This window comes from Medicago sativa, chromosome 4 (assembly GCF_051527215.1).
Source record: "Medicago sativa cultivar Bolivia chromosome 4, Bolivia_mono, whole genome shotgun sequence".
Taxonomy (NCBI): Eukaryota; Viridiplantae; Streptophyta; class Magnoliopsida; order Fabales; family Fabaceae; genus Medicago; species Medicago sativa.
In genome coordinates, this window is record NC_140752.1 from 61,298,607 (window position 1) to 61,355,058 (window position 56,452).

General features: G+C 34.3%; 5 protein-coding genes and 2 pseudogenes across 7 annotated transcripts; 5 read left to right on the plus strand and 2 right to left on the minus strand.

Annotated features, from left to right (window-relative positions):
• Positions 1-19,396: 19,396 nt before the first annotated feature.
• On the minus strand, positions 19,397-23,482 carry LOC146930410 (S-protein homolog 5-like). The gene is made up of 2 exons (XM_085707555.1): positions 23,473-23,482; positions 19,397-19,853 (listed from the first exon to the last, which is right to left on the minus strand). The coding sequence occupies exons 1-2, from the start codon at positions 23,480-23,482 to the stop codon at positions 19,519-19,521; spliced, it is 345 nt and encodes a 114-aa protein (XP_085563681.1). The 3' UTR covers positions 19,397-19,518.
• A 4,996-nt stretch (positions 23,483-28,478) lies between these two features.
• LOC146930411 (uncharacterized) lies at positions 28,479-28,831 on the plus strand. The gene has a single exon (XM_085701965.1). The coding sequence runs from the start codon at positions 28,571-28,573 to the stop codon at positions 28,814-28,816; it is 246 nt and encodes an 81-aa protein (XP_085558091.1). The 5' UTR covers positions 28,479-28,570; the 3' UTR covers positions 28,817-28,831.
• A 6,100-nt stretch (positions 28,832-34,931) lies between these two features.
• Positions 34,932-35,678, plus strand: LOC146930412 (uncharacterized). The gene has a single exon (XM_085701966.1). The coding sequence runs from the start codon at positions 35,036-35,038 to the stop codon at positions 35,444-35,446; it is 411 nt and encodes a 136-aa protein (XP_085558092.1). The 5' UTR covers positions 34,932-35,035; the 3' UTR covers positions 35,447-35,678.
• A 2,537-nt stretch (positions 35,679-38,215) lies between these two features.
• LOC146930413 (uncharacterized) lies at positions 38,216-41,288 on the plus strand. The gene is given in 3 exon segments (XM_085707556.1): positions 38,216-39,451; positions 39,453-39,825; positions 41,042-41,288. Coding segments are annotated over 3 exon segments (1,707 nt in total). The 3' UTR covers positions 41,140-41,288.
• A 1,213-nt stretch (positions 41,289-42,501) lies between these two features.
• LOC146930414 (UDP-glycosyltransferase 79A6 pseudogene) lies at positions 42,502-44,227 on the plus strand (annotated as a pseudogene). The gene has a single exon (XR_015006363.1). The product of XR_015006363.1 is annotated as a UDP-glycosyltransferase 79A6 pseudogene (transcript).
• Positions 44,228-48,168: 3,941 nt separating this feature from the next.
• Positions 48,169-49,976, plus strand: LOC146930415 (UDP-glycosyltransferase 79A6 pseudogene; annotated as a pseudogene). Its single transcript, XR_015006364.1, has one exon. The product of XR_015006364.1 is annotated as a UDP-glycosyltransferase 79A6 pseudogene (transcript).
• Positions 49,977-51,024: 1,048 nt separating this feature from the next.
• Positions 51,025-53,509, minus strand: LOC146930416 (zinc finger, C3HC4 type family protein). The gene is made up of 3 exons (XM_085701954.1): positions 53,292-53,509; positions 53,100-53,207; positions 51,025-51,409 (listed from the first exon to the last, which is right to left on the minus strand). The coding sequence occupies exons 1-3, from the start codon at positions 53,310-53,312 to the stop codon at positions 51,293-51,295; spliced, it is 246 nt and encodes an 81-aa protein (XP_085558080.1). The 5' UTR covers positions 53,313-53,509; the 3' UTR covers positions 51,025-51,292.
• Positions 53,510-56,452: the final 2,943 nt, after the last annotated feature.

A 56,452-nucleotide genomic window follows, 5' to 3' on the forward strand; every position in this document is an offset into this window, starting at 1 on the left:
TTGGGTCAACGTAAGGACAAAATTTTTCATGCTATTCACTATGCAAGTAAGGTTTTAAATGAGGCACAAATCAATTATGCCACAACTGAAAAAGAGTTACTTGCAATAGTTTATGCAATGGAGAAATTTCGTTCTTACTTTGTAGGTTCCAAAATTGTTGTTTATACTGACCATGCAGCTATCAAGTATCTCCTTACTAAGTCCGACTCAAAGCCTAGACTCATCCGGTGGATGTTGTTGCTTCAAGAGTTTGACTTAGAGATCAAGGATAAGAAAGGCACGGAGAATCTTGTAGCTGATCACCTTTCAAGGTTGACAAACAATGAGGTAACCAAGAATGAACCGGAGGTTCGTGAAGAATTTCCAGATGAACGGTTGCTAGCAATCAATGTGAGACCGTGGTTTGCCGACATGGTGAACTACAAAGCAACCGGGTTCATTCCGGAAGATTTTGAATGGCAACAACGCAAGAAGTTCCTTCATGATGCTAACCACTATGTGTGGGATGAGCCTTACTTGTTCAAAATTGGAGCGGACAATCTCTTGCGTAGGTGTGTGGATGATGAAGAGGCAAAGAAGATCCTATGGCAATGTCATAATTCGCCCTATGGAGGTCACTTCAACGGGGAGAGAACAGCCGCAAAGGTACTTCAATCCGGGTTCTATTGGCCAACTTTATTCAAAGATGCCAATTTACATTGCAAGTATTGTGATGAATGCCAGAGAACCGGATCAATGTCAAAGAGAAATGAGATGCCTCTACAACTCATCCTTGAAGTGGAAGTGTTTGATTGTTGGGGTATAGATTTTGTTGGCCCTTTTCCTTCATCATATTCAAATGAGTACATCTTGGTCGCTGTTGATTATGTGTCAAAGTGGGTGGAAGCCGTAGCATCGCCTAAAGCCGATAGCAAGACGGTGGTGAAGTTCCTAAAGAAGAATATTTTCACCCGGTTTGGTACACCAAGAGTTCTCATTAGTGATGGAGGGTCACACTTTTGCAACACACAACTTGCCAAGGCCCTAGATCATTATGGAGTCAAGCACAAAGTAGCATCACCGTATCATCCGCAAACGAATGGACAAGCCGAAGTTTCTAACCGGGAGGTCAAACGCATACTTGAGAAGACGGTCTCTACATCTCGGAAGGATTGGTCGGCTAAACTTGATGAAGCTTTGTGGGCATATAGGACTGCATACAAGTCTCCTATAGGCCTCACTCCTTTCCAAATGGTTTATGGCAAATCTTGTCATTTACCGGTCGAGCTCGAACATAAAGCCTTTTGGGCATTGAAGTTCCTAAACTTCGATCAAGAGAAAGCCGGTGAAAGAAGAAAAGTTCAAATGCATGAGCTTGAAGAATTGAGAAATCAAGCTTATGAATCTTCAAAGCTCTACAAAGAAAGGACCAAGAAGTATCATGACAAGAAGATCACTCTGAGACAATTCATGCCGGGACAAATGGTATTACTTTTCAATTCAAGACTGAGGTTGTTTCCGGGCAAATTGAAGTCTAAGTGGTCCGGACCTTTCATGGTTAAAGAGGTCAAACCGTACGGAGCTGTGGAACTTGAGGACCCAGTCACCAAAGCCAACTGGACTGTTAATGGGCAAAGGCTTAAGCCCTACTTCGGTGGTGAAATTGATCGGTGTTTGATGACAATTTCACTAATCGAGCCATGATTTCTTCAAAATGCGTCAAGCTAAGGACGTAAAACAAGCTCTTGCTGGGAGTCACACCCAGTTTTGTAAGTATTTTCATGTTTTAATGCATTTAGGAATAATTTCATGAGCAAAGCAAAGTAAGAAACATATCTGGAGAAATCTCGCTCAAGCGAAGTTAATCTCGCTTAAGCGAGATTGTTGCATTTTCGAATTGATTGGTTCTGGAGAAATCTCGCTTAAGCGAGATTATCTCGCGCAAGCGAGATGAGTTTTTTATTCAAAAAGGGTAACGGTTTCCAAGGGGATTAACTCCCCTTAACCACTCCCCCATCCACTCATTTTCCTCTTTTACGTTTTCCAACTCTCATTTTCTCCACTTTCTCTAAAATTTTCTTTTCTTCACAAACTTTAACCCTAAAATCAAAACCAATTCAACCATAGTCAAGCACTTGCATATTTCTTCATTCATCATCATTTGCTTGCTTCATTCATCATCATCTTAACAGGTTTGATTTATATTTTTGTGCCATGCTTTTCAATTTCAAAATTCATGCTATATGCAAATTTAGAATGGCTAGGGTTAGATGTAGGTGTTTGTGACTAGAGACTGTTTCCTTAGGTTCATAACAATGAAAATGAATCAAAATCATCACTGTTTTTATTCAACATTCAATTGTGTAAATTTTGACCCATTTTGGAATCTTTGGAAAATAAGGGTTTTGATTGAATGTGAATATAAGTCTTGATTTTGGTTCCTTTTCATGAATTGGTTTGGATAGAAGTGGATTGAGGTTGATTTTTGTTGAAAATTTTGTGTTTTTGGTTGTGTTATGCTGGAAATGGGTCATTTTTCGCAGGTGCAGAACAATCTCGCTCAAGCGAGAGTCTTTACCAAAAATCTCGCTCAAGCGAGTATTCATGTTAAATCTGGAAAAATCTCGCTTGTAACTCGCTCAAGCGAGGCACAAGCGAGATAGTTCTGTACCTCCTTTTTTTTAAAAGTTTATCTGCTTTAACCTTTTTGATTCCATACATGTGCTGATTATTGTTCTATACTGTATATGGTTTTGCTGGTTGTTTTGCAGATGGCACCCAAAAATCAACCAACCAAGAAACGAAAAACCACTGCTTCCTCATCCGGTGTTGTAAACCGTCCTGCACCCTTACCTAGAAACCCGGACCGTACCATTTACACTTCCAACAAAACCTATGCCAGGTTTCTCGAGCTGAAAAAAGAGAAAACCTGGCATGATAAAATTTTCCGGATTAACCCTGAGGGAGAGTATGCTGACATAGCAGCCGTTTTCACTGAGAGAAAATGGGAGAAACTCCTTAACCCATATCCCAAAATCAACCTGGACCTTCTGTGTGAGTTTTATGCAAATGCCTTACCAGATTGTGATGCTAAGGAAATGCAAGCTGCATTTTCCTATACCACCATGGTGAGAGGAAAAACCATCCGCTTCGATAGGGATGCTATTAATGATTACCTAGGCAAACCTTACACCCTACCTGAGCCCGAGGACCCTGACACACCTGCTTTGTGTCCTTATGCGGAAAGAGAAGAGGCTGCTGATTGGAACCTTGGTAAGATTGAGAGAGAGATTCTCCTACCAGGAAGGACATACACCGAGTCCAAAGCGGGTAACCGCAATTTGGCAGCTTTCTCTGATATGAGGCCTAAAGCTGGTATTATTTTTAAGTTCTTGGTTCATAATGTCTGGCCAAAAAGCCATGTCACCACAACTCCAAAGAAAGTGATGCCTCCTCTGATCTGGCATATTTGCAAAGGAAGGGCAGTGGATGTGGCTGCAATTATTTCAAGAGAGCTGAAGCATGTAGCTCTCGGTGGTGTAGCAGGACCAGAGACTAGACTCGCTTTTCCGGGCTTTATTATGGGTTTACTTAGGCATCATCAGGTACCCGTCACCGAGCCTTTTTCAGAAGAGCTTGTATCTCCTATTGATGACAAGTACATTCGGGGTTACATTTCTAGAGCACTTTCTAAGGGTGCTGCTTCTTCTTCTCAAGTACCCCAACCTGAGGATGTACCCCAACCTGAGGACTTTCCAGAGCATGAAGATCCTCACCAGACTATGCCACCACCTCAGCAGCCCGGCACTTTTGATTTTTCTTCTTTTCAGGCATACATGGCTCAGTATGAGCAGCGAGCAGTTGAGAGAGCTCAGGCACAGCAGCAGCAGGCCTTTCAGTTAGCTCAGGCACAGGAGCTGAGAGAGAATCACATAATGGATCAGCAGGCTGCTATCTTCCGCAGCAACCAGGGCATCTACTCGCATCTTTACGATGCTCACATGGACCCTGGGTGTTTCATGTTCACTCCAGCACAGTACTATGACTCTTGCATGTGGCCTGGGGACAGGCCAATTTACCCAGGAGGGGGCAGTGGAGCAGGACCATCTCACACCCAGGAGAGGACTGCTAGCTTGCATGGTGCTCATGATCCAGATAGGACTGCTAGCTTGCATGGTGCTCATGATCCAGAGAGGACAGCCAGTGTCCATCTGTCTCAGGATGATATGGATGATGATGCGGCACACTGACCGCATTTTTAGTGATGCTTTGTTTACTTTGACTTCTGCTTTAACTTTTTAGTTTATGTTTTTATTTTTATACTGGAACAATTTATTGCTTTTGAATTTATACTTTTTGAGCACGGTTTTGGGTGTTCAATACTTTGGTTTAATTACTTTGGTTTAATTTTAATTTCGTTTTGGGTTAAATAGCTTAGCTTGTTGTTTGGTTTTTAACTTATTGCTTTGGATGAAATTTTTGATTAATCTTGCTTGTGTTTCGTTAAAAGAAAAATTGCTCATGAACATCAAAGTTTAAAGTGCTCCATGGAGCCAATTATTGAGCAAAAGCAGGTGAGTGATAATGATATGAATTGTGAGAAAGCGCAATGCCAAGGTATTGGTTTCCTGTTATTCTAGGTGTTACTATGAATGTGAAATCTGTACTTTGCACAAAATATATATCATTTAAGTCTTTTCATAAACATAAATATCTTTGAACCACTTAGTACTTAACCTAAATGTGAGGTAGCTTCAATCTGTTATATATATGCTGGAGACCGATAATCATCGTCTAACTTGTTTTAGTTATGTTAAATCTGATAATTATTTTGAACTGTTTGAAAGCATGGAAAGGATCAAGGCACTTTTTGAATCGAGAGTAACCTACTTGACCACATAAAGCCTACCTGTGAGAAGAGTGAGTATCTGATATCCCAATCTGAGCCAAATGAATCAAGTCCTCAAACATGAACTGTCAATATTCATAAGCACAATGCTTGTTGAATTTGCCTGAAATTTTTCAAAAATCCAGTTCATGGTTGAATCTTATAGGACTTTGATAATTTTACTTTGTTGAACCCTTAACCTTTTTGTACTTTGTCCCTTGCCTTAGGATAGGGGAACATTCAATTAGAGTTTTGTTGTATTCAAGTTGGGGAGGAAAAGGAGGCATTATTTGTTAAGTTATGGTGAAGTTGTAAAATAACCTGACAACATTGAATCAAAAAAAAAAAAAAATTGTACATTTGAAAAAGAAAAGAAAAGAAAAGAAAAAGAAAGAGAAAAATCAAAAATAGAATAAGTTGTCAAGGTTATAAGTTTGATTGTTAATCACCAAAGGTTTTAATTATTGGTAGGGAAGTATATGGATTTCCAGTTGTGATACAAAAAAATGTTCCTCTTTGATAGGCTTTCTGATCAATTGCCCCACATATGACATTTCTTTTGTAGCCCGGCCAAGTTATAACCCTTGCAAGACCTTTTGATCCATGCTTTTATGCTTTTTGAGACGATATTTGGATGGACACCTAACTTAAATAGTATGTTAGCATGATTGTTGGATGTGTGTTCATTACCTCATTCATTGTTATCATTATATTGCATTTACTTTCAAAGAAGTGTGTTAGGTGTGGTTCATAGATAGATATGTTTATACTTTGAAGTTTATGATGTGTATTTTGTGCTTAGGACTTGTTTCACATTTATAGTTGTGCTAGGAATAATGGAGAACTTCAGGCTTGCCGGTGCATTCACATTTGAATCACCACTTGAAAATTTTTATTTGATTTGAATTGCTTGGTACTGTGCTAGAAAGCTTGTCCAAAGCCTTGTGAGTTTCCTTTTTATTCTTTTGTTTGAGGACAAACAAAAAGCTAAGTTGGGGAGAGTTTGATAAGTGCTCAAAAGTAATATATTTCATGTGGAAAAAGAGGCATTTTTAGTGACTTGTTATGCAAGTTATCTACGGAAAAGCAATCAATTGTTGTAATTATACCATTTATGCTTTATATGCCTAATTCTACCCAATTTATGCAGGAAATGACAAGCAAGGACCAAAACTCAAGTTGTGTGAACCAAGCAAATCTCGCTTACGCGAGGTCATCTCGCTTAAGCGAGATTCCTCCAGGGAGAAGCTCAACCTTCGCTTGCATCTCGCTTCCAGGGTCGCTTGTGGATTTTGGCATCTCGCTTACGCGAGATCATCTCGCTTACGCGAGATTTCTCCAGGGAACAATTGTAAATCTCGCTCCCATCTCGCTTCCAAGTCGCTTAAGCAGGATTCCAAGGCGGTTTAAGTTTCAAGCAACCTCGCTTACGCGAGGTCTAACTCGCTTGAGCGAGATGCAACTTCATCAAGGAGCAGGGCTACGTGGCAGGATCTCATTGGCCATGGTTGGATATTTATGATTCTCGCTTGAGCGAGATGTATCTCGCTTAAGCGAGATTACACGTTTTCAGCCCATTTAAATACAAGTTTTCCCTCTCTCTAGGACTATTCACTATTCCATTGAAACATTTTATACATTTCTAGAGAGAGGTTAGAGCTATTTCAAAGAGAGAAATACAAAGCAAGTGATTAAGGAGTAGATTCAACCCTAGATTCATTGAGACATCAAGGATCTTGGCATGGAATCTTCATCTTTCCTTCCTTCCTTGCATTAGTTTACATGTCTATATGTAACTATCACCTTCTATGTAGTATTAAGGTAACAATCAAGCTATTATGTAATCTTTTGATCTTTTAATATATAAGGTTCTAGCTTAATGATTCAATATTGTTGTTATTCTTGCTTTTAATGCTTTCAAAGAGATTCAAGATGATTTGGACACAAACCCTTGAATCTAGAACTAGAATAACAATCTATCTTATGTTATATCACTCTTGACAAGTTTGTAAACCTTTGATAATTACTTTTAATCAAGATTTTAATGCTTTCGGATACCTAATCAGGCTGGACACGGTCGATTAAGTTATCCGATCGACTTTGTTATCGTTTAAGGAATTTGGACACGAATGTTTAAACGCTAACTTGGAAATAACGATGTCGCTTTGGACACGAAGGATATTGTAGAAATGATTGTGATAATATTGGTTATAAAGCTAGAGTCTGTTAATCGATCGAGAGATTGCTGCTGTTATGCTTGCTCGTTATCTTATACCGCAAGCGAAATAGTTCGATCCCCTCTCGTTTTTACTTTAGTGTCAAATATGGATATAGTGTTACAAACAAACAAATTATATCCAAACCCTTAATGTGAACGATTGTGTAAATGCTTATGATTAAACGTAACTCCCTGTGGAAACGATCCTATATATACTCACGTGTACATAGTTATATGACGTGTAGGAATAAATCTTACATCATACATCTGCACTTCAATGGGATCCTTCTTGCAGATGGGTGGAAAGTCCTTCATAAGATCAGACTTAACAAATGATTCACTTAAATCAGTTTGAAGTTTGGTGACTTCACTGATTAGCTTCATATTCAAGAGAGTATGAGCATTAATGAATTTTCCAGTTTTTGTGTCAAGTAGCTGATCTGTGAAGCCTTGAGATTGACTGAGACTGTCCAAGATACCTCCTTGATAGAATATCTCTGAGAGGAGTCTTCCATAAGGAACCAAGGGTTTATCCAGTAGCTGACTCTGTTTCAAACACTCTACCAAGTACTTGAACATGTATTTGGGCACATTCACCTTTTCCTTCTTGATGAAGTGCTGGAGAAGGACCTTCTGAGCTAGATTTGGTTTCACACAGTCACCACTTGGAAACAGGTTCTCATTCTGAATCTTCAGAAGCATCTTAGTTTCCATGCTCAATTCAGCATATTTCTTCTCCTTCTCAGAATTGTATATCACCAAGTTGGCTTGCTTTTTCCAAATGCGTTTTTCAGCAGCATCTGAAAGATCAATTCCAGAGTAGTATCCAGAGGCTGCAGCCTTGAGAACATACTCTATGTGCCATTGTGCAAGTCTTACTGGAATACCACAGATGCTGGACCTGATTTCATCTTCAACAAATGGCGCAAGACCCATTTCTTCTCTTGTTTTCCCTTCTAATTCAGGATACATTAGCACCATCTGACTTTCCTCAGCTAAGGATGCCGCTTTGTTGTAGAATTTTGCTCTTACCCAGAAGTGTCTAACCAGAGCTTCATATGTTGGTCCATTCAACATTTTGAAATAATCCATGAGTCCTTGCTCTTCATAGTAGCTTCTGATTGAACACCTATGAAAATTCAGAGAATCAAAGTCCACTGGATTCTCTATCTGAACCTGCAAATCCCATTCTTCCAATTTCATGCTTCTTCCTCTGTAGTCATATTCAGGGACCATTCGTGAAGTAGATACTGAATCTTCTCGTTGCGAGCTTGATGATGCCATTTGATGATTGACGAAGACTTGAAGAAGATGAAGATTTTAGGGTTCTAAGGTTGAGAGAATGCGCTTACTTCGCAAGAGGTTTGAGAGCAAATGTGTTTGTTGTGAGTGAGTAGTGTGTGAATTGACAAAGTGTTAAAAGTAAAACGATTGCAATTCAAAAGAGACAAACAAACATAACATTAATGACAAAATTGGGGGCGCGTGAAAAGTACTTTCAAAGCTTTTAAATCATCATTGCCCTTTTAGTTATACACCAACACATACAGGCCACGTAAGAAGTTCACAGAGTAACTACCAAGTTAGTGGGCCAAAAGTTACTTTTTAAAAGGTAACTTCCAACGTTTCCACTAATTCAACTATTCAGAAGCAATAAATCCAGCTTCTGGACTTCAGATGCTGACGTCATCATCAGAAGCGAGTTTTCCTCAGAACCTCAATAAAGAGCTTCTGATGGACTGCTGCTTCTGAACTAACTTCAGAACCTAAAATCCTATTCAGGAGCAAGCAAGCATTTAATCAGATACAAAGTGCATGTTCAAATTTTTCTTTATAAAATCAAATCTTTCAACAGTTAAAGGCTTAGTAAATATATCAGCCCATTGATTTTCAGTATCAATGAATTGTATATCTAAAATTCCTTTTTGAACATAATCTCTGATAAAATGGTGTTTGATTTCAATGTGCTTCGCTCTTGAATGCAAAATTGGATTTTTAGACAAACAAATAGCAGCAGTATTATCACAATAAATGGGAATACTGTTAGCAGTTATCTGATAATCTTCCAACTGATGTTTCATCCAAAGTAGTTGTGTACAACAACTTGCAGCTGAAATGTATTCTGCTTCTGCTGTAGACATAGCAATAGTTGTTTGTCTTTTGCTAGCCCAGGATATAAGATTATCACCCAGAAATTGACAATTGCCACTGGTTGACTTTCTTTCAATCCTATCACCAGCATAATCAGCATCACAGAATCCAATTAGCTTATAATCTAAGGATTTCCTATAAAGGAGTCCAAGATTGGTTGTTCCTTTCAAATACCTGAAGATTCTCTTGACAGCAGTCATATGAGATTCTCTAGGATCTGATTGGAATCTTGCACACAAGCATACACTGAATAAAATATCTGGCCTAGATGCAGTGAGGTATAACAAAGAACCAATCATACCTCTATACAGCTTCTGATCTACTTTAGTTCCTTCATCTTCTTTGCTCAGGTTGCACGTAGGATGCATTGGAGTGTTCATCACTTTACAATCTTCAAGTTTGAACTTCTTCAGAAGCTCCTTTGTGTACTTTGATTGATGAACATAGACTCCATCTTTGCATTGATTGATTTGAATGCCAAGGAAGAACTTCAGCTCTCCCATCATGCTCATTTCAAATTCATCCTGCATTAACTCAGAAAATTCCTTGCAAAGAGATGCATTAGTAGAACCAAATATTATATCATCAACATATATTTGCACAACAAGAATATCTTTCCCAAGGGTCCTTCTGAAGAGTGTAGTGTCAACCTGTCCTCTCTTAAAATCATTTTTGATTAAGAAATTACTTAGTCTATCATACCAAGCTCTGGGAGCTTGTTTCAAGCCATATAGTGATTTCTTCAATTTAAAAACATGGTCAGGATATTTAATATCCTCAAATCCAGGAGGTTGCTTAACATACACTTCTTCTTCTATGACACCATTGAGAAATGCACTCTTGACATCCATCTGATATAATATTATGCCATGATTAACTGCATAGGAAAGAAGTAACCTGATTGCTTCCAATCTTGCAACTGGAGCAAACGTTTCAGTGTAATCAATGCCTTCTTGTTGACTATACCCTTGTGCAACAAGTCTGGCTTTGTTTCTTGTTACTTCACCTTGCTCATTCAGCTTGTTTCTGAATACCCATTTTGTTCCAATAATGTTCTTGTGCTGAGGTTTGGGTACCAGATCCCACACATCATTTCTTTGAAATTGATTCAACTCTTCTTGCATAGCTAGGATCCATCCATCATCTGAAAGTGCTTCATCAACTGTTGTAGGTTCAATCATTGAGATTAGTCCAATCATTGACTCTTCTTGTCTGAAATGTGATCTTGTTCTTCTTGGACTATCTTTGTTTCCAATGATTAGCTCTTCAGGATGTGAAGACTTGTGTTTGAATGTGTTTCTGGGAGGATCTTCTTGATGTGAGTCATCTTGTGCTTCATCAGAAGCAGCTTCATCTTGTGCTTCTGATGTGGGTTCAGCTTCTGGACTATCTTCAGACTCAGCTATCTGATCAGGTTCTGGAGTAGCTTCAGGAACCTGTATCTCTGCAAAACTTTCACCTTGCTTTGAAGTTTTATCTTCAAGCTCTTTGTCATCAAATTTAACGTGCATAGATTCTTCAACACAGAGTGTTTCTGAATTATACACCCTGTATGCCTTTGACCTTTCAGAGTAACCTAAAAAGATTCCTCTTTGGGCCTTGGCATCAAATTTCTTTAGGTAGAGCTTGTTGTTCAGAATGTAACATGTACATCCAAATTGATGAAAGTAAGAGATATTGGGTTTTCTTCCTTTAAAGAGTTCATATGCTGTTTTCTCCAAAATAGGTCTAATATAGATCCTGTTTTGAACATAGCATGCTGTATTCACTGCTTCTGCCCAAAAATGTTTTGGTAAATTGTTTTCATGAATCATGGTTCTGGCCATTTCTTGTAAAGTTCTATTCTTTCTCTCTACAACCCCATTTTGTTGTGGTGTTCTAGGAGAAGAGAATTCATGGAAAATTCCACGTTTTTCACAAAAAGCTTCAAATGGCTCATTTTCAAATTCTCCACCATGATCACTTCTGACTTTCAAAATTTTTGATTCTTTTTCAGATTGAATTTGAGTGCAGAAGCTACTGAATACATCACACGCAACATCTTTACTCTTTATGAATTTCACCCAAGTCCATCTGCTGTAATCATCAACAATGACTAATCCATATCTACTTCCATATAAGGATGCAGTACTTACTGGTCCAAATAAATCAATATGGAGTAATTCTAAAGGTCTTGAGGTTGAAACAATATCTTTTGTTTTAAAAGATGATTTCACAATTTTCCCTCTCTGACATGCACCACAGAGTGCATCTGAATAATAGTCAATGTCTGGTAGCCCTTTCACAAGTTGTAACTTACTAAGCTTAGAGATTAACCTCCAGTTAGCATGTCCCAACCTTCTGTGCCACATCCATTTCTTATCATTCACTGATAGTAGGCACATCACCTTCTGATCATCCAGTTCAGAAAAATTGATTTTATAGACATTGTCAACTCTCTTTCCTTTGAACACAATGGATTTGTCTTCCTTGTTGATTACTGTACAGTTGGGTTTTTCAAAAAGGACATCATAACCATTATCACAAAATTGACTAATGCTCAAAAGGTTATGTTCAAGACCATCTACCAACCATACATTATTAATTGAGGTAGAGGAGTTACCAATAGTTCCTGTACCTATGATCTTGCCTGACTGGTTGCCTCCAAATTTCACATTTCCTCCCTCTTTCATTGTTAGGCTGAGGAACATGGACTTGTCTCCTGTCATGTGTCTTGAGCAACCACTGTCTAGGTACCATGATCTTTGCTTTGGCACTGCTCTTAGACATACCTGCATCATTGACATTTTTAGATTTAGGTACCCATTGTTCTATGGGTCCTGGAAGGTTAGTACTTAAGGCTTTACTCTTCACTTCTTGTACCTTGTGCTGTGAGTTGGGTTGCTTCTGATTAACCATCACCTTAGGTTTTGGTACTTCAGAAGCAGTAACTGTCTTCTTCTGAAACTTAGACTTCAGAACCCCAGATTTTGGTTTCACCAGACTCTGAGGAATAGGTTCTGATCTTTTCAGGATCCTAACCTTTGAAGTTTTGGAATCAGATTTGATCATAGCCTTTGACTTAGAGTTCTTTGGCTTTGAAGTAATCTTAGCCTTAGAACTAGAAGCTTCAGGTTCTGATTGAACAACAGTTTCCAACTCAGCCCCTTCTGGTACAAAGAATGTTTTCAGACCTTCCTTGATGCATTCACAACAAGACTTTAGATTGGTTTTCTCCAGTTTCACTTCTGGAAAACCAATTCCTCTGCCATTGTTCTTGCAAATGCTATAAATCATAGAAGCCACTCTGCTTCTGTCAATGCCAGATATAATAAAATCTTCAAGAGCAATTTCATGGTTACTTAAAGGTTTTTCATTACACTTTTCTTGTAGCTTCTGACATAAGAACTTGAGCTGATCTTCATATGTTTTACACATGAAGTCAAAGCCCCTAAGTCCTTGTTCAGAAGCTTTCAGATCCAATAAAGTTGATTTTTGCTGTTGTACCAAATCAGCATATTTTTCTTTTAAATCCTTCAACTCATTGGTTCTTACTTCAAAATGTGTAAGAAGTTCTTTAAGTGACTCAACAAGTTCATCTCTGGGAATTTTGGAATATACCTCGTTTTCATCTTCTGAGTCTGAATCTGACCCAGCTTCTGAAGTTGCTGTTGCTACCAACCCAACAACTACCTTTGCATCTTCATCAGCTTCCTCTTTATCAGATCCAGATTCACTACCCAAATCATCCCAGGTTGCCATTAAACTCTGCTTAATCTGCTTCTTGAATTTGCTTGGTTTGAATGTAGACCTCTTTGACTTGTCCTTTGACTTTTCTCTTTGAAGATCAGGGCATTCAGCAATGAAGTGACCTGGCTTCTTACAGTTGAAGCATCCCTTCTGATCTTCTTTCCTTGAGCTTCTGGAGTTACCCCTTCTGGAGAGAAACTTTCTGTTCTTCTTGGCCAGATATTGAAGTCTGTTTGAGAGCATGGCCATTTCTGCAGCATCTGGTTCAGAGTCTGAACTTGACTGTTCTTCCTCTTCAGATTCAACCACTTTGAGAGCTTTTGATGACTTGCCTTTGGATGGAAGAGCTATTGATTTACTCTTCTTAGTAGACTCATGTTCATTAAGACTTAACTCATGAACTTTGAGAGAACTAACAAGATCTTCGACACTTAAAGTGTTTAAATCTTTAGCTTCCTCAATGGCAGTCACTTTTGGTCTCCATCTGGCAGGTAAGCTTCTGAGTATCTTGCTTACATGATCAGAAGCAACATAGCTCTTCTTTAGAATCTGTAGACCAGAAACTAAGGTTTGAAACCTTGAGTACATCTCCTCAATAGTTTCATCATCCTTCATTTTGAATAACTCATACTGATGTACAAGCAGGAGAGCCTTTGCTTCTTTGACCTTCTTGCTCCCTTCATAATTTGAACAGAGAGAAGCAAACATAGCTTTAGCAGTGGATTTGTCACTCATCTTCATGTATTCTGCTTTGGGTATGGCAGTGACAAGAGCTCCTCTGATAATATGATGCTTCTTGTAAAGTTTCCTCAGTTCTGGAGTATGTTTCTTTCTATCCACAGCAGCTCCTTCTTCATCAAGGACTAAATCACCAACACCATCTTCCAGAATATCCCATAATTCTTCATCTAGGCTCATGATGTAACTGTAAAAGTTGGTCTTCCACCAAGAGAACTCTTCAGCATCTCCATTGAACTTTGGAACTTTTCCAATACTGGTTTTCTTACTATCACTATAATCATGTGAGACATGTTTATAGCTAGTATCACCAGGACCAGTAGGAGTAGGAGTAGACATGTTTTTCTCAGATCTTTGACTGTTGCACGGTTAAGTGTTACACAACAGACCAAGGCTCTAGATACCAATTGAAGGTGAGAAAAACACAAGAAGGGGGGTTGAATTGTGTTTTAGAAAAATTCTTCGTTTCTCCTAAAAACTGAACACACTGATCAGAAGCTAAGCGAGACAGCTTCTGAAGTGATAATCAGAATCTAAATGCAGCGGAATAAAACAGAGAGAGAGAGAAGAAGAACGACACAAAGCAATTATACTGGTTCCTTCCACAATCCGGAAGTAGTCCAGTCCCCCTTGCACTTCCAAGGAGATTTCACTATGAGTAATATCTGATTACAAATGCTCAAGCACACAAGCAAGAGACTTCCAATGCTCAAGCACACAAGCAAGAGACTTCCTTTGCTCAAGAACACAATCAAGAGACTTCCTGCTCAAGCACAACTGCAAGAGACTTCCTAACTAAACAAAATTACACAGAAAATTGTTTAAGGTTGAACACTTGATATACAATCAGAGGTGCTCACAATACAAATCAGATACAGACTCAATGGACTTAAGAATTTCTAAGATATGACTTTGAGACACAGAAATTCTAAGTGAATGCAGAACAATTTCAGCAGAGGTTTGGTCCTTGTGAAAATCTTGTGAGTCTTTCGTTCAGCGTTCTTGCATTACCAATTCTCTAGGTCTTCACTCCTTTATATAGAGGTGTGAGAGAGACGTTGTGAAATTGCCAGCACACCAAAGAGTCGTTGTTGAAGCTTGATCTTTCACCAATAATCTTTTGCTTGATTTGGCTGTTGTCCTATGAAGAACAAATTTGAAATCCATTCCTTATCCAAAGGAACATCTATGCAGGCGAAACCGTATTCTGGAGCTGTTTTCTTGTCCTGTAGCGCGGACACAAAACAGAGTAGTGGAGAACGTGGTTGTACAATTCGTACAAAGTACAATGTCAACGCTTTCGTCCAAATTGCAAACACACGCCTTCAAACACCTTTGAAATGACCGTTGCAAACTCCACTAATCCTTTGTTTGTGTTTTCGAATCCAATAGACAGCTTTTGCATTGATAATTCTTCAATTCTTGATTCTTTGCAAATCCAGTTGATATTCAGCTTCTGGTGAAATGGCTTCTGATGAGGCAGCTTCTGATGATGCAGCTTCTGATGATATGACTTCTGCAGCTTCTGATGACGCAGCTTCTGATGATGTGGCTTCTGGACCTCTTGTCTTCAGAAGCACTATTCTTCAGGAGCAACTTACTTCAGGAGCGCTATTTCTTCAGGAGCAGCTTGACTTCAGGAGCGCTTTTTCTCTTCAGTAGCAAGTTGCCTTCAGGAGCGTCCAAGCTTCAAATTTTTGTTGTTTCCATAGCTCTTTATTTGCTCATTCAGAACCAATGATGATGTAACTTTATAATTATGGTCCTGTACACTTGAACAAATATTAGCTAGTCCAATTTACAATTTTTAATACCTTGTTATCATCAAAACCCTTTAAGGTTCATTGTTAAACACATTTTGTTCCAACAGTTTTGTGCTTGATCATGCTCCTCTGTCAATTGAAACTTGTTAGTTGGCAGTGCAGTAGGATTAAGTTCAAAAGAATGTATTGGAATGCATTCCTTTACGTTCCTATTCATCTTATATGAGGGAATTCGATGTGAAAACCTATATAGATAATTTTGTAGTTGTTCTCTTCATTCTTGAGTTTTCAAACAAACTTGCAAATTTTTACACTAAGTATACGACACTTCAATACCAACATCTTGAGCAAACTTTCAATAATTTAATTTAAACCCAACATCATGATGATACCACATATATTTAGGGAGAATGTAATGTAATGTAGATGAAATTAAAACTAAATAAAATTGTGTAATTTTTTTAATTGATTTTGTGTAATTGTGTCAATTTATTCGAATTTATTTATTCAATACGCAATTTTTATTCGAATTCACGTTGAGTTTATTTAGTCTTTATTCGAATTTATTTATTCACTTTATTCGAATTTATTTATTCAATACGCAATTTTTATTCGAATTCACACTAGGTTTAATTAGTCTTTATTCTAATTTATTTATTTAATGCGCAACTTTTATTCAAATTCACTTTATTCGAATTTATTTATTCAATACGTAATCATAAAATAAATGCAAATATAAACAAAAATAAAGGAAGGAAAATAATAGACATAAAATCTCATTTTATTAATATAATGGATACATTTACAATGGAGTAAAACTAAATCTGGGGTAAAAATAAAACCACAAGAAAACCAACCTTCTTGGGGTAAAACTAAATCTGCTTCTTTTTACCCCAAGAAGGCCGGTCACCAATCATCTCAAGTTCAAACAACCTCTTGAAATCTTCAAAGATGCCTCTTTCTATGATAGGTCAAGGATGGAAAAACAACATTGTCGTTGTAGAAGGAAGAGGAGGAGAGTGAGGATGAGAGAATGTGAGAAATAGTGTGAGAAATGGTGAAGGTTGGAAGCGTATTTATAGGGGGTTTAGGCTAACATAGGTTTTAACAACACTAAATGCAGTTAAAAAACATATAAAAAGGTGTAAAAAAACGTGTACAATCAATTAAGAAAAGTCAAGAACCGTCCAAAATATGTGTTCTTGGTGCATGAACCACTGGCCAAGCTGCATGAGTTAACTCACACCACCGACCAAAGGAGCGTGACTTAACTCACGTTGCATGCAAGTGTTGCGTGAATTAACTCATGCAGTAGCATTTTAGGAATTTCAGTTGAGAATGAGCAAAATGTGTTGGGTAAAAAGCAGAATTCTATGTTTAGAATAAGTGAGACTTAAAACTCTAATCAGATAATAGCACTCAAAATAATATAACGCTCTGCACACATAGAATTAGCGCCATGTTTTGGAGAAAGAAGGAACTCTTCAAAGATTGATCATATTCGTTGTTAGAGGCAAAGTAATTTTATTTTAATTATACTCTTGTTATTTTAAAGTGAAGCATCTGCACATGTATTTCTTCATTGATATGATTGTAAGTCTAAATAAGTTTGTGAAGATACATAAAGTATGCTTTGGAGTTGCAAATTCAAAATTGTCTTGCTAATAAAATATGTTAATAGTATATTTATAATATATTTATAATGATATGTTTCTTTATTTAGAATTTATGAGTTACTAGTCATTACCCTGATGGAAAGAAGACATAATCATGTGAAACTATTTGGATTTGCTACTACTGTTCAGTTCGTTGGATCTTGTAAAAGCTTCAATTCAGGTATGAGGTGAGAGAGAAGACTTCAAGATCATGAATGTAAATTAACTGAGATGAATGAGAAAGCCGTATTTCCCAAAGTTCATTCGGGCCTCGCCGCGACGTTTGTAGCCCTTTTAGAGAATAATTAAATTAATGTGCAAATTTGGAAGTGTGAGGTTAAAAGAGGAATTAGAAACTTTATTAAGGTGTTGTTTGATTTAAACTATGCTGAATGTGTGGTAATTGATGATTTTGACTATGTAATATTTTGACTATGTAATTGATGATATTGTTAATTTTGATGTTATTATTGGCGAGTAAAATATATAAATTTTGATGATGTTAATGACGAGTAATATATAAAAATTCTGGTGATGTTATTGATGAGTCAAATATATAAATTATGGTAATGCTAACGATGAGTAAAACATATAAATTCTGGTGACGTTATTGGCGAATAATATATATAAATTCTGGTGATGTTAACGATGAGTAAAACATATAAATTCTGGTGACGTTATTGGTGAGTAATTGTGTAAATTCTTGTGTTGCTATTGGTGAGTTGTCTTCATGCATCATATCATTATTAAGATTCTGGTGACAATTGGTGATGTGTGACGATTGGTGATGTGTTGTATTGCTCAGTAACATAACACTGCATACAATTTTGGTGAGTAGAGACCGGTACCGACATGAATATAGGTAATATGAATGAAGTGCATTTGTATATAAATGATGATGGCTGAACATGGTGCATGTTGTGAATGATGTGTAATTGTTGATGTTTGAATTAGTGAATGTTGTGAATGATGTGTAATTGTTGATGTTTGAATTAGTGAGTGTTGTGAATGATGTTGATTATCAAGTGAGATTATGTGCTTGATTGTCATGAATGTCATTTGTGACTATTTTTACCATTGTTTGAGTGTGATTATTTTGGAAATGAACTGTGACATTGTGTTTGTGAAGATTTCGATTATTATGTTGTGATGGTATTTTTTTAGTATTGTGGATTAAGCTGATATAATATATTCTTCAAGGTTTTGAACATTATGTTTGTGATATGATAGGGTTTTGACTTAACTGCTTACGTGTTCTTCTCATTTATTTTATACTATTATATGTTCAAATCACCCCTTCGTTGTTTGTGTTTGCTAGCTTGGTCATGCGGTTGTGAAATCACATTTCTATAGGTTATGAATCTTGGAGTCAAGTACATGCCTTCCATGAAGACTTGTCTTGTGTCGTCTGTTAATTTGGGGATAAACTCAACTCTGATAGTGACACCGGGAAAAGGATATGTTTCTTTATTTTATTTTGTACAAGATTTTCTATGATGTAAAGCAAATATTTTCAAAAGCAAAGAATTCGATGTTGATATTATTATAAATTTCAAGGAAGTGAATGTGAATTATGTTTGTTATGAGTCAATGTGGAATTCAGGTATGCTCCACTTAGGCTATGCTCCATTGACTCCATTTAGGGTATGCTGCATTTAGGCTATTCTCAGTTGCGTTTTTAAATTTAAAAACAAATATTTGTTTAATAAAAATACACAATAATTCCCTCAAATAATTACAAATCAGGTTTCCTCTTCTTCTCGTAGTAGTCACAATCAATCTTGAGACCATAACTCCTCTCCAAAATTGAAATTAAAATTACAATCTACCAGAATTGTTGATTAAAATTACAAAAAGAAAATTTTCATTAAGAAGGAATGAAGAAGAGATGGGTAAAAGAAAAGTAGGGATCTGAGTTGAGAGAAGAGATGATGAGGGGGAAAGCTTGAGAGAAGGTAGAAGGTCAAATGAGAAGAGAGAGGTACATGATTTGTTTGCACGTAGGCGGTGGCGATATGAGAGAAGAAGGGAATATGATTTGTTTGTTATTTTTTTTTGGTACAAGATTTGTTTGTTATTATTATGTATATTTATTTAACAAATATTTGTTTTTTAATTTCAAATCTCAACCGTTGAATATTTTTTTGCCACATGTCTTGCATCCATACCCTAAATGGAGTGAATGGAGCATAGCTTAAATGGAGTATATCAGAACTCGTCAATGTGGTATCCTAAATCTTGTGAAGAGCATAGCTTATGTTTTATTTGAGCATGGTAAGAATATGACTACAATAGATTCATATAAGTTTCTCCACTAATAAGATTTAAGACAATACATCAAGTTTTTAATAACCCGAGCACAACATTTATTAAAATAAAAAATATGTATTATATTATTTAATCCTTCCATGTAAAGCACTTAGGCGCCTTCGGTTCTTGAGATAAACACGGTCCTGATTTGAATATATTGTAATTGCAATCATGGCAATCATCATTACCTTGTACCCAGACATCAAAATGATGAAACCCACCATTCCATGCAAACGAACAAAAGAACAGTGTTTGTCCAAAAAGAGGAAGTTTCGGAACAAAATGAAAGCTATAGTTATTACCATGATGCAGAAGATGAGATCCGAGATCATCATCTTTAGATTGACAACGTACGGTTAAATCTAAATTGTCTTCGAGAGAGTTAACAAGATTCACCGTAACTCCTCCAAAAACAGTGTGCACTGATAACAACGTTCACACAAATAAGAAGACGACCTTTTGGATAAGTAAAGACATTGTACCTTCAATAATCTTTTACTTTGAAGTGAATAATGTATAATATATGAAAAATACAAACATATATTTATAAGGAGATGTTAAAGAAAGAAATACAAAAAAAAATTAGTCATGTAAAATTATTTTAAATATTAATAATATATGTCATTAATGTTGGTCAAAATAACCAGTTAAAGAAACATTTAAATATAATGTTTGACTGAAGAAACTATTGACTAAATACATTCAAGAAATTAGGTCTAGAGAGATTTAAGGTATTTTTTTAAATTGAATTAATTTTTTAATCGTAGCTTTGAATTAATATTTTATCTATCACTTTAAAATTAATAATTTTGAAATTAAATATTTTTTTTTGGGTGAAGTTTGAAATTAAATATATAAGATTAAATAAGGGATACAATCGAAAAAACTAAATAATATTGAATTGAAAATTGAATGACATTCATTTAGATGAAAATATTTCATTTTAAATTTAATATTAGTTTTTTTTCTTTTCAATTGTCCACTTTTTTTTGAAAGAACAACTTATTGGATAATATATCTATTACTTGCAAATTATTAAATTTTAAAGGTATTGGTATCTGTTTTATTAAATGGTACAATCAAAACAATTAATTCAATTCTTTCAAAAAAAAAAAACAATTAATTCAATTCAAAAGGCCTTAAATATCTTTGAATTTAACTTGTTGAATATTTAGTCCAAACAATTTGTTGAATATCGTCAATAGTTTTTTGGAAATTTTACCATATACCCCTACACTTATACCTTCACCCATACAAATTATAAAAAATTCCAATATTACCCTTTTTGTCATTTAACTTTTTATACAATTATTTCTCACCCCCACTTCCAACATTTCCGAATTGACACGAGTTCACCCTACACGATAGTAAATGTGTATATTTCCGGAAACCGTTCTTGAACATTTCCGGTAATTATTTTAGTTTTCCTGAGGAATGATTTCAGAAATTTGTTGAATTATCGTTTCAATCCTTCATGATATCGAGAACCCGTTATTAAATCCTTAACACTACACATGTAACCAACACAAATGATATTTGTGGCATCGTACAAGCTTTACTAAGGAATCGACAAAGAAATCTAATCCAAAAGGCCACGTAAATTACCATATATGCCAATAACATTCATGGCAGGGAACATAATTTTAAGTTTTCCGGTGAGGGAGAATGTTGTAAATGCAAATCCAGCAAAACGCAAATCGAATAAACCCAACAAACAAAACCCATAAAACTAATTCATGATTAACGAATGCATACTCTAAATGATAACCGCAACCAGAAAACAATCGATATCCGCAACCCAAAAAACCTAGAATCTTACGATGATGGTGCAACCCAGAAAATCGTTGGTATGCGCAAACAGAAATCGATAAGCAGAAACAGCAATTCTGACAGCGTTGGTGCTTGCAACCGGAGAGGAACTTGATGAAAACCCAGGCAAACGGTTAAGTGACAAATTAAAAAAAAAAAACTGAAATGTTTTAATATAAAGGGTAAAATAGGAAGTTTACACAAAATGTAAGGGTGAGAGTATAGATGCAGGGGTATAGGGTGAAACTTCCAAGTTTTTCAATAAAACATTAAAGTTATATGTTTTTTTGACTACTTGTTATGACTGCCATTAATTACATATGTTAGTTTTTTGGTAAAATTATATTGAGGATCCTTTATCTTATTTATTTGTAATTTTGGGTCATTTATTTATTTTTTATTTTTTTTAACATTTAGGTCCTTTATCTTTTAAAGCGTCTATAAGTTAATCTTTTTATTTCTTTTATTCAGAAAATGTTGAGTTAGCTTGCCACATTGGATTATTAATAATAATTGGCTTAAATATGCAAACCGTCCCTGTAATTTGGGCGAGTTTTGATTTTCGTCCCTGTAAATTTTTTTTTTTAAAAACATCCCTGTAAATTTTTTTTTGTTTTAAAAAGGTCCCTGGCCCCACCCAAACGTTGAAGTGGCATGGTTTTGGCCACGTGGCAGTTGCTGACTGTGCAACTTTTGCCACGTGGCGCTGACGTGGCTTGCCACATAATATTAAATTTTAAAAAATATTTTAAAAATTCTGAAAATTGTTTTCTTAAATTAAAAAATCTGAAAATAATTTTAAAAAATAAAAAATCCTAAAAATATTTTAAAAAAATTTCCGAATATATAATTTAAAAAAATATAATTTTTTGAAATATGAAAAAAATGGAAAATTATATAATTTTTTAAAATCAGAATATATAATTTCAAAAATTATTAAAAAACTGATTTTTTTTTTAAAATCATAATATTAATTCTGAAAAAAATATGATTATATATTTTTTTAAATTATGTGAAAATAATCTGATTATATATTTTCATAACAAATCATAATGCATTTAAAAAATCTGAATATATAAATTAAAAAATCATATAAAATTCGAAAAAAAATCTGGAATTTTTTTTTGGAAAAAAATGTTAAAAATAGAAATTTTGAAAAAAAAGTGAAAATTAAATTTTCGAAAATTAATTATTTTAATTTGAAAATTATATATTACATTTTTTTGAAAAAGTATTTTCCAATTTTTTTCTTCATTTTTAAAAAAAAATTGGAATTTTTTATGATTTTTTATTTTTTTAAAATTTATTTTCAGTTTTTTTAAATATTTAAAAATAATTTTCAGAAATAAAAAAAAATAATTTTTTTAATGACGTGGACTGTCACGTCAGTGCCACGTGGCAAAAGTTGCACAGTCAGCAACTACCACGTGGCAAAAACCATCCCATGTCGGCAAAAAAGTGGGGCCAGGGACCTTTTTAAAACAAATTTTTTTTTTACAGAGATGTTTTTAAATTTTTTTTTTTACAGGGACGAAAATCAAAACTCGCCCAAATTACAGGGACGGTTTGCATATTTAAGCCATAATAATTTTATTCTTAATTTTAAAAAATAAACTTAGAAAAAAATATTCATTATTTTCGTATATTCATCATCATCTTGAATATTCATCATATTTTTCTTTAAAGTTCAAACCTATAAAAATCAAGGATCTTTATCTTCTTTCCAAAAAATCCAACAACAAAGAAGATTATGATTAGTGTGACGAAGGGCAATGAAGAAGATTATGAATATTTCCTTTTTTCGCTGTTTTTTTATAAAAGAATTTTTTTAAGAATAAAACTATTATTAATAATCCTATGTGGCAAGCCAACTCGTCATTTTTTGAATAAAAAAAATATAAAAAGGGTTAACCTGTCTATGCTTTAAAAGACAAAAGACCTAAATGTAATAAAAAGAAGATCTGTTTGGCTCAATAGAGCGTTAAGGTCTGCTGTCTATATCACACGGGGCTGCGTGTACGTGAATTCGTCTGTGTTGATGGTCAATTCATTCGCCTGTGTACTCTGTGGTTTCGTATCCCAGTGATACTTTAGTTTGACATGGACTGCGTGGACTCAAAAGAGTCGTTAATGCTTGTTGACGTTTTGTTGCAAGGAGCTGATGGTACGCGATTTGATTTTGTGTTGATGATCGATTCATTCACGAAATTATAAGACCCTCCTGATACTCACCAACGTCCATCGTGATTGGTGTTCGTTTGTTAGAATTGGTTAGGGTTGGATTCATTGTGTTGTTCATTTTTGATGTATTACACGCTAGGGTTGATTCGCATGGATCGACTGGGTAAGGTTTTATGTCCCCCTAGTTTTTATGAAATTTTTCCTTTTTTTAATAATATATATGAGCAATTGACAAAAGATTAGAGTAGGGTTGCAACTTAATTGGGCGCTACTCTTTTTGATGTCATTTTCTCTTGGCTTATAAAAAAAATATATAAAAGACCAAAGTGTTACAAATAAATAAGATAAAAAGAAGATGAAGATGTATGGAGAAGATGGAGATTTAAGTTTCTTTATCCTTCTCTCTCTCTACATTTTTTAAGAAAGAAGATGAAGGATTGTATGGAGAAGATGAAGAAATAACAAAAAAAAAAAGTTCTCAACAAATGACAAAATGACACGTGTACCACATTTAACTTTTTTTTATTAAACATAACGGAAAACTAACGGAAGGGACCACTTTGGTAAACAGAGTGATACTTAAGGGACCAAATTGAGACAATTTAAAGTTAAGGGACCAAAATGAAATTCAAAAATAAGTTAAGGGACCAAAGCATGTATTAAGCCTTTTCTATATGATGAGGTACGTTTGGTGGAATTATTGGATGATTACAAACTGACCAAACCAACAGAGGTGAAAATGATATTTACCATGGGACTCCCATTTATATCTCAACATGGTGGTCAGATACTCTTTCGACCTAACGATGGGAATTTATACTTCATGATGAGTGATGGAGGAGGTTCAGGTGATTCATACAATTTTTCCCAAAACAAGAAGTCATTGCTTGGAAAGGTTACGAGGCTTGATGTTGACAACATTCCAAGTGCATTAGAAGTTAGTAAACTTGGACTTTGGGGTAGCTACTCCATTCCTAAGGATAATCCATTTAGTGAAGATAAAGATCTGAAGCCTGAAATATGGGCCTTAGGATAAGGAATCCTTGGTGATGCAGTTGCACTCGCTCACAGGAAAATGCATCAACAACTATCACTCCTCTTTCTCCATCTCATGCAAGCCATTTGACTTATATGAAGAAGCATTTGGAGAAAGAATGCATTATCGCGACGGATAAAGGCTACTGCTATATTTTTCAAACCAAACCTTCTTTGTATTTCGCTCAATGGGATCAGGGTGGGTATTCTCCTGTTCATTGGAAGAGTCAACATGCATGGAAGCTCTTTTATCAGAATAAGAAGTCGGGGTCGAGTACTTCAGAGGTGGAGGAGACTGATGTAGGAGATTTTCCATAGTATTTTCTATAGTATTTTTATTTTAGCTCAATTTTAGTAATTTTATGTTTTTGTTTCAGTATGTTATTTTCGGCCCATTAGGGTTTTGTTATTTCTCTATTTAAGCTTAACACTTGTAGCCTAAGGGACAACTTTTATTCATTCAATAATATTTTAGAGAGTTTTCTCAATTTCTGGTGAATTCTGGAACCCTATTTTCACAAATTTGTCGCTTGCAAACTTGTTTCTTTTCAATCTAAGTTTATCGCTTGCTAGCCTACGCTTCCATACTACGTCAAAATCCATGGAGTTTGACAGAACTTACATGCAGGGGCGGTTTCACCCCCCAGCTAGGCTGGGCTAGTGCCCAAGCTCTGCTTCTGCTTTACTTGCAACAAGCCCAACCCATTAGTCGCGACTCCATGCTTCTGCTTCTGCTTTACTTGCTTTTGTCCAGGCTCTGCTTTTCTCTCTATACAAACATTCACTGTGAAATATAAGCTTAGATTCATGATCAGCGTGAAAATCCAAGCAAAATGGTATTTTAGTTTGTGAGATTTGATGAATATTTGAGGTTTTAAAAAATTTGAAGCTTTGATGGTTTTTGTGTTGTTCATTCACGTGGCTAGAGGAAGAAGAAAGAGTGGACTCTCTTTCTCTTCCATTGACTCACGCGGGTCCCACAGCTTTTTTGTCCTATTTGCTGAATGTTCACACGCACGCCTGCCCATCGTATACTGTGCACCCTTGTTTTTTTAACTCTTTGATTTAGATCTTGTGGCTGTGATGAGCCCTTTAGTGATTAAGTTTGGACCCCTTGATGCATCAAGTGGTCCAGATTTAATCCAGCTGAGCCAATTTTGTTTTTATTTATTTCTTCACCATTTTTATTATTTTTTACACCATTTTTGGCACTTTAATGCCTCTTTTTTATTCATAAAAATTTATGATGTGAACTAAATGTAGTTAATTGATCATGAACTTTGTTTAAAGATATGCTACGAGTAGTTATTTATTAGTTAATTTCTTTTCAATCTGTCAAACATTCTATCTTTACTAAATGTAGTCTATTTTTATTATTATATTTACTTTAAACATGTTATAATTATGGAAAAAAAGTATTGATCTAAGTTATTATACATTATATGATAATATAAATAGTTTTAATACGTTTTGTGAAACGTTTTGATTAATTCACGCCGCGAAGACCGTTTTGTTGAAGTACAAGAATTTTGTGTTGCTAAAGGTATTCCGGTGCCAAATATGGAGGAAGAAATACCGGTTCGGGGTCGTTCAAGACTAGAAGAGGTCGCGGAAAGGGCATTTACCTCCTAATTTTATTTAGCACGCCATTGTCAGGTTATATTTCTTCTCTCTTATTTCAAATTGTACTTTTGTTGAAAAAATAATGAACCTCTTTTATTTCTATTTATGACTCTATATATATATATATTATGTCATATATGAATTCGGGATAAAAATTTCGCCCAGGCTCTAAAAAAATCCTGGCTCCGCCACTGCTTACATGTATTATGGAAAACACTTGCGATAGTTGTTGAAGAGATAAGAGAGTTTTTGAGCGGATTGAAGTTCAGCCCAGCAGACCATAAAGAATGTGATTAACATTATTGCTATGGAAACATGTTATACTGCACATTAACTATGAAGATTATATAAGTAACCATAATTAGATTAAAGAAGTCAAAACAATATCTAAGCCAAATCCTGAGTTGAACCACTTCCCCTAAACTACTACAAGTTAATAGTAATGCTAACCTGTCAGAAGTATGATATTCTTGGTTCGTGTTACACATAGTCAAATTTCTATATCCGCGACATAGAGAACCACAACAGAAAGGTTATGAAAATGCCATGATGGATGAAGTGCAAGCTAATAATATTATCCTCACCATATAACTCGCAAAAACTATAGGGTTTAAAAAATTGTTCATTGAAATGGATTGCTATGGGGTTTGCTAGAACACACCCACTAATTTTTATGTGGGAGTGTTTTAGCAAAACTACACCTTAGGGTGTAATTAACCACTTTTTAGTTATTTACTTGTTAAAACACTCCCACATAAAAACTAGTGGGTGTATTCTAGCAAATGCCTATAGGATTTGCTAGAACACACCCACTTGTTATTGTTAGAAGGTGTGTTATAGCAACATACGCCTTAGGGTGTATTTAACCACTTTTTAGTTATTTACTTGCTAAAACACTCCCACATAAAAACTAGTGGGTGTGTTCTAGCAAACCCCTATATATATATATATATATATATATATATATATATATATATATATATATATATAAAGTAAAGAAAGCATGAAGAATGACATGATTTTAAACTAAGGTCACATCATATATTCACATATATGGAGTGACTGAGTGGGAAGTATATATAACACTATACGAACGCATTTGCTATATATTCAGCTATTGCATGCGATTTGTGCCTTCGCAATAATGTGGCAAAGCATGCTTGCAGCCACAGCATTTGTTACCTTAGCTACCCTTCTAAGCTAAGCCAACCCCACACTTTAATGACCTCTAGTTTCCACGTAGCAAGGAAGCAAGATAAGAATCTTTGGACTAGCACAGTATTATGCATGCATAGGGTACTATGGAGCCTCTAATTCCTTACAAACTAATTTTGTTAAGTAGTTAATGAATTTCACTAAATAATTAATCATTTCGGAAAATTTGAATTCGATTTTTAGATGGAACAATTTTTAACTAGATTATATTCATTTTAAGTCGAACTCCAAATTATTAAAATACCCTATCCCTGAAAATAGAAGGATTTAAAAAAATAAACATCTTTTGCCGGAATCATAATATAGTGCTTAAACATCTAGATCCACTATAGCTATTGCACATAAATAAATATTTCATGATTAATGGTTTTTTTTTTTTAGGAAATGATTAATGTTTTAAAATTGGATGGATGTTAATCAATGATCCAATGATTTTATTCACTAGTCCACGCTTACTCAAGAACATTTTTTTGAGAACGGTTACTCATGAACATAAACATGATTAAATATTCCTTTTTTTTTTCAGTGGAAAAAACTGAATTATAAGCATTAGCTTGCCAATAGATTTGGCTCATTTCATTTGATTGCACAATCGGTTAAATCAGGAAATCTAGTAGAATATGTTAGACATCCGCTATATCATGACAAACTAACGTTTAAATCTTAAGAGATGTGTCTACAATTAGTGACCAACAATGTCTCAAATAGGACTACCTTTAGTTGAAGGAACTTTCGAAAGGGAAAAAAAAAGCAATTTCTGAAGAAAAAAATAATAATGAATAGTAGTCCTCATAAAAGAATTGATGTTAGTCATTTTCGTTTTAACTTATTTGGATTGGATATCACTCTTCTTTTAACTAAAAGTTTACCTAAATGCATAATTTTGTTCTCCAAATTTCACTGCCAACATGCATTTACTATAAAATAAATTGAATGAAGTCGCATATTACATTGTTGTGAATATGGTATATCCGATCTTAATTAGACGATCCATATTTTAACTGCGTGTTTTAATTTAATTTTGTAAAATTAAAATTCGAGTAATCAAATCTTTACTAGACAATATAGATTGCGTGACGGTGTAAATGTTAGAATAATTCTAAAGACAAGAATCCAGGTACCCTTTTCACAAGATATAAATTCAAGTTCAAAAGGACCAATACTTCCTCAAGACCTGAAAACATTATAAAAGGCCAAGGCAACCACCACAGCTTCTCACCCAAAAGCTACACATTTTCTTCTTCTAAATTATATACACAAACCCAAAATAACAAACATGAGTGCCTTTAACCTATCCTTCTTCTTCTTCACTTCCTTATCACTTCTCTCTATAGCAACATCTCAAGAAAGAGCACCTCATGGACTTGTTTATGAAAACCCTATAGCTTTTCCACCATCAGCATATCTCTTCTTTCATCCCAATGCACGAACTCCTGAGACCAAAAACTCTTGTACTACATCCAAATGTTCATCACTTCCTATGGCAGCTGATGAACCTTCTAACAAACCTTTTGAACTCTGAATGAGTTCATTTGTTTTTAATGTTCTTTGATTACTTGATTCTTAGTTAGATTTATATTCTTTTCTTGTCTTAGTTAATGACTCAAGAAGAAATATTAAATACTAAGAAACTATCAAAATCCATAAATCCTTTAATCAATAAGGTTTGTTTACTTTTAAAACTTTTTAGGGATTTTGCCTCAACACAACATTGATAAACAACATTCAAGAAAGATTCCTTGAAAAAAACATTCAAGAAAGATGTTTAAAACAATGGTTGTAGGTCAATAAGGTAGTTTAAGTATAGTTATCTGAAATACGCATGTGCGATGCAATTTAGGTAAGAGAAATATATTTTCTTGATATGAAGAATTGATAGTGGCTTTAAAATATATGTATTTGAAGGTGAGAAAAGCACAAGAAGGGGTTGAATTAGTTAGCTTTTTCTGATTTTAACTAAGTTCAATGTTCAGTTTCTGATAAAGTTCAGAACCTGAAGCAATGTTCAAAGTTAAGTGCAGCGGATATAAAAGAGCTAGAGAGAGAAGAGAAAGACACAAAGCAATTATCCTGGTTCCTTCCACAATCAGGAAGTAGTCCAGTCCCCTTATCACTTACAAGAGATTTTTAACTATAATCACACAAGATTACAATTGCTCAAGCACACAAGCTAGAGACTTCCTATGTTCAAGTAAGAGCATCCGTAATGGAGACACCCATTTTTGGGTTCTTAAATGGGTCCCACGTGTACACATCACTCGTTTATAATTTTTTAATGGGTAATGATATTTTGACATCCATTTGATGACAACTTTGTTGACAACCTTGTTTTTCTCACTTTTTATTGGTCAAAAACAATGGAGAGAGAAAAAGGAAGAGAGATGATAACAACATCATGTGAGTATGAGAGAGAAATTTGTCCAAAAGTTGTCAAAAAATAGTTGTCAAAATATCATTTCTCTTTTTTAATAGTAGTACCTAATAAGCACTCAATCACTCCAACCCAGATCTCACACAAAGTTCTTAAATAGGACCCATTAATCAACTATCAATAACTTTATATCATTATATTTCAATTTTTTAATATTAAAAGAGTGCGGGTCCCGCTTAAAAGTGGGGGTCTTAAGTAAGACCCCGGGTCTTATAAGACCTTGAAAAAGATTCTCCCCATTGGGGGTACCTAATAGGTACCGGGTCTTAAATAGTTAAGACCCTCCCAATGAAGATGGTCTAAGAGATTTCTAATAAACAAAGATTACAAAGAATATTGTTTGGTTGAACATTTGATATACAATCAGAGGTGTTCACAAAATACAACACAGTTCAGACTCTAGACTAAGAATTTCTAAGATATGAAAGTTAATAAGAAATTCTAAGTGTTTGATGCGTAATGATTTTGAGAGAGTTTTGGCACTTGTAAAATGCTGTAGGGTCTTGTAAAATACTTCAAGTCTTCAATCCTTTGTATAGATGTAGAAAAGAGATGTTGATGCATGCCATCACATCAATAGAGTCGTTTGAGAAGCTTGATCATTCAACATTGATTTGTTGCTTGATTTGGTTAATGTCCTATGAATGAATGATTTTTAATCCTTTCCAATTAACCGTTCTTTTTCAATGGAGACACAATTGTAGCTTCGTACAATGCACATGGGAATGTTGGAGGTAATGGAGATAGTGGTGTAAACAATTTTTCAAACCAAACCTTCTTTGTATTTCGCTCAATGGGATCAGGGTGGGTATTCTCCTGTTCATTGGAAGAGTCAACATGCATGGAAGCTCTTTTATCAGAATAAGAGCTTGGGGTCGAGTTCTTCAGAGCTGGAGGAGACTGATGTAGGAGAGTTTCCATAGTATTTTCTATAGTATTTTTATTTTTGCCCAATTTTAGTAATTTTATGTTTATGTTTCAGTTTGTTATTTTCGGCCCATTAGGGTTTTGTTATTTCTCTAGTTAAGCTTAACACTTGTAGCCTAAGAGACAACTTTTATTCATTCAATAATATTTTAGAGAGTTTTCTCAATTTCTGGTGGATTCTGGAACCCTATTTTCACAAGTTTGTCGCTTGCAAACTTGTTTCTTTTCAATCTAAGTTTAGTGCTTGCTAGCCTACACTTCCATACTACGTCAAAATCCATATGGAGTTTGACAGAACTTACATGTATTATGGAAAACACTTACGATATAGTTGTTGAAGAGATGAGAGAGTTTTTGAGCGGATTGAAGTTCAGCCCGGCAGACCATGAAGAATGTGATTAACATTATTGCTATGGAAACATGTTATACTGCACATTAACTATGAAGATTATATAAGTAACCATAATTAGATTAAAGAAGTCAAAACAATATCTAAGCCAAATCCTAAGTTGAACCACATTGAATTGATTGTCAAGCAATTGTTATGTGAATATAATTTAGTGCTTTTGACAATACTTAGCTTGAAACGGAGGAAGTACTTTATTTTTTTTCCAAATTTTTCTAATTTATATTTTTCATATCAATACTGAAGGATATTTTAGTAAAATGACTCATAATTTTTTTTAAAAACTCATTAAAGGAAACTTTATCTTAAAAATACAATTCAAACACATGTAAAAATCATAATAATGTAATTTTCTATGTAAAGTCACTACTTTAATTGCTTAAACAATGTACTAAGGACATTTTTTTATAGATAAACGAAATGATAAATAATTATTAAAACTCGATGAGCCGAGGTTCGAACTCCGGCCACGACGTCCTGCCTAAACATTTCGACATTTTTACCAATTAAGTTATAGAACTAATGAACCACACTTGTTACTGTGTTAGCATTTTTGCAGTGGTTGTGATTATAATTTATTTACCTCTCAACTAAAAACTTAAGGGAAATGCTAATGAGTGTTCCCGGTACACTAAAGAATCTTAAAAGATAAGTCTTTATGAAAGTTTGTGTATTCGGTGCATTGAAAACGACAATATTAACTATTTTAAAGAATATTTTCTTAATTAAAAATGTTTAAAGAGTGTCTTAGGAACACTCGTTAACAATATCCAAAACATAATTCGAGTGATAATGTGGGTGTAAGAAAAAGTGTTCTTTTTTCCATTGTTTTTAATGACTCTTTAATTGGACAAAAGTTTCTTCAAGCGACATTGAAATAATAAAATTGAGATGTGGTAATTATGTAGGGGAAAAAAAATTGTCTCTCATCAGGAGGTAAAGAAATGTTGGTGCTGCTACAAGGAGAAGGATTTATGAGTCATAGTAACTATCCACTTTCTCTAAACACAAGGGAATGCCATGGAAGTGAATATATATATATATATATATATATATATATATATATATATATATATATATGGATTTGCTAGAACACACCCACTAATTTTTATGTGGGAGTGTTTTAGCAAGCTACACCTTAAGGTGTATTTAACTACTTTTTAGTTATAACTTGCTAAAACACACATTCTAAAAAATAAGTGGGTGTATTATAGCAAATGCCTATAGGAGTTGCTAACGTACACCCACTTATTTTTTTAGAAGGAGTGTTTTAGCAACATTCACCTTAAGGTGTATTTAACAACTTTTTAGTTATATCTTTGCTAAAACACACCTTAATAAAAACTAGTGGGTCTATCCTAGCAAACCTCATATATATATATATATATATATATATATATATATATATATATATATGGGGTTTGCTAGAACACACCCACTAGTTTTTATGTGGGAGTGTTTTAGCAAAGCTACACCTTAGGGTGTAATTAACCACTTTTTAGTTATTTACTTGCTAAAACACTCCCACATAAAAACTAGTGGGTGTGTTCTAGCAAATGCCTATAGGATTTGCTAGAACACACCCACTTGTTTTTGTTAGAAGGTGTGTTATAGCAACATACACCTTAGGGTGTATTTAACCACTTTTTAGTTATTTACTTGCTAAAACACTCCCACATGAAAACTAGTGGGTGTGTTCTAGCAAACCCCTATATATATATATATATATATATATATATATATATATATATAAGTAAAGAAAGTTTGCTCAAAAAAGAAGGTAAAGAAAGCATGAAGAATGACATGATTATTAAGGTCACATCATATATTCACATATATGGAGTGACGGAGTGGGAAGTATATATAACACTATACGAAGGCATTGTTATTCAGCTACTGCATGCGATTTGTGCCTTCGCAATAATGTGGCAAAGCATATGCTTGCAGCCAGAGCATTTGTTACCTTAGCTACCCTTCTAAGCTAAGCCAACCCCACGCTTTAATGACCTATAGTTTTCCACGTTGCAAGGAAGCAAGATATATAAGAATCTTTGGACTAGCACATTATTATCTACAGGACACTATGGAGCCTCTAATTCCTTACAAACTAATTTTGTTAAGTAGTTAATGAATTTCATTAAAGGGTTAAATATGTTTTTGGTCCCTATAAAATGGCGACCTTCTAAGTTTAATCCTTACTTAATTTTAATAGCTTTTTTAATCCCTACAAAAAAAAAATTACTTATAATTTTAGTCCATGCTAAAATAAATTTTGTTTAATTATCCTTAAACTCTTAAATTTTTTAACGATTCTTTTTATACAAGTTTAGAACACTATGAAAGGTTCATTTACTAAAATCTATAATTTTTTAACATGAAATAAATTAAATATAAATTTTTTAAAACGACAAAAGTTTAAGATATAAGTAACAAAAATATGGACGTAGAAATCAAATTTTTGCGATATTTTTTTCGGAGGACCTTTTAATAACGTTCTTAACACGCCTGTAAAAAATTGTTGAAAAACTTAAGAGTTTAAGCATAAATTAAACAAATTTGGATTGAGTAAGGACTAATATTGAGTGCAGAAATTTTTTGTAGGGATTAAAAATGCTATTAAAATTAAGTAAGGACTAAACTTATAAGGTCGCCATTTTGTAGGGACCAAAAACATAATTAACCCTTCATTAAATAATTAATTATTTTGGAGAATCTGAATTCGAATTTAAATGCAACAATTTTTAACTAGATTATATTTACTTTAAGTCGAACTTCAAATTATCAAAATACCCTATCCCTAAAAATAGAAGGTTTTAAAAAATAAATATCTTTTGCCGGAATCATAAAACGGAAATGCTTTGTATCGCGAGAAAAATTTCCCGAATGCTTCCCGACGCACTAAAAACAACAGCAATCCCTTAATTGTAGGTAACCGCCCAGCATGCATGTGGGAATTTTTATTTTTTTTTGGCACCAAAGGAATTACCATTCTCGAGACTTTCGGGATAACTTTTGTCTGGAAATATAGCATCACTCATCATAATATAGTGCTTAAACATCTAGATCCACTATAGCTATTGCACATAAATAAATTTTTCATGATTAATGTTTTAAAATTGGATGGATGTTAATTAATGATCGAATGATTTTATTCACTAGTCCACGCTTACTCAAGAACATTTTTTTTTTAGAGAACGCTTAATCATGAACATAAACATGATTAAATACTCCTTTTTTTTCATTGGAAAAAACTGAATTATAAGCATTAGTTTGCCAATAGATTTGGCTCATTTCATTTGATTGCACAATCGGTTAAATCGGGGTTGCATCTGGTAGAATATGTTAGACTTCCGCTATAACATGGCAAGTTAAAGTTTAAATCCTAAGAGATGTGTCTACAATTAGTGACCAACAATGTCTCAAAATATGACTATTTTTAATTGAAGGAACCTTCGAAAGGAAAAAAAATGTAATTTCTGAAGAAGAAAAAATATATAATTGATGTTGGTAGTCCTCATAAAATAAGAATTGATTGGATTTGGATTGGATATTACTCTTCTTTTAACTAGAAGTTTACCTAAATGCATAATTTGTTCTCCAAATTTCATTGGCCACATTTTCTAAGGAATAAACTGGATAAAGTCACATATATTTACATTGTTGTGAATATCGATCCGATCTTGATTGGACAGACCATATTTTAGTTGCATAATTTATTTATTTTTTTGCAAAATTAAAATTTGAGTAGTCGAATCTTAATTAGACAATGTAGATTGTGTGACAGTGTAAATGTTGAATAATTCTAAAGACAGGAATCCAGGTACCCTTTTCACAAGATATAAATTCAAGTTCAAGGACCAATACTTCCTCAAGACCTGAAAACATTATAAAAGGCCAAGGCAACCACCACAGCTTCTCACCCAAAAGCTACACATTTTCTTCTTCTAAATTATTTACACAAATCCAAAATAACAAACATGAGTTCCTTTAACTTGTCCTTCTTCTTCTTCTTCACTTCCTTATCACTTCTCTCTATAGCAACATCTCAAGAAAGAGCACCTCATGGACTTGTTTACGAAAACCCTATGGCTTTTCCACCATCAGCATATCTCTTCTTTCATCCCAATGCACAAACTCCTGAGACCAAAAACTCTTGTACTACATCCAAATGTTCATCACTTCCTATGGCAGCTCAAGTAGAAGCTAATCAGAAATATGAAAACAAAGCATCACAGAAAAGTGGGAAACAAATTGGAGCTGGTGCCGTGGCTGGCATTATCTTTGGTGTTGCTTTTGTTGTTCTTTTAGTTGTTGGAGTTTATTATGTTAAGGTCATTCGCCAAGTTAACATGAATAGAACCATTAATAATGCTCAATCTCGTGCTTAATATGTATTGAAGTAATATCTCACTTTCTTATTTCTTAGTCATTTGTTCCATTCTAGGTAAGGTTTTGATACTGATGTATGTGATAACATTCAATTGCTTCTAATTTCTCAAATTTTTATTTGTATGTGTCTATGTTGTAATCTAGTGTGTGCACCAGTTCTTCATTATGGTTAGATAATGTATCTACAATAACTATGATAGTGATCAATATCCAATTTAAATGTTTTCGCAATTTCTTTTTTTTTGTCAAGTAATATAGTTGGAGAAGCAAGGAAATGTGGGTTCGAGCCCCTACATACCAATATTTACGGAGGTATCTACCGAGCTACAAATTTTTTTTTTTTCACAATTAGATACACACACATACACACACATTCTTGAATTCAATTAAAATCTAAAACTTGTCGATTTAGAATTATGTTTCATAATCAATTTCAAAATAAATTTGTATTTTTTTCCGTCAATATATTAAATTATTTTTTAAAAATGTATTTATTTTCATCAAAATCATTTTAGAGCTCGTTTGACGTGTATGATAAACGATGGGACATAATAACTAAATCATACTATGTTTCAATTCATTGTTTGGTGAATCAACATGGTATGATATGAAAATTAAGACATATAATTGTTAAAAGTAATATGATGTTATAAATATGCTAGCTATATCAAGAAACAAATTTTGACTTATGAGTATATGTTTACTTGGAACAAAATTGTAATTTTGTACGTTTTGGTCGAATAATCAAAATAAATTGAGGCGTCTTTAAAATGCTATAAAACTTTGCAGCTTCATTCTATGTATTTTTATATATGTCTATGTAAACAATCATCTCGAAATTGATTTCTAGGTCAAAGATTTTTGCTTTTTTTTTTTTGTTTTTTGAGTTTTTGACATTTTAAAAATTCATAATTAATCTGTCCCTTGACACAAAATTCCAATTTTATGTGAAAAGTTATATTTTAACATCTTAAACATGCATGTAAAAAATCATGAAAAAATTCAACCTTCAGGTCAATTCTCTCAACTTTATGTCTCCTACTTGATTGGGATGACCTTGGTATCCAAGTGCCCTCCTCGAAAGCCATCGTGGTATTTCATCACTCCATTAATACCATGTTTGAGATCTAATGTCCTCATTGATGTTTTTACCGGTCTACAATGGTTATTTTGTGTGCTTATTTTAAATGTATTTTCAGGTTATTTTCAAGTTCGAACTCCATGTGGTTGATGAGATCTCTATAAGATAAACTTGTTTTGTTCATACCATATTTGGTGTAAGAGACGAATGCTGATTATCATGAAATTATGCATCCTATTAGTATCATTGAGAACATGTCAACATATGGTTGGATTAGTCACACCAAAGACTACATATAGTCGATATGAGCAAACATGACAAATATATATTTTGTTTAAAAAGATGGATGATTTTAAAAATTGCAAATCTTGCAATTTTCATGGTCATCTTCCTATGTGAAAGAAATTTGTTAAGATTTTAGGATTAAAGTTTTGCTTTGTTAATTTCCCAATAATTTTTGCACATTTTTATGTGTATCGTTAACTTCTTCTTGACTTTTTTAATCACTAGTATTGATCTCATAATCTCATAGTATTGATAGGAAATGTCTCAATATATGATCTCCCTAATTATATATCTTTATTTTATCATTTCAATGAAGTTCGTTTAGAGTTCATAAAAGGACAGCAGAGGGTGTAGGAGAAAGGAGTGATGTAGATGATCCATTTCCCATTTGAATGAAGTTTAATTTTAGGGAAAATTACATTCACCTCCCCTGAGGTCTATGAAAATGACACTAACACCCCCTCTAGTTTTAAAACTTACACTAACCTCCCTTAAGTTTTTGTTAAATAGACAAACACCTCCTTTGCTATCAACACTGTTAATTTCTTCTGTTAACTCAATTTTTTTTAGTATATTCAATTAACCTTTAATGGAGGAAAACCTCCATTGTTGAACTTAAATCAATTTAAGAAACAAAATTCAAATGAGTATATCAAACATTCAAGAAAGCTATTCCAAACATTCAAGAAACCATAGGTTATGGCTTTTTAATTTCACATCGATTCCCCATTTCATTCTCACTTTTCCTCTCCTCCTTAATTTAATTATATATGTTGCACTCAGATTATGGATTATATGATTATGCTCACTCTGATATAATCATCAATTTAATTTGTCATTAATCCTTTCTTTAAACCGTCAATTCCATTTCATTGATCTTTCAAAAAAAAAAAAAACATTCCATTTCATTGATGCTTACTCTCGTAATTGAAATTATCTTTCATTAGCTTAATAAAATCAGAATTTCATTGGCCTTAGAAATCAATTTAGTAGCACAATGGTGGTGAAAGCATACAAACAAGAACACATTTGTAAACATCTATGAAAAGAAAACGGAAAAAGTAACAGAGTTAATAGCAAGGGAGCTATTTGTATATTTGAGGAAAACATAAGGGAGGTTATTGCAAGTTTTAAAATTAAAGGGGGTGTTAGTGTCATTTACATAAAGTTCAAGGGAGGCGACTGCAATTTTCTCTTAATTTTATGTGAAAAAAAAATATATATAACGAAGAAGCTCTTCTCTACGAATACAAAAGAAAGGGCTAAAAGCGTAAATATAAGCTAACTCCAAAGATCATTCAGTAACACAACAATAAAAACATAACCTAACTCCAAACCCTAACATTTGTTACCGTCTGTGTTCACAGTTTCTACAGTTTTCAGGACTTCGCAAAACAAAACAATGGTTACGACAACACATTCAAATTCATATTTACCTGATGAATGCTGGGAATGTATCTTCAAATTCATCATCGACAACAATCGTCGCTACTTGTATCCTCTCTCAGCTGTCTCCAAACAGTTCCTCTCCATCATCGATCCTCTTCGATTATCACTGACTGTCCTCAATCCAACACGCCCTCTCATCCGTCCCCTCTTGAAAAGGTTCACCAATCTTACCTCCCTCAACCTATCTCGCTTCCACGGTAACCTCAACCAACTTCTCCGTCAAATCTCTCGTTTCCCATCTTTGAACATCACGTCACTCAATCTGTCCAACAAACCCATCATTCCGGCAGATGGGTTGCGAGTTTTTGCACAAACGATTACTACTTTGACCTCTCTCACTTGTTCCAGAATTGCTAATTTCAATACCACTGACCTGCTCCTCATCGTGGAATGTTTCCCCTTGCTCGAAGAACTCGACGTCAGCTACCCCTTAAATCACGAAAATTGCTATGTTCAAGGGGTAAAAGCTCTTTCCCTTGCACTTACCAAACTCCGCAAGGTTAATCTTTCTGACTTTCCCATAAACGATCAATCTCTTTTCCGCTTGTTAAAGAATTGTAAGCTTCTTGAAGAGGTTATCATCACTGCAAAGTCCAGCATGTTTGAGTTTGAATGTAATCTAATAAGCAAACAAGGCATTGTTGCTTCTGCTCTCCGTGAGAGACCAACATTGAGTTCTTTCTCCTTTTCTGGCAGTAGCCCTTATGTCATACCAGACTTCACTGCTTCATATATTATTGGCTCATTAGTGAGTTTGAAGGGTTTGACTTGTCTTAGTTTGCGTTCTTTGTATATCTCGGATGAGTTACTCTACTCTATTGCAAGGGAAGGTCTTCCTTTAACGAGGCTTGTCCTTCGAAATTGCACCGGCTATAGTTATGATGGAATCTTTTGTTTGTTATCCAAAGGTCATGGTGTCCATCATTTGGATCTTGAACGTAACATGTTTCTGAATGATCAACATGTTGTCAAGTTGTGTTCATTTCTTGGTGATTTGATGTCCATAAACCTTAGTAATTGTGATAAGCTCACTGAACGTGCTTTGTTTACACTTGTTAGGAAGTGTCATTCACTTAGTGAGATCAAAATGGAACATATTGGGAGTAAGAGTGGAGGGAATTCTCAATCTTTGGTGGATTTTGGTGTGTACCCTCAATTAAAGTCTCTCTATTTGGGCCGCAATTCATGGTTAAACGTTAAATGATGAAAGAATCATAATGTTTGCTTCAATTTTCCCCAATTTGCAGCTGCCTGATTTGACTTCTTCCGTAAACATATCAGAAGGTATTTGTGAAGTTTTAAGGAGATGTTGTAAGATTAAGCATTTGAACTTATCAGGTTGTTATAAAGTGAAACTACATAGTATCAACTTTGCAGTTCCCAAGCTGGAGGTGTTGGACTTGTCAGGTGTTGGACGTTATGTCACAGAGAAGGGAGTGAAACATATGGTAGAAAAATGTACACAACTGAGAGAAATTAATTTGGGGGATTTGCATTTAAGTGACAAAAAGAGGAAATTCTTCTCGCGTCGTGGATGCCTTCTTTACAAATGTGCATTTACCCGTTGCTTTGATAATTTCCAAACTATATATAATGTACAATGTAATGCAAGCGGTTGAATGTCGTGTTGTTAAATGTGTGTGTACATAGTTTTAGTTTTATTTTTACCATCGTTGTACTCTCAAATACCACCTCCACCAATTTTGTACTCAAATGCCTCCTCCACCATTTTTGTGCTCTCAAACATTACTTCATCCATCATTTTAAATTCAAACGCTACTACACGAATTCAACGCCCTTCAAATTAACCTTAAACATCATTCAGCTGTTCAGCGGTTGCAAGACCATGTCCTTCAAACTATCTCAGTGAATGGTTGCGAGACCACCATCTTTTGTAGTGTATGAATCTCATCTATCTTCACTAGCAATTCTAGTTCGATTTGTTATTACTGTTTGATTTGTTTGTTGTTGTTGTTGGAATTATTAGCTTGAGTTTGATTTATTTTGCTTGCTGAAGTTTGATCTCATTGGTGTCTTAATACTTTCTCACTTGTCACAAATCTGTCAAAAATGTTTCAGACTTAGAAGAGCATTTCTCTTGCCTACGAATCGTAGTTGTGTTGCGATTTTATGTACATAAACTATTGTGCGCCATAGATAATCTATTTAGACTTTTTATACGAGCAAATTTACTTAATTATATCTGTTGGCTTAATTAAAGGCATGCCTAACTACTCATTACACATGTAGGACATAAAAGCCTAACTTATATCAAACAATAACTGAACCTTTAATTCATAAAAGTTGCGTATATGGCAATGCTTGTTATTAGGGTCTTAAAACTTTTCTTTATATATGTTGAACTTCATAGTGCTTTTGCAGGGCGATTTTATTTTTGGGTGGGATTTACTGCATTGCCATGGCTGTTAGCATATATGACATCAGAAGCAGCAACTTCAATTGATGCATATGATGCTGTCCTTGTTTAGTGATGTAGTTTCAATTGATGGGGCTGTGGTTTGGTATAAAGGTTATATGGATCTTTGGTTGAAAGGTCCTAATATTTGTATAAACTCATGTATTTGTGTCCTAATATCCCATTTAATTTAGGTATATATGAATAGGATCCGAAGTGATCACCGAAGTTCTGGTATCTAGCCCCGTTGGATCTTTATTTTGGCGGGTGTGATTGTTAATTTGGTGTGGGCTTCACAATCAATTGAGTGACATTTTAAAAATGAGAAATTATCATTGTTGATTCATTTTGTGTATGCTACAGGAGGAGATCCAGTGAAGATGGTTGCAGTTCAAAGAAATTTAAGCAAGTTTGGAATTAATAAAATAGCTAGAACTGGAAAGGTTTCAAAGCTCAATTGAGTACCTAAGAATTTTGTCTATTTTGTCCATTTTCTCATTCATTGTTTTGTGACTGTTGGAGAAAAAAGTTTGTCTTGTTGGATTAATGTGTAGTTTTCCAAAATCATATGTTGAGTGGTAAATGTTATTAACCTCATTGTTACTGTTTATTCTAATCTTATGCTTTATTTGCTAATGAATGTGATGAATTATATCAATCTTAGGTTAGGATTTGATACTGAGTTTATTCATAGTGAGTAACTCATGTAGCAGTAGAACAGAAACCAATGTGACTCACATTTTGCTGTTGAAACCAAAAGCAATATGTTTGTGAATGCTATCATAATGGTTTCAATCAGATTGAGATACGAACACAAACATTGCTTTCAGTAAGGCAAATGACATTGATGATACTAGTATTTCCAATAAAACTCGCAGGAATCAATGCAGTCAATTGATTAGAAACATACAATTGCTCAAATTTGAGTAACAAAAGCTTCATAATCACAAGCTCGGACTTCTCAAATTGTTTTTGCATCTACTGCACTTGAGCGTTTTTCAAACCACCGAGGACCAAATTGCTCGTCTAAAAACTCAATGCATAGAATTAGTAACTTAGGCAGATCACCAAGGATTTCACATGATGAGTTTTAAGAATCTTGGATTTTTAAAATTCATTGTTTAGACAAAGTAACATAATTCAAAGGATTTATCTGACAATAATTTAGTCACGTCTGATTGGCTTGCTTGATCCTATATCGGCTACTGACAATTGGTTATTTGAAGAAGCAAAAAGAAGAAAGTCAAAGAATATTTATATCGAAATGGTGTCTACTATTACATCCTAAACACTACTGTTTGTTTAATATGTAAATATGATGCTCCCCTTCATGGGAGACTTGTTTATATTAAGTACTGTACCTATCAAGCCAAACGTGTCCCAAATCTAATAACATTATACATTTTTTTGTGTGTTGTGTTAACTTGCTGAAAAGTAGCTGAATTATGTGAATCTTATTTGCCATATGAAATAAGCACATGTTTTCTTTTTTAAAAGAGAGTTTATGGATGAATAATTGAAGAATATATAATTTTTTTATAAATTTTTTAGGTAGGTAGGGACCAATTTGTCCTCTTTTTTGAATTTGTGTATCTAATTTTGTTGTTTTCTGGATAAAGAAAATCCAATAATGTGTAACCACCATTGTTTTAATACAATAATTTATTTCTACTTTTGTTTTAATACAATAATTTGTTTCTACTTTTTTTTAATACAATAATTTGTTTCTACTTTTTTTTAATGCAATCATTTATTTCTACTTTTACTATTGTAAAAACAAATCTTTTTATGTTAAAAGAGCAACGTTGGCCACCATTCTTGTTACACCATTCATAGAAACAACACAAAGTGATACTAAATTAGGCAAAGATGAGTAGTGAAAGGATAACCAAAAGTGAGATTCATGTAGCTATGTTTCCCTTCCTTGCATTTGGTCACATTAGTCCATTTGTGCAACTATCCAACAAGTTATTCTCTCATGGAATTCACATCTCATTCTTTTCACCTTCAGCTAACATTCCAAAAATCAAATCAACCTTCAATCTCAGCCCTTCAATCCATATCATTCCCCTTCATTTCTCGGATAACTTACCATGTAACACCGCAGAATTGCACCCTGACATGTTTGGCACATTCTTTCAGACAATAGACTTAATGCAAGATCAAGTAAAAACCATTTTATTGAAACTAAAACCCCATTTTGTCTTCTTTGACTTTGCACAAAATTGGCTCCCAAAAATAGCTTCTGAACTCAGCATAAAATCTGTTTACTTCTCAGTCTATTCTGCCATTTCGGGTTCTTACGTATGGCCTTCAAGAGGAAGAGACGTCACTTATGAGGATCTTAAAAATCCTCCATTTACATATATTCCAAATTCAAAACTTACCCTTCAAACCTTCCAAGCCAAAATTATATTCATGATGCTTTACCATAAATTTGGCGACAATCCAATGGTTTCTGATAGAATCATACAAATCCTTAGTGAATGTTCACTAATAGTGTTCAAGAGTTGCAAGGAAATAGAAGGTCCTTATCTAGATTATTTTCAAAACCAATTTGAAAAACGGGTTCTTTTTTCTGGAGTACTTGTTCCAGAGCCATCAACGGACGTGCTTGAGGAAAAATGGACAAAATGGTTAGATAACTTCACGACCAAGTCAGTGATATTGTGTTCCTTTGGTAGTGAAACATTTCTAAGTGATGATCAAATCAATGAACTAGCAATAGGGTTGGAACTAACAAATTTACCCTTCATTTTAGTCTTAAATTTTCCATCAAATCTCAATGCTAAATCTGAGTTAGAAAGAGCATTACCGGAAGGGTTCTTAGAAAGAGTGAAGAAAAGGGGAGTTGTACATAGTGGTTGGTTGCAACAGCAACTTGTTTTGAAGCACTCAAGTGTTGGGTGTTATGTCTGTCATGCTGGTTTCAGTTCTGTGATAGAAGCTATAGTTAATGATTGTCAGTTGGTGTTGCTACCTTTCAAGGGTGATCAGTTTTTAAATTCTAAACTCGTTGCTGATGATTTGAAGGCTGGGGTAGAGGTGAATAGGAAAGATGAAGATGGATTTTTCGAGAAAGAGGAATTGTTTGAGGCTGTGAAAACTGTTATGCTGGAAGTTGATAAAGAGCCAGGGAGACAGATAAGACAAAATCATATGAAATGGAGGGAGTTTCTATTGGATAAGGAAATTCAGAACAAATTCATCACAGATCTGGTTGCGCAGTTGAAGTATTTGGTTTAGTGCACGTTGGGAATACAGTGAATTTGGTAGAATCATGTATGTCATTGCGATTTTGACAAAAACTACGCTTTAATGCTTTTAACATAATCAAAATGTCCTTGCAGACATACACTTTGTCCACTCCTGCCCTTGGAAAATAAAGTTTGCTGAAGACTTGATTAGCTTTTACTAGGTTTTAGGTAATTGGATGTGTTGGATATTATTGTGTCTGAAAATCAGTCCTTCATTGACTGATTATAATGTATTTGTTGTTATAATCTGTGTTTGATTTTGTGATAGTCGGAAGTGATTTTGATTGAGGAATTCATAACATGTTTAATTTTACCTTGTATTTTTTTGCTGCGAAAGAAAATACAAAATGTAAAAATCATCAGAACGTCACTTTAGATTGTTTTTGACTGCCTACTTGAGACACTGTTATGCACGCACACATATTCGTGTATCAAATTATTAATTTTGACACATGCATTAAGCACATTCACGAGCTTGATGAGCATGCAATTTAGAGATATGTGTCTCTGGAGAAGAAACTACTTGTCAGCCTTGCTTGCATGTTGGCTGATTTACATATGGTGAAAGGTAAGCCCTATTAAGGTGCCAGATAGTTATAGCATTAACGTAGCCAGCGTCAGTGGCTATTGGATCGATATTGGACGGTGTAGATTTCAAACGGTTGTGATATTGTTTAAAAACTAAGTTTAAAACTGCACTGTTCAACCTCCGACCCAATGTTTATTGATGTGGCTGACATTGTGAATGCGGAAACCTGCAACTCAGATCTGAATTCTCTATCTTCCGGTCCAAAAGGAAGAACTTGTATATACAATGATAAAATCTTGCGGTGCACTGTACACCACCTATAAAGTTGACATCACTTTTAGCGTGATTCAACTTTGATTCGCCACGCTGTGGAAGTCTTGTCCCTATATTTGAACCAAAACATAAAGACAATATTGAATTGCCTTATATTTTATCTATTCTCCAAAGTGGCTAATTTCTATGCAATTTCTAAACTAATGCTTTATTCATAACGTAGCTTTTCCCTCTACCACTAGAACCACATAACTGCCAAAACTCCAAAGCTAAAGAATCATATATTAGTACAATGCTGACAAGTGAGTGAATCATTTGTTTGTTTTTATTGACAACAGGTAACAATAGTAATTTTTAACATTTATAGATCAGTTGAGTTCTAAGGAAGGAAAATTAGGTATTTTGATGCATATATAACTAAGCATCCTAGACATACACACACATATATAGCAGCAACTGTGTCTGTGTGATTACCATTACTAGCTAGGAAATAAAATTACTATTAATGCAATGTGAGTGCAAATTTGAGAGGGAATCAAGTAAGTGTAAAAGGTAATGATTGGAATAATAGAATTCCTTCACAAATGCCTTTTTGAGTTTGAAATTGCAAACTTTAGCATTGGATTTGACCCAAAATTTGTAAGAAAGAGAAAAACTATTCTTCTCAAATTTAAGCCAAAACACATTAAAACCATTAATACCAAAACATTTTTTATACGTACCAGTAATTTCTTCTTTTTCTACTTATGAATGCTCATGTCTGTAAGATGCTTTTGCAAGATTCAGTCACAGGATCAATTTGTGCTACATCTGTTTCGGGTAGATCATATCAACATTTTCTATTAGAACAACTATAAACAAGGATATCCAAAACAAGAAAACATCTTGCTGTGTTATGGCTTTGTGGCTCATTCTCACTGAATTCATTTCATGCCCGGTGGAATTAACAAAGGCATTCAGATATAGGAATTAACAATGGTGTTCTAAAGAGGTATAGAACTAAAATGATATATGGAGAAATAATATTAAATCCATGTAGAAGAGATAAGTGTGTAGAACTCTCCCTTAGAGCCTAAAAAAAGGGAAAGCATGTCATTTGTAAACCGAGCTAGTAAACCCAATAAAAAAAAGTAGAAACAAGCAAACAAGAATCTAAGTATTCTCTCAAGTAATAGAAACTTTTCTCATAAAAGGACGCTTCAGAGAATCAAGGGGAGTAACTCAGATGAGCGTTCTTCAACCTCCTTTCCTTTGTTCTTAATGTTTTTCATTATTCAACTTTGAACCGAATATTCCAAATGTTAAGTCTATATTAGCTTTAGGTCGAATAGCTGGATCGAGATGATAATCAGTGCAACGATAATTCAATGAGACATTGGGAGTTACTTATTTTAGTGTTGTAAGCATAAACCTCCAATAGTAATTGGCATTAGAAACTTAATTAACCCATTGAGAAGAAAGAGCGGATTTAATTTATTTTAATTGTTCAACAAACTACTCTTGCAAATCCCCTCATTTACTGTTTTTATTCATAAATAGTTAATTGTCAAGTAAAAAACAACAATCTATATAGAGACGATAACTTACGAATTTATTACTTTGAATAGTTTGGAGCACTTGCCGAATTTGTCATAATGTTTTAGTGTCGTTTCCAGAGATTGTTGATCTTTTAAAAAAAAAGCAATTCACTTTACTTATTTTTTTCTTGTTTTTATTTATTTTAGTCTCTTTTATCTATCTCTTGTTTGCAATGTTGTTGAAAAGTAGTTATTTTGTTTCATGTGAAGTGCATATTCAGGTACCTTACTATTTGACTCTGAAATGGAATGAACTGCCGAGACCATGATTGGAGGTTAGGAGGTTGAAGGAGTTTAATTTGGCTATGATTGGTAAATAGTGTTGGAGGAGAGAGATGGTTAATGGTGTTAGCAGCTCGTTATGGTGAGGAGAGGTGGGTTTGTTATAGACAATGAGTATGTTCGATTTGGTGGCAAAACTTAAATTTGATTCGAGAGGGAGTAGGTTCGGGGGTTGGAAGCTAGTTAGTTGATGACATATGGATCTTCCACTCTATTTTGGAGGGATCTTTGGATGGAAGATGCTCGTTCGATGTAAGATTTAGAAGGTTGTATGAGTTATCTAAGAACAAGTTGGCAACAGTGGGGCGAAAATGTTTTGGTTTGGTTGAAAATGGAGAAGGAGCAGGTTTGTTGGCTCGGGAGGAAGAACAAATAAGGGAGCGTAGGGATTTGTTATCTTCTATTGTTTTCTAGGATGGTTTGGAGAATAGATGGGGTTGCCAATTACATCTGTCAAACTCCTTCACTGTAAGCAATGCTTATCAATTCTTGGCAATAAGGAATTACAACAATTTACCAATTATTGCTAACATTCTTAGGTTTAAAGAGGTTCCTCTAAAAGTTTAACTTTTCGCATGGCGTTTGCTTCTCAACCATATTCTGACTAAAGATAATTTGTTTAGGCGAGGGGTGCTTGAGGATAACAATCAAATATGTATGGGAGGTTGTGGAATAAATGAAGATGTGGATTACTTATTTATCATATGTGCAGTTTTTGGGAAAATTTGATCATTGGTTACAAATTGGTTAGGTTTTGTAACAATAAATCCATGTGCTATTACGGGTTATCTTGTCAAATCTGCTTTTGACACTTCTTATGTTGGAAGGACTTGTGTGGTTGATACATTTCATTTTGGCTTTTTTTTTAAAAATGTGAATAGACGGTGCTCGTAACTATATAAAGATAAACGAGTCAACTCAATGATATGAGTTGAAATATATATTGCTCAAGTTCAACTCAAGTTAACAAACTTGGTTTTCAACTTATTTGTTTCATGAATCAGGTTCAACAAATTAATTATCGAACAGAATCTTGAACTCAATTTGAGTTTGCTCAGCTCATTGTCCATCTTAGATGGAATCCTTCATTATTTCAACTTTGTAAAATTACAATCTTAGCCTAAGATCTTTCATTGTCTTGCACTTGCAGCCACATAAAAATAAATGTGATTCACGTGGTAGCTTGCAAACCCACACGGTAGATTCCTTGTTCTATATTAACAAATACATAATGCATCACATTAACAGCCAAGTTCGTACGCCATTCATGAATATATGCAGCTATATCTACGTACATAAGTGAGGGACCAAAACAAATACGTACAAATAAAAATAAACAAAAAAACGAATATCAATGTTTATTAGTAAATGAAAATACAATAAAAAGTAATTTTATCGTTTTCTAGATAAAGAAAATAAAGGCTTCTAGAGTGACAGAACTCAGAAGCAAGTCCATTAATGTGTAGACCACCATTGTTTAAATGCAATTTATTTCTATATCTACTATTACTTTTTTTTTTTGGTACAACTATATCTACTATATCTACTATTACTATTGTAAAAAAAGTAATTTTTATGTTTATAAGAGAACCGTTGGCCACCATTCTCGTAAGACCATTCTTAGAAACAACACAAAGTGATAATATATTAGGCAAACATGAGTAGTGAAAGGATAATCAACAATGAAATTCATGTAGCTATGTTTCCCTTCCTTGCATTTGGTCACATAAGTCCATTTGTGCAACTATCCAACAAGTTATTCTCTCATGGAATTCACATCTCATTCTTGTCACCTTCAGCTAACATTCCAAAAATCAAATCAACTTTCAATCTCAACCCTTTGATCCATATCATTCCCCTTAACTTCCCAAATAACATACCAAGTAACACTTCTATATTGCACTCGGGCATGTTTGGCACACTCATTCAAGCAATAGACTCAATGCAAGATCATGTAAAAACCATTTTGTTTGAACTTAAACCCAATTTCATTTTCTTTGACATTGCAACAAGTTGGACCCCAAAAATAGCTTCTGAACTTGGCATAAAATCTGTTTACTTCTCGGTCTACTCAGCCATTTCAGCATCTTACCTATGTTCATCTTCAAGACTTGATGATACTAAGGGAAGAGACATCACTTATGAGGATTTTAAAAATCCCCCACTTGGGTATTTTCCAAATTCCAAGCTTTCCCTTCAAACCTTCCAAGCCAAAAATATTTTCATAGCACTCTTCCAATCTTTTAACTTTCATAAAGTCATGCAAAACTTTAGTGAAAGCTCACTAATAGTGCTCAAGAGTTGCAAGGAAATGGAAGGTCCTTATCTAGATTATTTTCAAAACCAATTTGAAAAACCAGTTCTTTTTTCTGGAGTACTTGTTCCAGAGCCATCAATGGACCTGCTTGAGGAAAAATGGATGAAATGGTTAGATGATTTCCCAACCAAGTCAGTGATATTGTGCTCCTTTGGTAGTGAAACATTTCTAAGTGATGATCAAATCAATGAACTAGCAATTGGGTTGGAACTTACAAATTTACCCTTCATTTTAGTCTTAAATTTTCCATCAAATCTCAATGCTAAATCTGAGTTAGAAAGAGCATTACCGAAAGGGTTCTTAGAAAGAGTGAAGAATAGGGGAATTGTACATAGTGGTTGGTTGCAACAGCAACTTGTTTTGAAGCACTCAAGTGTTGGGTGTTATGTTTGTCATGCTGGTTTTAGTTCTCTGATAGAAGCTATAGTTAATGATTGTCAGTTGGTGTTGCTACCTTTCAAAGGTGATCAGTTTTTAAATTCTAAACTCATTGCTGATGATGTGAAGGCTGGGGTAGAGGTAAATAGGAAAGATGAAGATGGATTTTTTCAGAAAGAGGAATTGTTTGAGGCTGTGAAAACTGTTATGGTGGAAGTTGATAAAGAGCCAGGAAGACGGATAAGAGAAAATCATATGAAATTGAGGGAGTTTTTATTGGATAAGGAAATTCAGAACAAATTCATCACAGATCTGGTTGCGCAGTTGAAGTCTTTGGCTTAGTGCACGTTGGGAACGATGGTGAATTTGGTACAATCATGTCTGTCGTTGTGATTTACACAAAAACTATGCTTTAATGCTCGTCAAACTCACTTTGATGCTAAACATACACTTTGTCCACTCCGACCCTTGGAAAATAAATGAAGTTTGCTAAAGACTTGATTAGCTTTTACTGGTTTTTATTTTTCCTTTTTAAGTAATTGGATTGTATATGTTGGATATTATTGTGTCTGAAAATCAGTCCTTCATTGACTGACTATAATGTATTTATTGTTATAATGTCTGTTTGATTTTGTGGTAGTCGGGATTGATTTTGATTGAGGAATTCATAACAAGTTTAATCTTACCTTGTATTTTGCTTCAAAATAAAATGCAAAATATAAAAATCATCAGAGCCTCACTTTGGATTGTTTTGACTGCCTACTTGAGACACTGTTACGCACGCACACATATTTGTGTATCAAATTATTAATTTTGACACATGAAATTTCAAGGGAATTAGTTAAATCCATGCATTAAGCACGTTCACAAGTAGTCTCTGGAGAAGAAACTACTTGTCAGCCTTGCTTGCATGTTGGCTGATTTACATATGGGGAAAGCTAACGCATCATCCCCAAATACACAAGGAGCGAGCCCTATTAAGGTTCCAGATCAGAAAGAGGGAGTTACCGTAGCGCATGGGTGTAAAAACTCCTGGTCATGTGCTATCTGTGAATTTGGATACGCTGTAGTCACTGGTTCTAGCATTAACGCAGCCAGCCACATCGGTGGCCATTGGATTGATATTGGACGGTACAGATTTCAAACAGTTGTTCTTTGTTTAAAAACTAAAAAACTAAGTTTAAAATTGCACTGTTCAATCTCGACCCAATGTTTATCGATGTGGCTGACATTGTGAATGCAGAAAACCTGCAACTCAAAGGGATCTGAACTCTATATCTGCTTGTCCAAAAGGAAGAGCTTGTATATACAATGATAAGATCTTGTGGTACACTGTAGAATTTGCCTTTGGATAATTGAATTTCAAAGAGAAATGTTTCTTTTTCTTTGTTTCCCATAGATTCCTTAACTGGAGATAATCCTATTCGAGACAATGTCAGACATTACATGTGTACACCACTTCTAGTCGGGATTCGACTTTGATTTGCCACGCTGTGGAAGGCTAGTCCCTTCCACTATACCAAACTCTCGTTGGTAAAAGGAAATTGTTTCTAATTGATAGTTATTTGAACCAAAACGTAAGACAATATTGAAGTGCCCTATATTTTATCTATTCTCCTCCGTGGTCAATTTCTAAAATAATGCTTTATTCATAACGTAGCTTTTCCCTCTACAACTAGAACCTCAGAACTGCCAAAACTCCGAAGCTAAAGAATCATATATTAGCACAATGCTGACGAGTGAATCATTTATTGGTTTTTATTAACAACAAGTAACAATAGTACCAACGTTCAGAGGTCGGTAAAGTTCTTAGGAAGAAAAATTGGGTATTTTGATGCATATATTGAAAGTACATAAGAGTGATGCAGACAACATTACATTCGTAAGCACCACTGGTGTACACAGCTGTTCGACAAACAATTTAACATGTGAAGTTAATTAAAAATGAAAATTACCGCATGTTCTGATATCACAATCACACAAAAACTCATAACAACATTTCTACCATCCACGAGAGCTGAGAGACTTTATCAAAGGTCCAAATGTCTGATCCACAGTTTTGTTCCATGAATGTGCAAATTCAGAGCGTGATTTCTTCCCAAATATGGGTTCTCTAACCTGGTGAAACATGAAAGCTGAAAGATTAGAATCTAAAAGTAGCAATTAAACATGAAATTCATAAGACAGTGGTGAGTGGTGACGCTGATAAAATGAATGCCCAGTATTTCAAATGCAAAGTTACTCAAGCCTGTGGAATCCGAAAATATAATATCAATGGAACACATTGACATTCAAAGTCATTGAAAGAAAGGGGTATTAAGTTAGGTGTTGAGCCTATGCAACATCGGAACTCTTCAAGGTGCGTTCGGTGTTTCGACATATTTCAGTGACCAACACAACTCTAACGCATATGGTTACATTCAATCACTTTTATATTCGCAATTATAGGTGCCTGTTGTGCCCACACACTCTTCATGTTTGTGTCAGCTTCAGTGCTTCATAGGTTTGTGCTAGTTAGGATAAACTTTTCCATAATTTGAAATTCACTTCTGCACCTCAAATTTTAAAAAGATCTCTCATTTGGCTTCTTCATTAACACTTATCAACTTATTTAGATGCTAAATGCTTATTTGTTCTATTATTAGTCAAAGGCTGACTCAATGGCCACATATGGGGAAATGAGTATCAGGAATGCAGCGCAATGCAGGTCCAAACCCGCACACCGACTATTAGTGTCTATCACCTACCAACTGAGCTACACGCACAAGACAACTAAATGCTTATTTCAGTTTTAAAACTCCTTTAAGTTGGAAACAAATCCATATTTGGAATTCATCTATGTCCAATAAAATTGTATGTTCAGCCACCTATAAAAACAAATTATGCTATTTTTCAATGCATATAACATAAGTGGCAGCTTCATTCAAGAACAAACTCAATTATCTACCCTTCACCTTACAATTCATTACAATCCAGCCTTAGAAAACTTCAGATCATGCACAAAGACAAAAGCTTTGTTTGGATAAACAACTTAACTAAATGTTAATAGCATAAGAGTTTACCATACAAGTGCATATGTATAAACTAATCTATAACATGCGACAAAATACAACAACAAACAAAAGCATTATCCCACTAAGTGGAGTCGGCGACATGGACCAAATGATGAAATAAAGTGAGATCTATCATATACCATATCTCTATCCAACTCATTAATCTCTAGATCTTTCTTGACTAGTTTCTTTTATAGTTTTTCGGCTCTTCCTCAACCTCTAGTGATTTCACTACCCTCCATCTAATCTATTCTCCATATTAAAGAATCTACATGTCTTCTCTCTGCATGTTCAAACTACCTAAGCGGAGTTTCCACCATCTTTTCTAACATAAAGTCAAGTTATTTTCATGTAAGCTAAAGTTGTTTTCATAAATCCAAAAACACCGAATTTGTTAGGTTGGATATCCGTGGTGTCCCGAGTTCACACCCAAAATCTTCCATTTGTGTATGTGTTTCATGTGGTATTTGTCACTCTATCTACAAACTAATAAAAGTTGTTTTCATAAACTACCGTTGAGAACTTATGAAAATAAGCTGAAAACAAAACAGCTTATCAACATGTCACAAGAGCTTGTAGCAGTAGATACAAGCTCAAATCAAATAAGCGAATCCAAACAGGTCTAAGCACATACAACTAAATTTCCCTCTAACACTCGAATCATTCCCAATCAATGTATTGCCAATTACCAAAATTTCAAAAATAAAATAAAATAGAAAAGAACAACACTAGAAAACCATTAAAAAAGGTTGAACCTGAGAGTGAGATTGAGAATCGGAAATAGAACCATAGATGTATCTACGTTGATCCCATACAACGACACTGGTCAATATAACACCCAATGAAGCTCCCAATAACCGCTCCTGAAACCATTTCAACAAATCAAAATTCACAAATAATCATCAATTGAAACAAAACACTGAAAGAGAATCATAAATTGAAATTACCTGTGTAAGAATGCTAATCATCGTTTCGTTTTGAATTTTTCGGAACAATGTTCCCTATTTGCTTCTGGAAAACGCTTCGCTCTTCCACGACGTCGTATCTCACAAAGGCGCTTCTACAGACTTGGGATATTGTTGGACTCTGTCCTAGAATTACCCTCTTGACCCCAGAAAAAATATTTTTCTTTTCCACTCTATTATCTTCTTAGGCGCGCCTATTTATTTTTCTCCGAAAATACTATTTATTCCGATTATATAATTCAATGATCTAGAAGTTTTATTTATAATTCGAAAACTATGAGTTCCGCAAACCGGATGAAATGATTTTTTGTCTTTATACATTTAACAAAACTTCGTTGTATATGATTATATCAAAGACAATGAACTTCTACTAACATACCGATATAATTATATATAAAATAAATATTATATATATATATATATATATATATATATATATATATATATATATATATATATATGGGTTTGTTAACTTAGATCAACAAAAAATATGAAGGTCCAAGTTAGCAAAAGTGCATCTTTTTATTTGGACAAAAATACATTTAATCTTTATTATTTAAAACTAATAGTTTGAGGGTTACTTTAGTAACTTTCATTTTAAATATTTGTTTTTTTTGAAGAATTTTTAAAAAAAAAAATATTATATGGCATAATCATCCGTTTATCTGCTAGAGTAAGGTTAGTACTTCAACGATCAGAGCGTGTTTGACCTCGTTGAATCGTTTCTCCGACCTAATCAATCAGAGATAATGCTCATTACCGTCATCGGCTAGCTCTTTTAGAATTTGATAATGGATAATTTGATAATCATCAACTGCCATATCATGTAGGCCCACAATTGCACGGAATCCACAATGACCATCATCAGGTACATTTGTCACCTTTTTCAATAAATTCATGCATGAACGACGAGATTTTGTTTTTGTGTTGCATGTCGACTTTAACCAGAGGTGTGTAAGGATTAGGAGAGATATTAATTTAATGGATATTTTTTTCCTGCTTGAGCCTACTGACTTGGACTATGAAGCATGTATATCTGGATCGCGAGAGTCAACATGCTCCTAGAGTAAAGTTGATCACTCATTTAATTGTACAGTATGTTTATCCTTCTTTGGCGTACCTTTTGCATTAAACTTTCTTGGATGTGGATGCATAGAGGTTGTCTTCAACAAAACAAATTGCTGAAACGGCTCTTTAATGTACAACTTCATGTTGTAATCATTATCTTTGAACCAGGCCTGCATTGTGTAACAATAAATTAGTTGGAATGCAGGAAATTGCATTATGTTATGCTGGGGCATTTTGGATTATATAATCCAAATTAATATGACCCAGTTTGGGATATATAATCTGAAATGTCTTATGCTTCCTACATTTATGCAAGACAAGTACGTTGGCATGGGGCTGGAAAACCCCCAGTTCATATTATATAATAGGCTTAATTGCATGTTTGGTCCCTTATGTTTATTTTAGGTTTCAAGTTGGTCCCTTATGTTTTAAAAGTTTCAAGTTGGTTCAAAACGTTACTCGCATTGAAATAATTTTGTCCCTTCTTCACTTGAATATAGGTGATGTAATTTAACTTATTTAGAAAATCAGTTTTAAAACATTTTTTAAATTTTTTGTTTTATTAAACTCAATTTCATGTCGTGGAAGGAACTAACTTATTCCAATGTGAGTAATGTTTTGGACTAACATGAAACAATTAAAACGTAAGGAACCAACATGAAACTTTTAAAACAAAAGGGACCAACTTGAAACCTAAAATAAACATAAAAGATCAAACATGGAATTAAGCCTATATAATACGAAGTGTCTTAATACCATAAGTGAATGTAAAATTACCAGGATTAAACCAAACAAGGTTCAAAATACCAAACCTAAAACAAATCCCATTTCGGTAAAAGCAATAACCTCCAGGAAAACAGTATTAACAACAATTATCAAAGCATTGTCTCGGTCAGTGACAATGAGTTTGGGTGAAATATCTCTAGATTTCAATAGATCACACCACCTCTCTAGAGCCTAAGTGACATTATCTTCCTTCTCAAACATCATATAAGAAAATGCAATAGAGAACGCCAACTCGGTAGAAATCACACCAACAAACTCAAGCAACGAAAGACAATATTTATTTAATTCGGTAGGATATGTGTTAAACAAACTGATGGAATCTGGATGTGCCCATAAAATATCTCTAACATCGTCGGAATCAACATACTTCCTATAGTGATATATATATTCTCAACCAAGGATGTCATGAGCTACTACATTTCTGATCTTAGACCCCTAATAGTTTGTTTATACTTATGACATGCATTATAAATATGCTTGATATTTGTTTCAATTCAACCATTTTTATATTTTAAAGTAGTCAGAATATGTCTTGGATGAACCATTGAGCTTGTCAACTCACGAGGGAGTCTATTGTCATTTATGTTTAAACGTGCAATCATTTTATGACCTTTCAACATTTTGGCCTTCTCATGGTTGTGTGTTTCGTCACCAACTTTAAGGCTTCAATCACCAACAATCAACAAATAACCTCTCACACGAAACAGACACTCACATTTCACATAACCAGATATCTTAAGCTTGGATAACTTCTTGTACTCTGTATAGGAACCTTCTCTTTCACATATCACTATACCAAATGTATTTCTATCATTATCTCATTTTTCGATAACAATAGAAAATCCTAATTTCCTTACTTCTTCTCGAACGCACCTAACAACTCATCTTGTGATGGAAACTTTCTTGTAGTAGTAAATTGTGTGAGGATCAATAAAAAGGTTAACAACTAGTGACGGCACCTCGATGTTGGCAATGACAAAAGGAATCTCAACTTTATGTGCAACCTCCACTTTGACATCACCAGAAGGAATATCAACTAGAGGCGGAGGAACCTCAAATTTTACATTATCGAAAGGATTTCAGATAGAGGTGCAACGATTGGAGGTGTAAAACCTGGAGGTTAAACCTCGACTTTCACATCGCCAGAAGGATTGTCAACTATAGGTGGAGAAGCCTCGTCTTTTGTATTGTCAGAATCGTCCAAAACTTAAGGTGACACGGTTGGCGTCACAATTAGAGGTGCAATGTCATGTGCCAAAGTAGGTAGCATCCATAACTAAAACAATGCA

Bases quoted from the DNA above. Each gene is read 5' to 3' on its own strand.
- LOC146930411 (XM_085701965.1), top strand. From the start codon at position 28,571: ATGAGTGCCTTTAACCTATCCTTCTTCTTCTTCACTTCCTTATCACTT.
- LOC146930412 (XM_085701966.1), top strand. From the start codon at position 35,036: ATGAGTTCCTTTAACTTGTCCTTCTTCTTCTTCTTCACTTCCTTATCA.
- LOC146930416 (XM_085701954.1), bottom strand. From the start codon at position 53,312: ATGATTAGCATTCTTACACAG. The intron at 53,208-53,291 runs GTAATTTCAATT...AAATGGTTTCAG, and splicing joins TGATTAGCATTCTTACACAG to GAGCGGTTATTGGGAGCTTC. The intron at 51,410-53,099 runs GTTCAACCTTTT...ATGTTTCACCAG, and splicing joins ATTCTCAATCTCACTCTCAG to GTTAGAGAACCCATATTTGG.